This window comes from Heloderma suspectum, chromosome 11 (genome assembly GCF_057233095.1).
Source record: "Heloderma suspectum isolate Gila_16-S chromosome 11, 16-S_ref, whole genome shotgun sequence".
In the NCBI taxonomy this organism is placed as follows: domain Eukaryota; kingdom Metazoa; phylum Chordata; class Lepidosauria; order Squamata; family Helodermatidae; genus Heloderma; species Heloderma suspectum.
The window spans coordinates 18,699,720-18,760,667 of NC_139468.1; the positions used below are offsets into that span (position 1 = coordinate 18,699,720).

The window sequence follows — 60,948 nt, forward strand, 5'->3', positions numbered from 1 at the left end:
TACATCCCTGCTCTTTGCCGTGATAGGCTACATAAATATTTATGTAGCCAATCATGGCCAAGGGCAGGGACGCAAATGGCGTCCGCTACGCTGGACACCATTTTGTTCTGCAGCCCAGCAGTGGATGGCTGCAGAACGAAGACAACGGACCTGGACCAGCCACCGCCAGGTAGGGTCTGTCCCGGGGGGATTTTGGGGGGTGGCATGGGGGTAGTCCGTTCTGCCACAGACTCCGGGGGAGAACGGACTCATTGGAGTCTATGGTGGATTTCTCCACCATCCCTACATTTTCCACAGGGTGGCTTGTTAACCATGCACCCTGAACAACCCAACAACAAACCATGGGTTCTCAAGGTGACTTGTTAGAGAAAAATAAGCCACACTGCATGGTTAACAAGCGACCCTGCAAAAAATGTCCTGAGTTCAGCCAACACACTAACCTACAGTTCAACAAGCAACCACAGTTCAACAACAACCCACACTCAACCACTGAGTGTGGGTTAGCGTGTTGTGTGAACTGCCCCATTGTCAGACTATTGATGCACTTAGCTCATCATTGTCCAAACAGATTGGCAGCAGATCTCCAGGGTTTCAGACAGGGGTCTTTTCTAATCCTATCTGGATGTGCCAGAGGTTGAACCCAGGACCTTTTGCATTCAAAGTATGAACTCTCCCAACCCAAGGTGGCATGCAAAGACCTGCTTGGCTTGCTTCAGCAAAGCTGCTGCATTGTGCACCTTCAGACCAGGCTCTGGGAACATCCACACAAACAGCATGAAAGAGGCGCAAAGCTTTAGGGTTACATATTTTATTAATGACTTGGAGCTTAAAAAAAAAGGTCCAGAAGGCAAATAGCAACCCCCCCCCCAGGTTAATTTAAAGTTGGCTAGGGGACAATTCTAATTCCAACTCTTGCAAAGGTTAAACATCCTGTGTCCCAGGGTTTGAGTTTCACTTATTGGGGATAGATCTCAGGTTCAGATTGTGACTTTACAAAAATCTGGGGATTGCAGACTCTACGGTCTTATTCATTTCCCATATTATTCTTTACACCTTTGTACTGGGGTGGGGGGGATGTACCTGGAACCCCAGGAAGGGGCTGACTTGAATCAGCTACTATTGTATGAGAAAACCCAGGCACTGGAGCTTAAACAATATAGATCCTGGGAGGCAGCGACCAAGGCATTTTGCCCGGTGATGCTTGAAAGGGAGAGGTGCATCTGCAAATATGTGGGAACCGTGTGCCCCAAAGTCATGACCAGTGGAGGCTCCCAGAGCTAGCACCCAGCACCTTTGGGCACCTGTCCTGCCCATTCCCTCAGCCACAGGATCTGGCCGCAGTTGCTGAGTCTAGGCTGGCCACTTATGCCTCGCCAAAAAAACAACAAAAACAAATAAAAGAGGACACAGATTTGCATATAATTTGCACGTGCTGATTTGTAGGCAAACATGCAGCCTTAGAAACAATTATTATGATTCCAGTAGAGATTCAGTACATCTCACCATAAGGGGAAGACTGTGACCAGATAACCATGTGATTTGCTCAGTCTGCTGTCCAAGTGCTCACTTGTGGATGGACAACTTCCAGGTCTTGGCTGCTCTCCCTTCTTATGGTTCCTTATCTTCAAACTGGACTTGGACTGGACAAGTCCTTTAAATAGAGGACTGTCCTCTGATAGCCCTTGAAAGAGAGGTAAAGTAGGACACATGGCCACTTTACCTGAGTTTGGAAAGCTACCCAGCATATTAGATTTACCACAACATCCTGGAGCACCCATCATAGCATCACTCTGGGCAGTGATGTAGTGGTAAATGCTGAAGTGAAGACACTTATCATGATAGTCCCTATAGTCATGTCCCCAAGGAGAGTAAAAAAATGCAGGTAGCTGTGTAGATCACTATCTATATTTGTGAATGTGCATGTGTGCATTATATATGTGTGCATGCGATAGCTCATAAGAACATATTATTGCTGGGAAATCATCCCCCCCCCCTGCTACTGTGAGGATTGTGTTCCATTTTAGGACATGGGTTCTGTTGATGTCCTGCACTATAACCTGGACTGCAAGGTTCTGCTATGGTCTGATCTGGAACAGAGGTCTGAACAGAGGTCACAAGGAAGCCAGACAGGAATAGGTCAGCAACACAGAAAGTTCTGTGTGGGGCTGGAAGCCGGACAGGGTTGTTTTTACATTGCTGCAACAAGGAGCAGAGCAAAACTGAGCCTTAAATAAGAGTTTGGCTTCCTTTAAGCTGGTTGGCCTTGCCGCCATACTGGCTGAGGCATGGTCTCTTAAAGGGGCCTGGTTTGTTTCAGCACTCTCAGGCTGTGAAAATGTGGGGTGGCAGTGGCATGCTAGCTTCCTCATGGCCTGAGTCTTTAGGGTCTGAAGATGTACTGCAGTCTCCTCTGGAGGAGAGCTGGTCCTGGGGACTTTCTGGAGAACTGGATCCTGGGAAGCTGGAAGCCTCATGATGCCTTTCCATAACTGAATCCTCTCCCTGAACAGTTAGCTCTGGAGCCTCTTCTTCAGATGCCAAGGGTCAGAATACTCTGAGGATGATGGCCCATGACAGATTGCAGCTAAGTCCAGAGGGAATGGGGAAGACTGGAGGCTGAGGGGTGGGGGGTAGCAGAGGACATCATCCCTGCCAATCAGACGTTCTGGTGTTTTGACTCTGTGAGCTCTGGCCCTGCTACACCACTGATTCCAGGGCATTTTGGGAAATCAAAATGTTGGGTGGCTTGTCATACCCAGACACTGCTGCCAGGCGAGCCCATGAGATCAACTCCAGGGTGGGGGAAGCATCTTGTCTGCCCCCCCCAAACCTGAAGCCAGCCTTGCCCCCAGGTCCACATTTACCACATATTCACAGCCCTGTGCCTTTGTTTTCCTCTGTGTTCTTGTGCTGCTTCCATTCATTATTACGGGTCTTCTGCAGGATGAGTCCCCAATAGCTTGCTCCCCTAAGAAAGACTTCTACTTTGAGCTACTTCACCTTTGAAAAAACAGAACAAGAACCCCAAAGACAATTAGGCAACTGAGATCCAGTGGAAGAAGTCAGTTCTCTCTTCCCACGGAAGCCAAGGGCAATGCAGTTTCCTTCTGTGTGTGGGAGCAGATGCAGGAAAGCTTTCTTCCTACACTCAATGGGAATACCTCATTTCCTATGTATCTGCCTGGCTCAGGGCCAATTCGCACGGCCACTGTGCATGAGGCCAGCTGCTACTCTCTTTGAGCTGGGCTGCACTCCGCTTGCCACGAACCAGTTGTCCAATGGGCAATTGTTCATGACGAGCACAGATTGCCACTTGGCACCGCTCTGTGTGGAAGATGAGTCAGGAGAACGGTTTTGCTCTGGCTCAGGGTTGGGAAACGTAGGTTGCTGCGGAGGAATTTCCCCATGGGACAACTTAGTTGGGGACTTGTGTGCCTTTTGTTTTCCCCATAGCATGGGGCTTGGGCTTCTTACTTGGGCCATTCGGAGCTACTTGCTCCCTTGGTCCATGCTTGTGGAACACTGTGGCAGATAGACTTCCTGGGTGATTTGCTGTAGATTGGGAAAGGTTTCTGACTCCTAACACCAGGAAGTAAAATGGCAGATTTTAAAAAGTCTGTGCCTATGGTTTCTCTCTCAGTCTCAGTGTTCCTGACCTGTAAAAAAGGAATACTATTTAATTGCCCTGAAACCAAGTAGCTGTGCAGCTATGATCTGTAGTAACTCAGATGTAGATTGATACCTGTATATTCAGGTGATCCCAGTCTGTGGCTCATGGGAAGCAGTATGCAACTAGCTCTGCTCCTGAGCCACCATTTTGCATTTTGCATCTGGCTCCATCACCCCCACTCTTTTTCACCTGGCTCTGGTGAGTGGACTTGTGGGGGTGGGGGAGTTTGTATTAACAAAACAAAACTTGCAAGCTTGAATCTGCCCCATGCCATCACTTCATCTAGACCAGGGGTGGCCAGAAAGTAGATCTCCAAATGTTTTGGGCTTCAACTCCCAGAAGCCCTTGTCAACATTCAGGAATACTGGAAATTGAAGTCCAAAACATCTGGAGATCTACTTTCCTGTTCCAGACAAGAAAGGCTGGGTCGTCCTATCTTTAGGCAGGAGCTTGAATTAATTTGGCTGTATTTGCACCAGTCTGTTTTCATGTAATCAGGAAATCTGCAAAAATGGCAACAGCAGTGGCAAAGTTATGTATCAAAGCACTTTATTAATTTTTTATTTGAATAAATGAATCAAAATAATATTTTGGAATGGCATGTGTATGTTTTTGGCTAACAGTTTAATAGAAATCCATTCAATATAACAATCTGCTGTTGATATTCTCACAAGAATTAATTGCTGGGATGCTGCAAACATTGAGTTTTCACATCATGGGAACGAATAGCAAGAGTGAACATATTACAGAACACCCATCCAGTTAGCCACACACTCCAAGTTGTCATTTCCACATCAGTTAAAGGTCACTTTACTATTTAGCACATGGTAGCGCATGGAATTATTACACAGTTTCTAAACCTTTTGGCTCCCTGACCAAAGCCAGCAGCCAGCCAAGTGCAACCATCATGCGCAAGATCAAATAAGCATGTGCTAAAGCAGAATGGAACTTCTAATATTTCCTTGTGTCTATGCATACCTTAGAACGAGGACACAAATTTGCATATGGAAAAGCAATTATTTATTTTCACCCCACCTTTCTAGCTAATGATTCTCAAGGTGGCTTACAAGGAACAGGTTGTAATACAAAAAACCCCAAGCACACATGCACAGTCCAGCAGCCCTGAGTCATCTGGCTAATACATGGGTCCAGATCATGGTTCAATTCAGCTCTGCAGTCCCAGGTAATCTGGCAGTTGGAGCTGAATGTTCTTTCTGACAGGGAGGGGGAAGCGAAGAAGGATGTTGGAGAAATCCACAACGGAAGCAAATGAGTTCAGATTTCTATGGATCTGATCCACAGATTCTGCAGTGGACTGGCTTCCTCTGAGTCACATGGATTCTGCAGACTTGCGGACCATTTTTTTTTTTTAACTTTCTGGAATTTTACACAAATTTAGTCACAGAAAAATAAATAAAATAAAAGAACACCAGCCAAAAATGCACATTTCCCCCACAGGCTAAAATACACATAGGAGGATTTGTGTATGTGGGGGGACTTGTGCATTTTGGGGGGGATTTCTGCATTTTTGCAATTGCAAATTTGTGCAAATGCAAATTTGTGTAAATTTGGGAAATTGGACCCCTCCCCTGATTCCCTCAATGAATGGACAATGGAATGAAAGGCACCTGACAATCTGTGAAATGCAGATGGAATGGATTTTACAAAATCCATGCAACCCTAGAAGCGAGCTCCCTCTGGCTGCTCTTCTCTGGCCAATGGATTGGTCCAGGCTGCTCTGAAGCAGGACATGGACTTTCTTTGTTTTTAGAAGATGCACAGGATATGCTAGGGGTAGAGGAGAAATGGATGTGGTTTGCATTTTAATGAAAACCTACCTAATTTTGGACGCTCGAACCAATACACGAACCAAAATTCAGCTGTCCTTTGAAATCTGCAGCGGAGTTCCCCAGTCAAAAGATGCATTCAAAATGCATACATTAGGGAAAAGTGCACACAGAGATGTGCCTATGGATGAAAATAACATTCAAAAATGCATTGTGATAGGCAGAATTGTGTACAAAAATGCATAAATTAGGAGAAGTGTGCACAAAAATGCTTGTGAATGTTTATGCAAACTTCCCCCCCCGCCCCCCAAGTTCGGGATGAAACTGAAAGAAACAGAAATTGGCAGATTTGTCTGTCTCTAGTTATAGCAGGCATCACCAATATCCTGTTTTTTTCATTTTCATGGTTAATGTCTATAAATCTTTACTTCTTCCCTTTAACAACTGCATCTATGCTTTGGACAGTAGCTGGGATCAGAAGCATCATCATCCAGCCTCTCAGAATGTAGAGGATATTGCTCAGTTGTCAAATTTGTTAAATGCCTCTGTGTGCCTTCTCCAAACATGCGGGCAAGACATTTGCGTAGCTGAGTCAAGTGCCCCTGGGATTTTGGAAGGTGCCCAGGTGGCCTCTATGGTTGGGTCGGCATGGGGGAGTGACTAAGCAAGACCTTTGAGTCTTGGCTGGGCTGATGGTTAAATCATCTTGATCAACTGGAGAGTGCAAAAGTTCCATCATAAATGGTCCAATTCCAGCATCATCACTCAATGTTTTATTGTTTAGTTGCCTGGCAATCTTAGTTAATATATTCTACTTAAAAGTATTTTTATGCTGCTCCTCAGCCCAAAGAAAGCTCTGGGATCAGCTTACAATCAATCAGTGAAAGACAGTCCCAGCCTGCAGGCTTACAATCGAAAAAGACATGACGCACAAGGAAAAAGGGATGAGAAAAAGGGGATGAGGGGAAAAGGAGGGGAAAAGATTTTCAGGAGCTGGTGGAATGGCCATTCTTTGCCTCTTATCACCTGGTGGCAGCAGTCCAACTGGAGTAGGCCCTGATGCTCCCTCAGCCTGCTCCTGTTTCATTCACTCCTTCTTAACCCCAAAGGGCTAGGGCCTAACCCACACATGCAACTGAAACATCCCCCAATCCACAAGGTAGACTCAAAGATAGTTGGCAAGGCGTCTGGGTCTCCCACTCAGTCTGTCTGGTGAAGCTATGCTTTACTGATGCCCCATTCCTGTCTGGGAAGCCTGGTGTCTGCCATCCCTTAGTTTAGTGGCCCACTCTGTCTGTCTGGCCAAGCTAGGCTTTACCGAGGCCCTGGTTCCTGCCTGGGGAGGTCAGGCCAGGTCTCCCCAACCATAACCCCAACCTGAATTTTAACTCTTAGCCCTGTGTGTGTGTATAAATATATATTTATTTATTGGATGTTTTAATGCTGTTTTTACCAGCCCTGGATTATTATAATTAGTATTATTTTATGCACGGCAGGATATAAATGGAAGAAAATAATAAACCTTTTTGGCCACTGTGGGAAATATATAGTGGCCATATGTCCTTCTGTATAGAGCACATGGAGACCATATTACACCAGTTTTAAAATCTTTACACTGGCTGCCAATTTGTTTCCAAGGAAAATATAAAGTGCTGGTTCTGCTTTTAAAGCCTTACGTGGTCTAGGTCCAAGGTACCTTAGGGAGCGCCTTCTCCCCTGCATCCCAGTCTGCCCCCTAAGGTCCTCTGAGGACTCTCTGCTGAGGCTGCCTAATGTGAGACTGGCAGCCACACGCAAGGGGACCTTGTCCTTTGCCGCCCCTCAGTTGTGGAATCATGTGCCGGTTGAAATGCGCCTGCTGACCTCTTTGAAGTTCTTTAAACAGGCATTAAATACTCTATTATTCCAGCAGGCCTTCCCTTTTTAGAACCCTCATTCCTCTTTGTTCACTGTTATGTACAGTTTTTATGCTGTGTTGTTTTTACTGTTGGATTTTTTGTTTAATTGATTTTAGCTTTGTACGCCTCTGAGAGTGTTTGTATACAGGTGGGTTATAAATTGAATAAACAACAACAACAACAACAATAGTAATATTTGAAGGCATCCTCTCTTTGTAGGCTACCTAGTCCAAATCTAGTTTAAAGATGAAGAACCATAAGAGGAGTGAGCAGCAGGCTTGAAGTTGCTCATCAAGAGTTTGCACCTGGACAGCAGATTGAGCAGGTGCAGAGGTCACCTGGTCACATCTTCTCCACACTGGTGAGACATATTGTACTTGTATCCAAGTAATTCTTTCTAAATTTGCATTTTTACCTATAAATTCACATCTGTTAATTTTATGCAAATCGGTGCCCTCTTTATTGGTGAGGCAGAAACGGGCATGATAGGGAAATAGGGTGTCGGTCCAGGTTGGCTTTTGGTCTCATTTAGCAGGGTTCTTCTGATCTGCCATCGTTATGCTGCTTGGCATGCAAAATCTTGATTTTGGATGACACTGGGGGTTGGACTCAATGGTCTTATAGGCCTCTTCCAGTCCTACTGTTCTATGATTCTATGAAATAGCACCTTATTTCTTATTTTTATGGAAATACTCTTTATTTTAAAACTGTGCACAACATATAATTATCCCAGCTTAGAAGTTGTTTGTTTTTGTTTTTGTGTAGTATTCTGCTTGGTGGTGATGGCGGTGGGAATAATCTTTTTCTTTGGGGGGTTATACTTGAGCATCAGCAGCAACTACACTGCCTTTTAAGGAGATCCAGTGATATTCTGCCAGTTGCAAAATCAATGGCTCCCTTTTATTCAAGGCTGCCACTACAGGCAAGATAATTACAGCGGAGCACCGAAACAGCCTCATGAAAATAATCCACCAGCAAAGGCATTCCTAGGATCTCGTCTAAGAACAAAAGAAGGAAAGTGAGCACTTGGTCTGGATTTCTCCTTCTTCCCCAGGAAGCGGCAGGAAATATTTTTTGCAAGACAACACACACATTCATACACCTACACGCTTCCGCTTCCTCCAGCTTTCCGTTAGCCGGGGATGCTGCTGATGTAATTGTGGACCGGAAGAGAGCCGTGGGCCAACAGTAATGAACCATTCACCTGCTTGCATGGAGTGCTGGCTCGCTTTCTAGTTCCTGTGGAAAAGTTACAGATGACATCTGATTTGTGTGTGTTTCTGTTTAATGAATCAATGGTTGTTACTCTTTCACATAGGATTCTCCTGCTAGGGTGTCACATTTCTTTTCTTACTGCTATATTTTTAATTAATTTTCATTCACAAATCAATTTATAATTACAATTTAATTAACAACAAACAGAACAATTAACAGAACAAAGATGTATCAACCCATTATAGTGCTTCTTCTGCTATCTGCCTTGAACTTTTTTAAAGGAACTGTCCTTTGTGGGACTTGATCTGGAGAAGGGAAGCACGCTTGGGCTGGGGACGAAGGGCCACTGGGAGTTGGAACCCCCCGTCTTCCTAGGAAGAAGAACACTGCGGCAAGGGGAAAACCAGCCTGGGAGTCCTGTCCATTGGCCAGAGAAGAACCGCTGCAGCGAGATTGCTTCCTCCCTCCCTGCCAGAAAGAACACTCAGCTCCACTTGCCAGTTGCCCTGAGACTGCAAAACCTGGGGCCAGCCTTCCCACTAGGCAGAATGAGATGTTCGCCTCAGGCGGCAGATTCTGGAGGTGGCAGCAAGGTGTTGTACTGTATGCCACACAGCCCGTCCTGGGCCACCTGCTGCTTTCAGGTGCTGCTGTGGAGGATGCTGTCCCATTGCCAGTGTTGGAGAAAGATTCAACAGGTATCCTGTTGGCTTTTGTACATGGAATGGGAGGGGGCGCTATCTTGAATTTTGCTGAGGTTGTTGTAAACAGCTTTGGGATTTCTAAAATGGAAAGTCGTATATAAATATCCTAAAATGAATGAATAAATGACACTATGAATTGTTGTTGTTGTTCAGTCGTTCAGTCGTGTCCGACTCTTCGTGACCCCATGGACCATAGCACGCCAGGCCTTCCTGTCCTGCGCTCTCTCCCGGAGCGTGCTCAAGTCCATATTCATTGCATCGGTGATGCTATCTAGCCATTTCATCCTCTGTCGTCCCCTTCTCCTTTTGCCTTCAGTCTTTCCCAGCATCAGGGTCTTTTCCAGAGAGTTTTCTCTTCGCATTAGGTGGCCAAAATATTTGAGCTTCAGCTTCAGTATCTGTCCTTCCAATGAGCAGTCAGGGTTGATTTTCTTTAGGATTGACTGATTTGACCTCCTTGCAGTCCAGGGGACTCGTAAGAGTCTTCTCCAGCACCACAGTTCAAAAGCACCAATTCTTCGGCACTCAGCCTTCCTTATAGTCCAGCTCTCACAGCCATACGTTACTACTGGGAAAACCATAACTTTGATTAGACGGACCTTTGTCGGCAAGGTGATGTCTCTGCTTCTGACTATGCTGTCTAGGTTGGCCATAGCTTTCCTTCCAAGGAGCAAGCGTCTTTTAATTTCATGGCTACAGTCACCATCTGCGGTGATCTTAGAGCCCAAGAAAGTAAAATCTGTCACTGCTTCCATTTCCTCCCCTTCTATATGCCAGGAAGTGATGGGGCCAGATGCCATGATCTTAGTTTTTTTAATGTTGAGTTTCAAACCAGCTTTTGCACTCTCCTCTTTCACCCTCAACAAGAGGCTCTTTAGATCCTCTTCACTTTCTGCCATTAGGGTGGTATCGTGTGCATATCGGAGGTTGTTGATAATTCTCCCAGCAATCTTAATTCCGACCTCTGATTCATCCAACCCAGCATTTCTCATGATGTACTCTGCATATAAATTAAACAAGCAGGGTGACAATATGCTGCCTTGTCGTACTCCTTTCCCAATTTTGAACCACTCGGTCGTTCCATGTCTGGTTCTTACTGTTGCTTCTTGTCCTTCGTACAGGTTTCTCAGGAGACAGGTAAGGTGGTCTGGTACTCCCATCACTTTAAGAATTTGCCACAGTTTGTTGTGATCCACACAATCAAAGGCTTTAGCGTAGTCAATGAAGCAGAAATAGACATTTTTCTGGAATTCTCTTGCTTTCTCCATGATGCAGCGAATGTTGGCGATTTGATCTCTAGTTCCTCTGCCTCTTCGAAACCCAGCTTGTACTTCCGGTAGTTCTTGGTTCGCATACTGCTGAAGCCTAGCTTGTAGGATTTTGAGCATCACCTTGCTGGCATGTGAAATGAGCGCAATTGTGCGGTAGTTTGAACACTCTTTGGCGTTGCCCTTCTTTGGAATTGGAATGTAAACTGACCTTTTCCAGTCTTGCGGCCATTGTTGAGTGTTCCAAATTTCTTGGCATATTGAATGCAGCACTTTAACAGCATCATCTTTTAGGATTTTAAATAGCTCAGCTGGAATACTGTCATCTCCGCTAGCTTTGTTGTTACTAATGCTTCGTAAGGCCCACTTGATTTCACTCTCGAGGATGTCCGGCTCAAGTTCAGTGACCGCACTATCATGGCTATCAGGGACATTCAGATCTTTCCTGTATAGTTCTTCTGTGTATTCTTTCCACCTCTTCTTAATCTCATCTGCTTCTGTTAGGTCCCTGCCTTCTTTGTCCTTTATCATGCCCGTCTTTGCACAAAACATTCCCTTGAGATCTCCAATTTTCTTGAAGAGATCTCTAGTCTTTCCCATTCTGTTGTTTTCCTCGATTTCTTTGCATTGTTCATTTAAGAAGGCCTTCTTGTCTCTCCTTGCTATTCTCTGTAACTCTGCATTCAGTTGGCTATATCTTCCCCTTTCTCCCTTGCTTTTCGCTTCCCTTCTTTCCTCAGCTACTTGTAAAGCCTCATCAGACAGCCACTTGGCTTTCATGCATTTCTTTTTCTTTGGGATGGATTTCGTTGCTGCCTCCTGAACAATGTTACGGACCTCCGTCCATAGTTCCTCAGGCACTCTGTCTATCAGGTCTAATCCCTGAAATCTATTCCTCACCTCCACTGTATATTCATCAGGGATATGATTTAGGTCATACCGGAATGGTTTAGTGGTTTTCCCTACGTTCTTCAATTTAAGCTGAAATTTTGCAAGAAGCAGCTCATGATCAGAGCCACAGTCAGCTCCAGGTCTTGTTTTGACTGACTGTATAGAGCTTCTCCATCTTTGACTGCAAAGGACATAATCAATCTGATTTCAATATTGACCATCTGGTGATGTCCATGTGTAGAGTCGCCTCTTGTGCTGTTGGAAAAGAGTGTTTGCTATGATCAGCGTGTTCTCTTGGCAAAACTCTATTAGCTTTTGTCCTGCTTCATTTTGTACACCAAGGCCATGCCTGCCTGTTATCCCGGTGATTTCTTGACTTCCTACTTTAGCATTCCAATCCCCTATGATGAAGAGGACATCTTTTTTTTCTAGAAGGTGTTGTAGGTCTTCATAGAACCGATCAACCTCAGCTTTTTCGGCATCAGTGGTTGGGGCATAGACTTGAATTACTGTGATGTTGAATGGTTTGCCTTGGATTCATACCGAGATCATTCTATCGTTTTTAAGATTGTACCCCAGTACTGCTTTTCCCACCCTTTTGTTGACTATGAGTGCTATTCCATTTCTTCTAAGGGATTCTTGCCCACAGTAGTATATATGATGGTCACCTGAATTAAATTCGCCCATGCCTGTCCATTTTAGTTCGCTGATTCCCAAGATGTCGATGTTCAATCTTGCCATCTCATGTTTGACCACCTCTAGCTTACCTTGATTCATTGATCTGACATTCCAGGTTCCTAAACAATATTGTTCTTTACAGCATTGGATTTTCTTTTCACCACCAGACACATCCGCAGTTGAGTGTCCTTTCGGCTTTGGCCCAGCCGCTTCACTCTTTCTGGCGCTACTTGGAAATACCCTCTGCTCTTCCCCAGTAGTATATTGGACACCTTCCAACCTGAGGGGCTCATCTTCCGGCGTCATCTCTTTTAGCCTTGTGATACGTTCCATGGGGTTTTCTTGGCAAGAATACTGGAGTGGGTTGCCATTTCCTTCTCCAGTGGACCACATTTTGTCAGAACTCTCTGCCATGACCTGTCCATCTTGGGTGGCCCTGCATGGCATAGCTTATGGCTTCACTGAGTTATGCAAGCCCCTTCGCCACAACAAGGCAGTGATCCATGAAGGGGGACACTATGAATTACATCTTCGCAAAACAACTTACTCATGAGGTTAGATCCAGGATCTGCCTTCTGCTTGCAGAAGGTCCCTCTGTCTGATTTTTGGGGATCCCCCCCCAATAGCTCTCCCCATTCAGCTGCATCTCCTGACTCTCAGTAGCATTTTCAGGGGGCTGGAAGGGCTGCTGTGGAAAGAGGGGGTGGGGAAGTCCACTTCTGCCACAGCAGTTAATCCAGTTTCAATCTGGATCCAACCCTTAGTTTTTATCAGAACACAGGTGCTTTCACTCTTTGCTTCCTGCCAAAATCCAAGGCCAAACTACAAGTGAGGTGAAATACAAGCAAATGGGAGTTGCACAGGTGTGTGTGAGGAAATTAGGAACAGGACCATGGTGCATGTGAAGGAGTGTAACTGTGTACCATGGACCCAATAAATCACCCTCCCAAACTGCTATTTGGCATGGGAGGGTGGCTTCCATTGGGGGGCATTTTGGTTGGGACTGTGGCATGGAAGGAAAGGGTTAAACTCCTCTCCCTGTTCTTGCTTTGTGGCCAGCCTTGGCCCAGCATAAAAAAGAAGGCAAGTTTTGTAAAACTCTCCTGCCTGGAGTAATTGTTACTTGTTACAGGAAGCAATTTACAAGCTGGCCGTTCCCCTTGCAGCTTTGCTGAACTATTCTGGTGTCACTTTGGGGTGGGGTGGCTAAGTGTCCTGCTTTACAGAAGAGACTCCTCTGCATGAAAATGACCTTTCAGGGGTCCCTTACAGCCCAGTGCCTGGGGTGGCCACACGAATCACCAAAAGAGGATACCGGTTTGCATAAAAATTGCATATGCTAATTTGCATTTGAGCATATATGTATGTATAGATGCAAATGTAGAAATAATGATTACAATTTAAATTATAATTACAGTATATCTCACCATAGTGTGGAAGAATGACCAGGTGACCTGTGCCCAGGCGCTGTTGATGGGCAATCTCAAGGCCCAGCTCTTCCTTCTTGGGGTTCTGTGATCCTTTTAACTAGAGGTGATAGCAGGGGCACCCAAGACATTTTGCAGCCTGAGGCATTTTGCTGCATGCCATGTACAGAAGATGACTAGACTGGCAGCTGAAATATACTTCAGCACTGGAAATGGGACATAGAACATAAGAAGAGCCCTGCTGGATCAGACCAAGGGTCCATTTAGGTCCATTCTGTTCACACAGCGGCCAACCAGCTGCCCACGGGAAACCCACAAGCAGGACATGAGTGCAACAGCACCCTCCTGCCCATGTGTGAACAGAATGGACCTAGAATTAACCTCCCTTGTAGACTGTGGGAATGCTGTAGACATCATATACCTCGACTTCAGCAAAGCTTTCGACAAAGTGCCCCATGATATCCTGATGAGCAAACTAGCTCAAAGTGGGCTAGATGAAACAACGATACGGTGGATCCACAGTTGGCTACAGAATCGGACTCAAAGAGTGCTTATCAATGGGACCTTCTCAAACTGGGGAGAGGTAACGAGTGGGGTACCGCAGGGCTCAGTCCTGGGCCCAGTGCTCTTCAACATTTGTATTAATGACTTGGAGGAGGAGGTGCAGGGAATGCTGATCAAATTTGCAGATGACACAAAATTGGGCGGGATAGCTAATACTTTGGAAGACAGAAACAGAATTCAAAGTGATCTGGATAGACTGGACCGCTGGGCAGAAAACAACAGAATGACATTTAATAGGGAGAAATGCCAATTTCTGCACCTAGGAAAAGGAAACCAAATGCACAGTTACAAGATGGGGGATACGTGGCTCAACCACACTACAAGCGAGAAGAATCTTGGAATTGTTGTCGATCACAAGCTGAATATGAGCCAACAGTGTGATGTGGCTGCAAAAAAGGCAAATGCTCTTTTGGGCTGCATTAATAGAAGCATAGCTTTCAAATCCTGGGAAGTACTAGTTCCCCTCTACTCAGCACTGGTTAGGCCTCATCTGGAGTACTGTGTCCAGTTCTGGGCACCACACTTTAAGAAGGATGCAGACAAGCTGGAGAGGGTTCAGAGGAGGGCAACAAAGATGATCATGGGACTGGAAACAAAGCCCTATGAAGAGAGACTGAAAGAACTGGGCATGTTTACCCTTGAGAAGAGAAGACTGAGGGGAGATAGGATAGCACTCTCAAGTACTTGAAAGGTTGTCACAGAGAAGAAGGGCAGGATCTCTTCTTGATCATCCCAGAGTGCAGGACACGGAAGAATGGGCTCAAGTGACAGGAAGCCAGATTCCGGCTGAACATCAGGAAAAACTTCCTGATTGTTAGAGCAATACGACAATGGAACCAATTACCTGGGGAGGTGGTGGGCTCTCCCACACTAGAGGCCTTCAAGACGAGACTGGACAGCCATCTGTCAGGGATGCTCTGACTTGGATTCCTGCATTGAGCAGGGGGTTGGACTCGATGGCCTTGTAGGCCCCTTCCAACCCTACTATTCTATGATTCTATGTTCCCCAGCAACTGGTATACATAGACATACTGCCTCTGAGAAAGGAGGTAGCACATGGCCATCATGACTAGTAGCCATTGAGAGCCTTCTCCTCCAAGAATCTGTCTAAACCCCCTTTAAAGCCATCCATATTGGTGGCCATCACGACGTCTTGCAGTAGCAAATTCTATAGTTCAACTATGTGCTGTGTGAAGGGCATAGTGGAGGAGTGTCCTCCAGTACACCTGAGGCAGTGGACTAGTTTAGGGGCCTCCAGGACAGGCTGTGTGGCACATACTGGTCTGTCTTCCAACAGAGTGGAACAGCTGGGGAGTTCAGCTGTATCAGCTGGGAGATTGCCTGCGCCAGCATGTGCCACTTGAGGGTGATCATCCCACTCTGCCTACTGGTAGGGCCGGTCCTGAATGCCAGAGATTGAACTTGGACCTTCTGCATGCAAAGCATGTGCTCTGTCACTAAGCTTTGGCTCTTCCCCTTAAACAGGCCTCATAGGGTGACCCTGGGACATAGGTGTAGGGTCCTCACTGTGCCTGCAAGACAACCAGCTTGTCTCATGCTGGCATTAGGTTCTAACCCCAGTCAGGGCCGGCCCAAGACATTTTGCTACCTGAGGCAAAGAACAAGATGACACCCCCTCCCATGTTCAAAAGCTGGCTGGATTGTTTCTTCAAACATGAGCAATTGGACAGCATCCTCCACCCCACCTGAAGGCAGCAGGCTAACTTAGGGGGAACAGGGCAGGTCACTTGGCACACAGCTCTCTCCTCCAACGCCTTGCTGCCACCTCTCCGAATCTGCCACCTGAGGCAACTGCCTCATTCACCCTAATGGTACGGCTGGCCCTGAATCCAGCACAGAAGCTTTTGGTGAGCCTGCAATGATGCGTCTCTTGAGGACCCAGTGCAGCACAGTTACGTTGAAGAAGGGCATGGAAGACCCCCCAGCGTCCCCTTGCATGGCATCGCAGGTGATATTGTGTCCCAGATAAGCCCCAGAGGCCAGTATCAAGCTGGGCTGGTCATTTTTAATAAGAACAGCAGCCTATAGCACCTTCCAAAGAAGCCGTCCAGGACCAGCTGGTGAGCCACCCCTGTCATCGTTCCTTGGCATATAACTGTGCTACTTATGCTGCGATGTGACAAGTCACTGCTTTCCCCACTGCTGTTTAAGCTGATTTGTTAAGGTCGGGTCTCTGTTCCCAGCAACGTGGCAATTTGAAACAAGCCACGTGTGCAGCGCAACTGCATATGTGTTTCTACTCTGAAGTGAGCCCCATTAAGTGTAATGGGTTTTGGTCCTAGTTTAGGATGGGGGAGAAATGCATGCAGTTCACATTTTAATACCAATGTACGTAATTTTACACTCTCAGACGAATACATGAACTGAAATGCAATTATCCTTTGAAATCTGCACTTCTGTGAATAAGAAAATGCTTACAGAATGCACATATTAGGGAAAAGCACAAAGAAAAATGCACATATTAGTGAAAATAATGTTAAAATGTATTTTATTAGGGAATTGCTTGCAAAAATGTGTATATTAGGCAAAATTGCATACAAAAACGCATGTGTTAGGAGCAATGCTCATGTGGACTTTTTATAAAAATTCTCAAAGTTTGGGAGGAACTGAATTTAAGATAGGAAAATGAAGAAATGGAGAAAAACTGAAATTGACAGATTTTGCCTACTCTCAGGTAAGTGAAGATAAGATCCCAGCCCAAGACTGTAATCCCAAATGCATTAACAGTGCAATCCTATACAAGTCAATTCAGAAGAAAGCCCCCATTGAGTTCAGTGGGTCTTCCTCTCAGGTTTATCAGTCTCATTTTATTAACTGTTATTGTTCTGCGACTGCAATAAATGATTCATTTATTCATTCAATAATTCATTCTCCCAGGTAAGTGAATGTAAGATTGAAGTAAAAGACTGTAATCCTAAACACACTCACATGGCATGTCTACTATGCATGTCTACTCAGAAGCAAGCCCCATTGAGTTCAATCAGACTTACTCCTTAAACACTTGTCTGGGAGCAAGTCATATTGTACACAGTGTGACTTACTTCCAAGTAAGCATGCATAGGATTTCTCAGTTAATAGGAAGTAAACTCCTTTGAACCCAGTGGGACTTACTTCTGAGTAAATATATATTTAAGATGCTGCATGTTAGCACACGCTCAGGAACCCTGGTCTAGAGATCACAATCTTTGACTAGCACCGTTGGATTAAGGAGTCACACTGACACATACTGAGCCCTGTGTAACGAACGAAAGTTTCACCAAGCTAGAGCAAGAATATGTGTAGAAGAACATGCCGAACATATTTGTCATAGTCCTGTATTGTTCCACAGTTGCACATCTGACCGATGAGCAAACGGAACAAGATCCCATAAAATCCCCGCCCCTTCTCCCACTTTCCAAAGAACAAAACCTGGGTGTAAAGTCATTAAAAACCAAGGTGAGGTCGATTACTTTGAAATCAGTAACATGTAAGGTGATGAAGAAGCACACGCCATCCTCATCCGTCAAGCACAGGCTAAAGGGGGAGGAAGCAGAGCCCCCCCCCCCCCGTCTCCCAGGAAGAGCATCAGGACAAGGGGAAAACCAGCCTGGCCCCACATCCTCCCTCTCTGCCAGAAAGAACACTCAGCCCCAGTTGCCAGCTGTCCTGGGACTGCAAAACCGAAGGGAAAGCACGCTTTGGCCCCATCCATCAGCCAGAGGATTAAGGGCTGCTAGATTGTGTCTGTATGTGTAGCGTTTGGTCAGGGCTGGTCCATGACATTTTGTTGCCTGAGGCAAAGGACAAAATGGTGTCTTCTCCCTCCCACATCTAGGTACAGAAGCTGACTGGATTGCCAGATGAATCTGAACAGCTCTGTCCTCGAACAGATGGGGTTGGCTGGGTGGGCGGTGGCTCAGGAGAACTGGCAGGGAGTTGCTGCTGCTCCCCACCCCCAATTAACATCAGCTGTCTGAGGCAGTTGCCTCACTTTGCCTAATGGCAGGGCCGGCCCTGAGTTTTGTTTTGAATGATTGCAGTTTTTTGTAAGCCATCTTGAGGATCCCCTTTCATGGATCACTGCCTTGTTGTGGCGAAGGGGCTTGTGTAACTCAGTGAAGCCATAAGCTATGCCGTGCAGGGCCACCCAAGACGGACAGGTCATGGCGGAGAGTTCTGACAAAATGTGGTCCACTGGAGAAGGAAATGGCAACCCACTCCAGTATTCTTGCCAAGAAAACCCCATGGAACGTATCACAAGGCTAAAAGATATGGCGCCAAAAGATGAGCCCCTCAGGTCAGAAGGTGTCCAATATACTACTGGGGAAGAGCAGAGGGAATTTCCAAGTAGCGCCAGAAAGAGTGAAGCGGCTGGGCCAAAGCCGAAAGGACACTCAGCTGTGGATGTGTGTGGTGGTGAAAAGAAAGTGCGATGCTGTAAAGATGCTTCGGGAGAGAGCGCAGGACAGGAAGGCCTGGCGTGCTATGGTCCATGGGGTCACGAAGAGTCGGAGACGACTGAATGACTGAACAACAACAATCTTGAGGATCACTCGACTGATTAGGCAGGGTGTAGAAATCTTCCAAATAAACAAATAAATAAACGAGTTGATGGCAATATGGGAATTAGAGATGAGAGTCTGAAAAGACCTTCTAGGGTAGGGATAGGGAACTGATTGATCCAAGCCATTTTTTCCTAGTGAGTTTGCCAACTTTATTTCTCCATACTAACTAAGCACAGACAAAGAGCTCTTGAGCTCAGCTGCCCCACTAATGTAAATGTTGGTAACAAAGGTCCTGTCATAATTTTCTCCTTTCCCAGTCATGGATATCCAATGTCTAGGGTTGCTTCCACACTGTTTAGTTTGGGATAAGGTGGCCACTTATAAATCACCAAAACAGAGGACAAAAGGGTTTGTATAAAATTGGCATTTGCTAATTGATATGTATAGCTGCAAATTTAGAAATTATTATTATAATTTAAATAGAAATAGAGTACATCTCACTATAGTGTGTGGAAGACTGTGACCAGGTGACCTGTGTGCCTACCTGTTCAGTCCGCTGTGCAGGTGTCGTTGATGAACAACTTCAAGGCCCAGCTCTTCCTTGTGATGGTTCTTTATCTTTATTCCAGACCTGGCCCTTCGAATAGTGGACACCTTCAAATAGAGGACTGTCCCCTGTAAAAGAGGACATGTGGCTACCCTAGTTTGGAATTGCCATTCTGTGTTCACTCACATTCATGAAGGATTCCAGACAATGTAATTGGCAGACCGATGCATTCCAGTGTTTTTTGTGTTCCCCTCCCATTCCTCATTCCCAAGACCAGGTTTGTAGAGATTTTTGGTGGGACATGAATTGCAGTTGCAGTGCTAGCATGTCCCATGTGGATTGGCAAAATGTTGTTTAGATTTTTTTCTGGGCTACTGTGCCTTTTGTTGATAGTTTCCTCCTTGCAGGTTTTGCCCCTTTTACTGTTTCCTCTGAAGTGCAGCAGTGAGATTACTGATTAATAGCCTGTTAATTGCCCCTTGAGCAGTCTCTATTATGGTGCAATCCTGTACATGTCTACTCAGATGAAAGCCCCTTTAAGTTCAATGGGACTCCCTGATAAGTGTTTATAGGATTGCAGCCTTAATTTCCATTTAAAGTAAGTTCCTCTAGTGCTAAGGCAGTGTTCCCAAACCTGGTGCCCTCCAGATGCTTTAGATTACAACTCTCATCATCCCTAACCATTGGTCATGCTGGCTGGGACTGATGGTAGCTGTATCCCAAAACATCTGGAAGGACACAGTGCTGGTGACGGCTGCTTTAAGGGTTGCTCTGAATGTTGATAGGTACAGTTTGGCATGCAGAGAGGAGAAAAACGGCACTAGCTGAAATTCCATCTCTTAGGCTGCAATCCTGGGAATAAGTCCCATTGAACTCAGTGAGGCTTACTTCTGAGTAGATATGTGTTGGATTGCACTGTTCATGTCAGTTCCTGTTCCTGCCCAAGGTGGTGGGATTTTCATCTTGCATTCTGGACAGCCTTAGCAGCATGGAAGAAGAAAATGAAGCACTGGAACCCTAAGAAAGCAACACAAGTCATTTAAAAGCAAAGTCAACACTAGTGACGGGGAACACAACTTGACAAAATTAGAGTTCTAGCCCTGAAATGGCAGTTTAGGCATCTAATATTAAAACAACTGTGTTTTACTTATATAGCACCAAGTGTACGTCTGGACATAGATGGAATATTATCTCTGCCCTGAGAAATACATCCCTGCTTTGAGAGATCACTTATGATTGCCAGATTCTTTTCCCCTTGCATGCTCCAGTGGCTTTAACAGTTCCCTGAAAGGTTGAAATTCAATAGGTCCATCTTTTCTTAGAATGGGTGATACATAATAATGGGCAGTTTAATCTGTTTAATTTCTCCCCGACATGGAAGGCATACAGGCCTAGGAGCCCTGCCAGAACAGGTGGCAACCTTAAAATTGCCGACAGTTTGCCACCAAACTTGGAAAGCCATATTTTGTACTTGAAATGGAACATTCCACACACCCCTTGAATATTTTCAAGTGTGCGTTTTCCTGCACTTTGGATCCACATTTTCCACTTCAAATTCTTTTCCCCTTTTGTTAAATTTATTGGAATCAAGCAATGAAAGTGTCAGGTCAGTGGTGCAAAGAACCATGTATATATTAACTAAGATTGTCATGCAACTAAACAATAAAATGTTGAGTGATGATGCTGGAATTGAGCCATAAAGGATAGAACTTTTGCACTCTCTAGCACAGTCGAAAACAAGGTAATTTAATCAGCCAGCTGAGACTCAAGAGGGCTGAATGGGTTTTGGTGACCTATTACTATTTATGCCTGGAGCAAGACCACGAATCTTGCTTTGTCATCCTCCTTTCAGTCAGGGCTAGGGTGGCCATGTGTCCTTCTTTACAGAGAACAGTCCTCTGTTTGAAGGTGTCCTTTATTTGAAGGCTGTTCTGCCCAAGTCTGGTTTAAAGATAAAAAATCATAAGAAGGGAGTGCAGAAGTGGCTGCGGAGTTGTCCATCAACAGAGAGCACCTGGACAGCAAACTGAGCAGGTATGCAGGTCCCCCTCACCATCACAGCCTTCTTTACTATGGCGAGGTGGATTGTTATTCTATTTAAATAGTAGAAAATATTTCTTAACGTGCATCTATCCCTATCTATTCACATCTGCAAATGTGATGCAAATCGGTGTCCTCTTCTGGGGGCACGGGACTGCTAAGGACCATTTGCTCAACAATCCACTCAACAGCTGAAACAAATGGTACAGACAGTTCACATGGCATGGAGAAATACAGATGGACGGATCCTAGCATGCAAATTTAGAGGGCAGGGATAGATATATATCATGGGCACAAACCATGCATCAAAGTTGTGAAATGAGCTGCAAATGAAAGAGGAAGACAGTAGGCAAATGTTGAGCAAGTGGAGGGGAGGTACCAGAGACACGCCTTGCTTGGACCACCATTTGGCTTAGGGTCAGCCCTGTTCGAGCTCTCTGAACTCAACCCAAGGCAAGGGTTGTTAGATGTCCCACTCAATGTCAGCTCCAGGTTTTGGAGGGCCCTTGGGCAAGGCATCCTCAATGGGCTCCTTCCCTCAGTGAGTCGACCTTCTTACTGCCACTGTCAACAGCTGCTATCGCTCCTCCTCTTTCTCATCATTGCTACCTCTTGCATGCTTGCCAGGCAGAGAGCCAGTGAGCAAGTAGGCAGCGGTATCTCTTGCTCCTCCTTCTCACCACCACCGTCGTCTGGGCTAGAATGAGAGGCAGGTGAGCAAGCAGGTTACACTGGTGAAGAGGGAGGAGGAAGTCCAGTGCGCTGTTGCCAGTGGGCGCCTGCTGGGGTGTGGCCCCTTGGCAGATGCCCGACCATGTCTGTCCTTGATGCTGGCCTGCTCCTATGTTGTTTTCCTGATCTAAATCACTCACACACACACCCCTAGAGTACATAGCAGTTTGAATGGGGATGTGGGTGGTTTAGATCAGGAAAACCCAACAGGGAGAAAGGGTTAAATGCTCCAACACAAAGAATAGAGCTGGAAAAAAAAGATACCAGAGAAAAAAGCCCCCGCCCACTTGATAAAGGAACTTTTTCCAAAATGCATTGGGAACAATACCAATCTGGGTCTTTAGATGCTCGCTCCCAGGCTTAGTACCAATTTCTTGATCAACTTAGAAGTCCCCCCACCCCACCCCACCCCACCCCACCCCACCCCACCCCATGGCTGCATTTAGAAAACAAAACACAAGTTGGAGGGCTGGTTACAAATCTACCAGAAAAGAATGTCCTTCGCTTCTCTGGCCCTGGTCTCACGGTGCAATCCTACACAGGTGTGTTCAGAAGCAAGCCCTGCTGAGTTCAATATCGGACACAGTTATGGGTGCATTGGACTGCAGCCTAAATAAATGTAAACAGATTAAAGCTGCAATCCCATACTCACTTACCTGTGAGTAAGCTCCACGCAACTCAACAAGCCCTGTTGAACAGAGCTTACTTCGGACTGGACATGCATCAGATTTTGCTGCAGGATTACTTCTGCTTCTATTACTTCTTTCACTACTTTTATTCCAAAGCTTTTCGTTCCTGCTTTGGAATAAACTTACAATGGACCTCCAGTGTAACCTTTAGTAGGCCCCTTTATGCCACATCCTCTCCTCTTCCCCCTTGCAAACTGCTTGTTCACCTGCCTCTCGCTCTGGCCCAGACAATGGCAGTGGTGAGACGGAGGAGCAGGAGATGCCATGACCGGCTTGCTCATCGGCTCTCTGCCAGTCAAACAAGCACGTGGCAGCAACGATGAGAAAGAGGATGAGGAGCAAGATCAGCTGGTGACAATGGCGGCGAGAGGGGAGACTCACTGTGGGAGGGGGCCCATGGAGGGTGTCTTGCCCAAGGGCCCTCCCAAACCTGGAGCCGGCGCTGCACAGGGGGAAAGGGTTAATAGCCCTTAGCCCTGCCCTGCTTCCCTGATCTCAGACTGGCTACATTTACTTTAAGGAAAGAAAGAGTCCAACAACAATTACATTTAGTTCAAAACAAAGAGCGGAGAGATCAGTCACAGATTTTTGGCCGTAACAAAGCTTCGACTGTCTGAGCTATTTTGCACATGATCTCGCCTCCCCAGAATGGCATAATTCATTACCCTATCTAGCCATCAAGCATTCAGAAAGAAACAGAGGCGTGCCAGAAAAGGTTGCACTGCCATTCAGCATACACTATAAGGGCAGGCAGTGCTGGGTGTTTTCCAAAGACAGAAACAATCAATCCATTTTAGACGTGGGAACCCTGGGACATGATTGTTACACAGCACCAGAAACCCCGGCAATGAGAATATTTTCACAGGGCCGAAGGCAGCTTGGAGAGGTGGCACAGTGTGGAGGCAAAGAGACGAAGGGCGCAATCCTTTAGGCCCCCTGAAAGTCCTACAGCTCCCAGCATTCTCCAGCTGGCTGGGGAATGCTGGGAGTTTTAGGACCTTTTCGATCTAACCCTGCATGGGATTGTGCTCCAAGATATCGGTCAGGAAGCCAGTGGTTCAAAATTAGGAGAGGGATCCAACGGTGCACTCCTGCTTGCATTATTGACTTTGCACTAGTGCAAACCAACCTTTGCACAATGTAACTAGCACAGTGGGAAAAGGCTGCAATTTGTTGCCAAACTTTGACATCAAATTACCACTTTTCCCCAATGTGCTAGTTATGCTGCGCAAGGGTTGGTTTACACTGGCACAGTGTCAGTAGCACTATTGCTGGGACGCTGTTGGATGCTGTTCTACGTGGCCTTAGATAAGCCAATGAGCCACAGTCTTCCCCTCCCCTATAATCTCCAATCTAAGGATGCTAATACTGACCTACCCTACCAATACGGATAGCTTTGCCACAGTGATTCATGCTTTAGTAACACCAAGGTTAGATTACTGTAATGGGTTATATGTGGGGCTGCCCTTGAAAACGGGTTGGAAGCTTCAATGTGTGAAGAATTCAACAGCCAGCATTCTGACTGGCTCATCTTGATAGAGCCATATTACACCAATTCTTAAGGAATTACATTGGCTTCTCACGGTGGCCATGTGTCCTCTTTTACAGGACAGTCCTCGGTTTGAAGGCCTGTCAGAGGACTGTCCTCTGTTTTGAAGGCATTCTCTGTTTGAAGGGCTGTCTAGTTCAAGTCTGGTTGAAAGAGAAAGAACCATCAGAAGAAAGAGCTGGGCCTTAAATTTATGCATCATCAACCGCACCTGGACAGCAGACTGAACAAGGTATACAGGTCATCTGGTCACAGTCTTCCTCACACTATAGTAAGTATTGTATTTCTATTTAAATTATAATAATAATTTCTACATTTGCATCTGTACATATAAATTAGCATATGCACTGTCCTCTGTTGTCCTCTTTTTTGGTGATTTACAAGTGGCTACTCTACTACCAAACCCAATTCAAGGTGTTAGTTACGACCTTTGAAGCTCTAAAGAGCTTGGTCCTAAATACATGAAGGATCACCTCCTGCCCTACTATCCTGCCCATGTCCTAAGATCTTCTTAGGAGGTCCTTCTGCAAACACCATCAATGGGAGATGGACACTATGCCTGGGTTCACACAACATGCTAACCCACACAGAGCTTGAGTGTGTGTTGTTCTTGAACCATGGGTTCTTGTTGTACTGTGGGTTATCGTGTTGTCTAAACACAGCACATATTCCACAGGGTGGCTTGTTAACCATGCAGTGTGGCTTATTTTTCTTGATCAAGCCTCCTTGAGAACCCATGGTTTGTTGTTGGGTTGTTCATAGTGGTTAACAAGCCACTCTGCATGGTTAACGTAACAAGCCACCCTGCAGAAAACACGTTGTGTTCAGAGAACACAATAACCCATGGTTCAACAACAACCCACACTCAACCACTGCATGTGGGTTAGTATGTTGTGTGAACCCAGCCTATGTATGTACCATAGAGAGGGCCTCCTCTGTGGTTTCATGCCAACTTTGGAACACCCTCCTAACTGAGATACAATTGTCATTTGCTATGGTTTGTTCTGAGGAGCAAATTAAAATGTTCCTATTTTGCACAGGCATTTTAACATTAAGTTTAATTTTTAAAGAACATGAGTGTTGTGGTTTTGTTGGGTTTGCAGTTTAAGAGCTGATGTTGCTTCCACCCCATTTTAATCTGTAATTGTATGGTTTCTATAATGGACTTTTAACAAAAGTTGTGTATACTGTGCTGGGATTCCTAGTGGATGAAAGGTGTTCTATAAATTTTAAAAATAAAAGTGAATAGACAAATGCCTTACAGGTTTGCTTTAAGGCAGGGGGTGGCAACTTGTGGCCCTCCACATGTCATGGCTTACAACTCCCATCAGCCCTAGCCAGCATAGCCAATGGTGAGGGATCATGGGAGTTGTAGGCCAAAACATCTGGAAGGCTGCACGTAGCCCACCCCTGCTGTAAGGATGAATGAAGATTGTGTATGTGAAGTGCTTTGAACAATCCAAAGCAGGGTTCGGGAATGTGTGGCCCTCCAGGTGTTTTGGCATACACCTCCCATGATCCCTCACCATTGGCCATGCTGACTGGAGCTGCTGGGAGTTTCTGTTCAGCAACATCTGGAGGGCCACAGGTTCCCCACTCCTGGTCTAAAACTGATATAGCAGCCTTCCCTAAGCTGGTGCTACTTGTGCCACTGTTGTGTTCAGTTCTGGTTCAAAGACAAAGAACCCTAAGAAGAAGCTGGGAGAGCACAGCAAGGGCCTTGAAGTCGCCCATCAACAGTTAGATCCCTTCCCCTGACTCATGCAAATTGCTGTCCTTTTTTGTCTCTTTGCTTTGGGCACTCCCTAAGTGGCCACCCTACTCTAGAGCTGGCACAGATTACTGGCAAAAGAGCAAGGGGGAAGAAAAATGTTCCCTCCCTCCCTCAGAAAAGGCTACGTGCAGCCCTTGCATCAAAGGGTGCTTCCTGCCCTTGGACTGCAGCCATTCAGAGGTTGAGGAAGCATTTCCAAAAACTGCTCCTGCATCTGTTCATGAGAGCGAAGCACCTGAGGCACAACTACAGGAAACACACATACAGTAAGTAGGCCGGTGAGAAGCCAGGCTCCAACCAACCATGAGGTGCCAAAGATCGTCGACCCAAATTACAGTCCATGGCCAAACGAAGTTATATGAACATGGATCAGCTGGGGCATGAACACAGCAAGCACAGGTTCCTTTTGTATCTAAGACACGTCTGGTTTGCTGGATCAGGCCAGATGTCCATGTCACCCACTGGCCACCTAGCTGGGATACTGTTGGAGTGGGTTTCCTGCATTGGCAAGGGATTGGACTAATGGCCTTTGAGGTCCCTTCCGATTCTACAGTTCTATGGATGCCCTGTCGAAGCTGACAAGTGGAGAGTAATGGAGGTAGCCGCCCATTGCTAGATTGCCCCGAGCACCTGGTAAACAGAGGAAGAGGGGCCGTAGCTTAGTGGTAGAGCCCCTGCTTTGCACACAGAAGGTCCCTGGTTCAATCCCCAGCATCTCCAGATAAGACTGGGAAAACTCCTGCCTGAAACCCTGGAGAGCCACTGCCTGTCAGTGTCAACAATACTGGGCTAGATGGACCAAGGGTCTCACTCAGTCTAAGGCAGCTTCTTATGTTCCTAAGTGGAATACTTTCACCAGGGAGACTCCAGCCTTTACTAACATGGGTCTAGGGCTGCCAGATTTCAAGCAGGATAACTTAGATGCATATGCCTTGACATTTCCCAGTGAGGCAGGAGAGAAGGCCGCCACTGCTTCTCCTGCTCAGTACCCACCCTCCTTGTTGTCTACCCACTTCCCAGCCTGCTGTAGAACATAATCTGGAGCGTGTCCAGAGAAGAGCAACCAGAATGGCAAGGGGCCCGGAAACCAAGTCCTATGAGGAATGGTTAGAAGAGCTGGGGATGCTCACCATGGAAAAGAGAAGCTTAAGGGGGCACATGAGGGCGGTCTTAAAATATCTGAAATGCTGTCATGTCCAAGGTGGAACAGGGGGTGGGGCCAGCAGGGGGTGAGGCCAGCGAGAAGTCGGGCAGAGCTTATGTCACTGGGGGCTGGGGGGCTTCGATTTTGGCCAGGCTGTAAATCCATTCTGGCTTTCAGTCAGAACCAGCCAGAACTCTGAAGGAGCTAGCCAAGGTGCTGAATCCTATCCCCAAAATAGATGCAGCACCTTGGATTGCTCTTTTAGAGTTCTGGCTGGTTCTGACTGAAACCCGGGGTGGATTTGCAGCCCCACCGAAACTGGAGCCACCACGGGCTTATGTGTGTCATTAAAGGAGTGAAAGGAAACTGTCATATCTTCCTAAAGAGAAATTGTTTAGTGAGTAAGGTTTGTAACAAAAAGGTTTTGGACATTTATTTCAGCATTCCCTGATGAAGCACCAATAGGGTCTGAAAGGTGTTGGACTGTATATATTCCTTTATTTATGGCATTGTTTCTCCCCCACCCCCATTTTTGCCTATAGTGTACCGCAGCCTTCTCCAACCCAGCACAATGTGTTGGGCAGGCTGCACATCTGGAGAGTTCCAGGCTGGGGAGGGCTGTGTTACCAGGTATTTTGCCCCCAGGTTGTGGCTGCTCCGGGCAAAATGCTGTGAGAGGAAACAGATCTCGACTGATAAGGCAACTACATTCTCATCTAAATTTGCTAGAGGAATTGTGGCCTCCAACACGTTACCCTCAGGAGCAAAGAGCGTCTTTCTTTGCCTAGTGGAATTCCACTGCTATCTTGAAAAAAGGAAACAGACAGGATTCTTTCCCACGTACAGAGGAAAGGCAGAATGCCCTAGAACAAATATTTCTCTTCAAGTCTCGGGATGAACCGTTCTGCAAATATTAATTATATACTAAAAAAACAGACACGGAGGACCATCCAAACCCTGCAAGCCGCCCTTCATTATATGTTGATTCTTAGCCAAGAGCACACACGGAAAATGCTGTCCCTTGGCACGTAAGTGGGATTCTGTCACTGACAGGCAGCAAACAAGTGCTCCTTGTCTTGAGTGGAACAGAAGCAGACAAAGAAATCTGCACCTTTGACACGTCTCAGGTGTTTCCTTGCCAATTGCTGGCTTTAAATGCCCCCCCAAATAAACAGCATTCCAAAGAAGGTTTATGTAATGCAAAACAGAAACTTTGGTATAAGATGATCAGATCTGATCTAGGGTGGAAGGGAAGGTTTCTAGCCATTGAGTTGGGACTGTGGTCTTAGGAATTTCCAGAGGGGTATCTGTGTTAGTCTATTGCAGCAAAATCAACAAAGAGTCTTGTGGCACCTTAAAGACTAACACATTTATTCTGGCATAAGCTTTTATCGACTATAGCCCACTTCATCAGATGCGTGGAGTATAGTGGAGAATTTTAGGTTTATATACAGTACATTTGATGGTGGTGGTGGTGGTGTGTGTGAAGAATTGTAAACAGTGAGGTCAGAAGGAAATTAAATGCAAAAAAGTGACACTCACACTGTTAACAGTGAGCATTTAGAGTGCAGTTGTTGCTGATACCACAAACATCCTGGCACTAGGGCCAGAGCTGCACTTTGTGTCATATCGATACAATCCCATGATGGTGACACTATGAGCATTTCTACACCAGCTAAAATCCCACAACTTTACCGGGGCTTTCTGCTTCTGTTTTAAATGCAGGATCATGATGGGCTCCCTTTACATGCGCTTCTCTTTCCCCCCTTATCTGTGTTGTTCTATATGTTTATATACAGCCACTATATGGCGCTGTACTCGACCTTGGGGGAGCTGGGGGTGGCGACGGCTGACAGGAAGCTCTGGCGTGGGTTGGTCCATGAAGTCATGAAGAGTCGAAAGCGACTGACTGAATAAACAACAAAGATGGCACTGTGGTCTAGCCCCTCTTATTGCAGGATTTTCTCTTTTCAGGGGATAACTCAACGTGCTGTAATTTGATGGCTCATTATCTCCGATCTTTTAAAAAATGGCATAAAGGTCATTTAGCATGGGAAACACCCTGGAGGTTGATGAGGTCATGTAAAGGACCTGCAAACTTCCATGAGTAACCATTCTCAATAGCAGGATAAAAGCCCCGTGTGGAGAAGCCCAGAATCCCTCTTGCACATTTATTACTTGTAGCACACACAATGACAACTGTTGCGGTATTTTGGATTATATGGAATAAAAAGTAGGATATAATGCTAAAAAAGTGGTATACAGAATGTGTAATGTGCCCTAACAGTTATTAGTCCACTTCTATACCGATAAAAAGCACTAGTGTAGATCTAGCCAATTAGCACATGGAGTGTGATAAAAACGCACACCCTGATCTCAATTCAAGCCCCTGGCAATAAAATAAAACCTATTAATGAATTCTAACTTGGCAGTCTCTCACTCTAATCTCCCTCTGAAGTTTCTTTGCTCCACAATAGCCACTTTAAGGTGGCAAGGTTTAGTGGGAGGTGATGCAGTGAAAGGGGCAGGCGTGTGCTCTACTGAGCATTGCAAATGTACAAACTGAGCGCTTGCCAAAGCTCAATCCATTTCAAATTGAAATGTGAGCATCCCAGGTAAGTACCTACCTGCCCAGATAATAAATGTTACTAAATGTGCTTCTGTTGCAACAGATAGTAAGAAGTATGACCAGATCTACTGTGTGATGAAAACTTCCCCACTTTATTCCCACATGCATACCCTGCTTTGGAAGCCAGGGCACGATAGGGTGTTGCAGAAGAGGAGCATGAACTCTTCCAAGAGGCAGAGAAAAGCCCTCAGTGTTTTGTAAGAGAGGAGGGAGGGAGGAGGCCTTCAGTCAGCGAGCTTTGGCATGTGGTTAGGGCTGTTACAAGTCCCTATTTATGTTACTTATGCAGGAACGTTCTAGATTAGGACTGAATGTTTCAGCACTCATTTAGAAACTGGAGACGCACAAACCGTGCAGGACTAGGATCTTTGTCAGTCTAAGCACCGTGTTGGCCTTGGGGTTTTGCTTTGTTTTAAATCAGGAGCAAGCCAGCCAACATGTAGCAATTAATCAATCAATGTAACAAAACACAGTCATGAATAACAGCAGCCTCCCAACACTGTCTGTCTGTCTGTCTGTCTCATCTGAAGCTCAGTTATGCACATGCGCAAAGCCTATGCCAGCCTTTCCCAAACCAGTGTCCTCCAGAGGTGTTGGACTACAACTCCCATCATCTCCAGCCAGCAGGGCTTTGTAGTCCAACACCTCTGAGGACACCGGGTTGGGGAAGGCGGACCTAGGGGTAAAATTATCCCTAGGATCTTGTTAGCTGGCTGGCTTCAGCTTTGAGGGTGACCTAGAAAAAGTGCCCTCTGACAGATTCCTTCCTATGTCGATGGGCCCCGCTGTCAGTGCCAGCTCCAGATTTTGGAGGGCCTGTGGGTGAGACACCCGTCACGACCTTCTCACTGCCATTGTCACCAGCTGCTCTTTCTCTTCAGTGCTGCCACGTGCTTGCGTGGCAGGCAGGGAGCCAGGGAGCCAGGAGGCCGCGGCATCTTCTCACGACTACCATTGTCTGGGCCAAAGTGAGAGGCAGGTAAACAAGCAGGTTGCAGTGGTGAAGGGGAAGAGCAACTCCAGGGGGCTCTTATCATTGGGCCCCTTTTGAGGTGCGGGCCCTTGGCAGGTGCCCCACCATGCCTCCCCTTTATGCCAGCTCTGCCCCAGTGGTCTTACCTAGCGGTGGCAGCTACAGCAGGTGGGCACAGCAATAGTCTGGGGTGGCCATGTGTCCTCTTTTACAGAGGACTGTCCTCTATTTTGAAAGTGTCCACAGTTTGAAGGAATGACCAAGTTTGGTACTAAGATCAAGAACCATCAGAAGGAAGAGCTGAGCTTTGAAGTTGGCCATCAGTAGATGTAAATGTTATGGAGTTTGGTGTCCTCCTTTTTGGTGTAGCGTGTCTTCTTTTTTGGTGATTCACAGCTGGCCATCCTAGCTCGAGTTAATGCTGGCATGGTGAATTTCCACAATGTCCCTGATGCAGCATGGATCTGTGGTGGGTTATCACACAGTGCTGATTAGAGCCCTGGCCAAACCTCCACCCCCATATTTAAAGCTCCCCCCCAGCAGTTATCAGCAGTGGGCTCTGCAGGGGTGCTGAAACTAAAATGATTAAGGGGCTGGAGGAACTCTCCTATGAGGAAAAGTTACAACATCTGGGATTGTTTAGCTTAGAAAAAGGGTGAGTTGGGGAGATGTGATAGAGGTGTTCAAAATTATGCATGCTGTGGAGAAAGTGGATAGGGAGATGTTTTTCTGTCTGTCTCTCTTAATACTAGAACCCAATGGGGTCATCCCATGAAGTTGATTGGTGGGAGATTCAGGACAGATGAAAGGAAGGACTTCTTCACACAGCACGTGGTTGAACTATGGAATTTGCTACCACAAGACGTAGTGACGGCCACCAATTTGGATGGCTTTAGAGGGGGATTGGACAAATTCCTGGAGGAGAACTCTATCAGTGGCTACTAGTCCTGATGGCACTGTGCTCCCTCCAGTCTCAGAGGCAGCATGCCTACGTACACCAGTTGCTGGGGAACATGGTGTTGCACTCATGCCCTGCTTGTGGGTTTCCCGTGGGCAGCTAGTTAGCTGCTGTGTGAACAGAATGCTGGACTAGATGGACCCTTGGTCTGGTCCAGCAGGGCTTTTCTTATGTTCAGAGGAAGCTACCCACTGATGCTAGGACTGATTCTTACTATGGTGCCACAGGAGAAAGCTGGCATGCTCCTTCTTGCCTCTCCTGAACAACTGCACCAACCAGTTGCAATGCCTAAGCAAGAGGAGCCGTTCATTTCCCCCTTAGGGTGCTGAGGGAGAGAAGGGCTGGCAAGTGTCTGGCATGCTGAATGAGCACAGCTAAGTAAGGATACATCAGAAGAGCCTGGCTGGCTCAGACTGAGCAAACCCAGATTCCTGTTTGACTCAGCGGCCAACCAACTGCCTTTGAGAAGGCCACCTGCAGGGCGTGAAGATAACAGCCCTCCTCGTTCACCCTCCAAACCAATGGTATTATGCATTTACAAGTGGGACCTGCACCGGAACGATCTAGGGTGGAATGCTCATGTTCAGTGTTTCAGCCAGCCATGTCTTCCTCCACCATACTCCATTCCGTTCCCCCTTACATCCAGTTTTACTCCCCCCCTCACAACAGTCAGTCAACATTCCATTGACAGAGCATGCTCAGTTCTTATTGGGCTCTTTTGGGGTTTCCCCCCTTTTAGGGTTCTTTTCTTGTAATTCCCACAAATCATGGGGTTGCCGTGTCTCCTGGTATCTCCCTCTGGTGCGTGGGTGATACTGTTTTGGCTCTATAAGCACTTGACACTCACTCCTGAACATTGGAAATAGAAGGAATGATTCATCAGCATACTGCCTCTGAATGTGGAAGTTTCATTTTGCTATCCTGCCTAACAGACCTTCTGCTCCTCTGTGAATCTGTCTAATCACCCTTTAAAGTCTTCTCAACCACTGACCATTGCTACATCCCATGGGAGTGAATTCCATAAATTTAGGGTACAATCCTATGCATTGCTGCCTGGGGAATGCTAGGAGTTGTAGGACTTTTTTCAGTGTAAAGTTACATAGGATCAGGCCTATAGTTACTTATTTGTTGCATTTATATCCTGCCTTTCCTCCAAGGAGCCCAAGGTGGTGTACATGATCCTGTTCTTCTCCATTTTATTCTCACAACAACCCTGTGAGGCGGGTTAGGCTGAAAGTCAGTGACTGGCCCAAAGTCAGCCAGTGAGCTTCATGGCCGAGTGGGGACTAGAACCTGAATCTCCCGAGTCCCAGTCCAACACTCTAACCACTACACCACACTGACTCTTAATTACACATTGTGTGAAGAAGTGCTTTCTTTAATCTATTCTGAATCAAGTTTTAGTATTATGGGAGAGGTTGAAAAAGTGTTCGGTCTCCACTTTCTCCACACCATGCCTACTTTTATCAACCTCTATCACATCCCCCCCCCCAACACACACACACCAGTTACCATTTTCTCTGCATTAAGAAGCCCCAAATGCTTTAGCAATTCCTTACAGGCATGATGCTCCAACCCACTGATAATTTTGATTGCCCTTTTCTGCCCTCTTCCACCTCAGTAATATTCTTTCTTGAGACTAGGGTGACCAAAATTGTACAATGTATTCCAGACGTAGAACTAACAACTGCAAACCACACAAAGACCAACAACAGCTTGGACTGACTGCTGTTTTATTGGTGGGTGGAGCACAATCCAATTTGGTACCCCATACTAGTTAATCCCCTTCATGGATCACTGCCTTGTCGTGGCAAAGGGGCTTGCATAACTCAGTGAAGCCATAAGCTATGCCGCGCAGGGCCACCCAAGACGGACAGGTCATAGCGGAGAGTTCTGACAAAATGTGGTCCACTGGAGAAGGAAATGGCAACCCATTCCAGTACTCTTGCCAAGAAAACCCCATGGAACATATCACAAGGCTAAAAGATATGACGCCGGAAGATGAGCCCCTCAGGTTGGAAGGTGTCCAATATACTACTGGGGAAGAGCAGAGGGAATTTCCAAGTAGTGCCAGAAAGAGTGAAGCGGCTGGGCCAAAGCCGAAAGGACACTCAGCTGTGGATGTGTGTGGTGGTGAAAAGAAAGTGCGATGCTGTAAAGACCAATATTGTTTAGGAACCTGGAATGTAAGATCAATGAATCAAGGTAAGCTGGAGGTGGTCAAACATGAGATGGCAAGATTGAACATCGACATCTTGGGAATCAGCGAACTAAAATGGACCGGCATGGGCGAATTTAATTCAGGTGACCATCATATCTACTACTGTGGGCAAGAATCCCTTAGAAGAAATGGAGTAGCACTCATAGTCAACAAAAGGGTGGGAAAAGTAGTACTGGGGTTGTTGTTGTTTATTCGGTCAGTCACTTCCGACTCTTCGTGATTTCATGGACCAGCCCATGCCAGAGCTTCCTGTTGGCCGTCGCCACCCCCAGCTCCCCCAAGGTTGAGTCCATCACCTCCAGAATATCATCCATCCATCTTGCCCATGGTCGGCCCCTCTTCCTTTTGCCTTCCACTTTCCTGTCTTCTCATTATGTGGCCAAAGTACTTCAGTTTTGCCTTTAATATCCTTCCCTCAAGTGAGCTGTCTGGCTTTCTTTCCTGGAGTATGGACTGGTTTGATCTTCTTGCAGTCCAAGGCACTCTCAGAATTTCCCTCCAGCACCACAGTTCAAAAGCATCTGTCTTCCTTCACTCAGCCTTCCTTATGGTCCAGCTCTCACAGCCATAGGTTACTACGGGGAATACCATTGCTTTAACTATGCGGACCTTTGTTGTCAGTGTGATGTCTTTGTTCTTCACTATTTTATCAAGATTTGTCATTGCTCTCCTCCCAAAAAGTAAATGTCTTCTGATTTCCTGGCTGCAGTCAGTGTCTGCCATAATCTTTGCGCCTAGAAAGAGAAAGTCTGTCACTGCCTCCATGTTTTCTCCCTCTATTTGCCAGTTATCAATCAAGCTGGTTGCCATAATCTTGTTTTTTTTTTTTTGAGGTTTAACTGCAACCCAGCTTTTGCACTTTCTTCTTTCACCTTCGTCATGAGGTTCTTCAGCTCCTCCTCACTTTCAGCCATCAAAGTGGTATCATCTGCATATCGGAGATTGTTAATGTTTCTTCCAGCAATTTTTATTCCAGCCTTGGCTTCATCAAGCCCAGCACGTCGCATGATGTGTTCTGTGTACAGGTTGAATAGGTAGGGTGAGAGTATACAACCCTGCCATACTCCTTTCCCAATCTTAAACCAGTCCGTTGTTCCATGGTCTGTTCTTACCGTTGCTACTTGGTCGTTATACAGATTCCTCAGGAGGCAGACAAGATGACTTGGTATCCCCATACCACCAAGAACTTGCCACAATTTGTTATGATCCACACAGTCAAAGGCTCTAGAATAGTCAATAAAACAGAAATAGATGTTTTTCTGAAACTCCCTGGCTTTCTCCAGTATCCAGCGGATATTGGCAATTTGGTCTCTAGTTCCTCTGCCTTTTCTAAACCCAGCTTGTACATCTGGCAATTCTCGTTCCATGAATTGCTGGAGTCTACCTTGCAAGATCTTGAGCATTACCTTACTGGCATGTGAAATAAGTGCCACTGTTCGTTAGTTTGAACATTCTTTGGTGCTTCCCTTTTTTGGTATGGGGATATAGGTTGATTTTTTCCAATCTGTTGGCCATTCTTGTGTTTTCCAAATTTGCTGGCATATAGCATGCATCACCTTGACAGCATCATCTTGCAAGATTTTAAACAATTCAGCTGGGATACCGTCATCTCCTGCTGCCTTGTTATTAGCAATGCTTCTTAAGGCCCATTCAACCTCACTTTTCAGGATGTCTGGCTCTAGCTCACTGACCACACCGTCAAATCTATCCCCAATATTATTATCCTTCCTATACAGATCTTCCATATATTCTTGCCACCTTTTCTTGCTCTCTTCTGCTTCTGTTAGGTCCTTGCCATCTTTGTTTTTGATCATACCCATTTTTGCCTGGAATTTACCTCCGATGTTTCTAATTTTCTGGAAGAGGTCTCTTGTCCTTCCTATTCTATTATCTTCTTCCGCTTCCATGCATTGCTTGTGTAAAAATAATTCTTTATCTCTTCTGGCTAACCTCTGGAATTTTGCATTTAATTGGGCATATCTCCCCCTATCACTGTTGCCTTTTGCTTTCCTTCTTTCTTGGGCTGCTTTCAGTGTCTCAGCAGACAGCCATCTTGCCTTCTTGGTTTTCTTTTTCTTTGGGATGTTTTTTGTTGCCGCCTCCTGAACAATGTTGCGAACTTCTGTCCATAGTTCTTCCGGAACCCTATCTACTAAATCTAGTCCCTTAAATCTATTCTTCACCTCCACTGCATATTCATGAGGAATATTCATGAGCTCTAACTGATCTGTGGGTCTTCCCTGTTCTCTTTAGTCTGATTCTAACTTGTGCAATAAGAAGTTTGTGATCTGAACTACAATCAGCTCCAGGTCTTGTTTTTACTGACTGCATAGATGTCCACCACCTTTGGCTACAAAGGATGTAGTCAATCTGATTTCGGTGTCAACTGTCTGGTGAAGTCCATGTATAAAGTCGTCTCTTAGGTTGTTGGAAGAGAGTGTTTGTTATGCACAGTGAGTTGTCTTGGCAAAATTCTATCAGCCTATGTCCTGCTTCATTTTGTTCTCCCAGACCATGCTTGCCTGTAATTCCAGGTGTTGTTTGACTACCCACCTTAGCATTCCAGTATCCTGTAATGAAAATAACATATTTTTTTGGCGTACTATCCAGTAGGTGCTGCAGATCCTCATAGAACCGATCTACTTCTGCTTTTTCAGCATCTGTGGTTGGGGCGTATATTTGGATCACTGTGATGTTAAATGGCTTACCCTGAATTTGAATTGAGATCATTCTGTCATTTTTTGGATTGTATCCAAGCACTGCTGTAGCCACTTTATTATTAATGATGAAGGCTACTCCATTTCTTCTGTGGTCCTCTTGTCCACAGTAGTAGATCTGGTGGTCATTTGATGTGAAGTGGCCCATTCCAGTCCATTTCAGTTCACTGACACCCAGAATGTCTATATTTAATCTTGACATCTCCCCAGTAACCACATCCAATTTGCCCTGGCTCATAGATCTTACATTCCAGGTTCCTATGGTCTGTTGATCTTTAGAACATTGGATTTGTCGTTCACCACCAGCACCATCGGCTGCTAGCCATCATTTCAGCTTTGGGCTAGCTGCGTCATCACATCTGGGGCTAGTTGAACTTATCCTCTGTTCCTCCCCAGTAGCATTTTGACCATCTTCCAACCTGGGAGTCCCATCCTCCGATGGTATACCGACATAACTCTGGTTGTACTGATCCATTTAGTTTTCATGGCAAGAATACTGGGGTGGGTTGCCGTTTCCTTCCCCAGGAATTGTATTTAGTCTGACCCCTCTGCCATGACCTTCCCATCTTGGGTGTCCCTTCACGGTTTAGCTCATGACGTCATTGAGGTGCTCAAGCTCCAGCACCACGACAAGGTAACAATCTCCTTTGCTAAAGAGTACTGGGGTACAATCTCAAAAATGATAGAATGATCTCAGTACAAATCCAAGGCAAACCATTCAACATCACAGTAATTCAAGTCTATGCCCCAACCACTGAGGCTGAAGAAGCTGAGGTTGATCAGTTCTACGAAGACCTACAACACCTTCTAGAACTAACACCAAAAAAAGATGTCCTCTTCATCATAGGGGATTGGAATGCTAAAGTAGGAAGTCAAGAAATCACCGGGATAACAGGCAAGCATGGCCTTGGTGTACAAAATGAAGCAGGACAAAGGCTAAGAGAGTTTTGCCAAGAGAACACGCTGATCATTGCAAAGACTCTTTTCCAACAGCACAAGAGGCGACTCTACACATGGACATCACCAGATGGTCAATATCGAAATCAGATTGATTATGTCCTTTGCAGCCAAAGATGGAGAAGCTCCATACAGTCAGTCAAAACAAGACCTGGAGCTGACTGTGGCTCAGATCATGAGCTGCTTCTTGCAAAATTTCGGCTTAAATTGAAGAACGTAGGGAAAACCACTAAACCATTCCGGTATGACCTAAATCATATCCCTTATGAATATACAGTGGAGGTGAGGAATAGATTTAAGGGATTAGACTTGATAGACAGAGTGCCTGAGGAACTATGGATGGAGGTCCGTAACATTGTTCAGGAGGCAGCAACTCAATCCATCCCAAAGAAAAAGAAATGCAAGAAAGCCAAGTGGCTGTCTGAGGAGGCTTTACAAGTAGCTGAGGAAAGAAGGGAAGCAAAAAGCAAGGGAGAAAGGGGAAGATATATCCAACTGAATGTAGAGTTCCAGAGAATAGCAAGGAGAGACAAGAAGGCCTTCTTAAATGAACAATGCAAAGAAATCGAGGAAAACAACAGAATGGGAAAGACTAGAGACCTTTTCAAGAAAATCAGAGATCTCAAGGGAATGTTTTGTGCAAAGACGGGCATGATAAAGGACAAAGAAGGCAGGGACCTAACAGAAGCAGATGAGATTAAGAAGAGGTGGAAAGAATACACAGAAGAACTATACAGGAAAGATCTGAATGTCCCTGATAGCCATGATAGTGCGGTCACTGAACTTGAGCCAGACATCCTCGAGAGTGAAGTCAAGTGAGCCTTAGGAAGCACTAGTAACAACAAAGCTAGGGGAGATGACAGTCTTCCAGCTGAGCTATTTAAGATCCTAAAAGATGATGCTGTTAAAGTGCTGCACTCAATATGCCAACAAATGTGGAACACTCAACAGTGGCCACAAGACTGGAAAAGGTCAGTTTACATTCCAATTCCAAAGAAGGGCAGTGCCAAAGAGTGTTCAAACTACCATACAATTGCACTCATTTCACATGCCAGCAGGGTTATGCTCAAAATCCTACAAGCTAGGCTTCAGCAGCATGTGAACCGAAAACTACCGGAAGTACAAGCTGGGTTTTGAAGAGGCAGAAGAACTAGAGATCAAATCGCCAACATTCGCTGGATTATGGAGAAAGCAAGAGAATTCCAGAAAAACGTCTATTTCTGCTTTATTGACTACGCTAAAGCCTTTGATTGTGTGGATCACAACAAACTGTGGCAAATTCTGAAAGAGATGGGAGTACCAGACCACCTTACCTGTCTCCTGAGAAACCTGTATGAGGGACAAGAAGCAACAATTCTGGTAAGAACCGGACATGGAACAACTGACTGGTTCAAAACTGGGAAAGGAGTACGACAAGGCTGCATATTGTCGCCCTGCTTATTTAACTTATATGCAGAGTACATCATGAGAAATGCCGGGTTGGATGAATCACAGGTTGGAATTAAGATTGCCGGGAGAATTATCAACAACCTCAGATACGCAGACGATACCACCTGAATGGCAGAAAGTGAAGAGGATTTAAAGAGCCTCTTGTTGACAGTGAAAGTGGGGAGTGCAAAAGCTGGTTTGAAACTCAGCATTAAAAAAACGAAGATCATGGCATCTGGCCCCATCACTTCCTGGCATATAGAAGGGGAAGAAATGGAAGCTGTGACAGATTTTACTTTCTTGGGCTCCAAGATCACCGCAGACGGTGACTGTAGCCATGAAATTAAAAGACGCTTGCTCCTTGGGAGGAAAGCTATGGCCAACCTAGACAGCATAGTAAGAAGCAGAGACATCACCATGCCAACAAAGGTCCGTATAATCAAAGCTATGATTTCCCAGTAGTAACGTATGGCTGTGAGAGCTGGACTATAAGGAAGGCTGAGCGCCGAAGAATTGATGCTTTCAAACTGTGGTGCTGGAGAAGACTCTGACGAGTCCCCTGGACTGAAAGGAGGTGAAATCAGTCAATCCTAAAGGAAATCAACCCTGAGTGCTCATTGGAAGGACAGATACTGAAGCTGAAGCTCAAATATTTTGGCCACCTAATGCAAAGAGAAAACTCCCTGGAAAAGACCGTGATGCTGGGAAAGACTGAAGGCAAAAGGAGAAGGGGACGGCAGAGGATGAGATGGCTGGATAGCATCACCGATGCAATGAATATGGACTTGAGCATGCTCCGGGAGAGAGCGCAGGACAGGAAGGCCTGGCGTGCTATGGTCCATGGGGTCACGAAGAGTCGGACACGACTGAACGACTGAACAACAACAACTAGTTAATCATGATATGTAATATTTATCTAGCTGTTTTGAATGTTCACAGTGCTTCACATACAAGGGGTTGGATCCAGAACTTGCCTTCCGAGGTCCCTCCGTCTGATTTTGGGTTATTCCCCTCCCCCCACAGCTCACCCCATTCAGCAGGGTATCCTGACTGTAGTATTTTCAGGGGAGTGGAGGGACTGCCGTGGAAAGGAGGGGGCAGTTTCACCAGCACAGTTGATCCAATATTAATCTGGATCCAACACATTATCTCAACTGTCTTTACAACAAACCTGTAAACTAGCCATTATCATCATCATCAGCCCCATATTGCAAATGGGGGAACTGAGGCTAAGAGAATGGAGACTTGTTTAAAGCCAGTGCGTGAGTTGGTGGCCAAGGTGGTAAGATTTAAACTGGACACTTCCTGACAGTCGTACATTTTTCTCCACATCCAGTTTAGCACTTGTGCGCCTGTGCCAAGCTGCTTTCTGGATGTAGCCTCCATGGACATATTTGTCTGACAGTTTCCACAAAAGCTGTATTCACCCTTTGGTTCCCGCGGGCAGTGAATTTTCCCAACCACTCCTGCATCGGTTTTCCACCCTCTTTCTGCTGGCTGCTGTGTTTTGATGACTGTTCCCTTTTGAGCCAGTCGGCCCACAGGCTCTGCTCTCTCGTGTGACACCAGTGAAAGAGAGAGAAGGAAAGTGATGAGTAATTTCAAGTCCGAAATATGGCTGGTTCAGCCATAACTGGCATCTGCTGTGACACAGTAGCCCTTGTTTGGGAAAGGGCTGGTCAGGAGATGGTGGTGGCAGATGGGAGCTGAAAGGGACAAGAAAGCTTCTGCGAACGTCCATGCAACTGTTGCAGTAACAGCACGTCCTAGGAGCTGGGATGGAAAAAGCTTCACTGACGGAATTCAGGCAAAATTGTAGTGTATAGTGCATTCCCATGTACACCAAGGGGAGAGAAGAATTGCAAGGTGCTAGATTGGAAGAGTCAGAAAGATAGTCAATGAGCCAAAACAGATGAGATGTGGCAGATCTATGACTGGATATATCCTGATTTTTCTCTTCTCTTTTCTTTTCTTTTCTTTTCTTTTATCTCCTCCTCCTCTTCCTCCTTCTCCTCCTCTAACCCAGGGCAGGCACAAGCTGTCCTGCCACCTCAGGCAGGACAGCACAGGCTCAGCTCTGCCACACCTCCGACTGCTGTGTGCCATACCTCCTGTGATATATCTGTTGCCAGACTGTAACACTTTCACCAAAAGAGGGGAATTGAATGTGTGAATATTACACACACACACACACACACACCGAACCTCCTTGAGCATTTAACACTAACATGTCAGCCGGCACTTCGGCCAGGGACCGGCTTTGCTGTAGATGAGCTTTCCCCACGCCTTTCTCCTTTGGGCCCCTGGAGAGATGCTACCAACCAGAGCAGACAATATTAGATGGTCATGGAAGGCATAGAGCACTGGTGGGCAGAAGTTAAGACTTCAGTTTTGGACTTCAGTTCCCAGAAGCCCTTGTCAGCATGGCTAATAGTCAGGAATGGTGGAAGTTGACGTCCAAAACACCTGGAGATCTACTTTCTGTGCACCGTTGGTTTAGAGGACACCCAGTCTGGAAGCTAGACAAGAACTCTATTATCTCTCCCAAACAAGAACAGAAATTCCTCCTGACTCTGCCTAGATAAGTCCAGTGCCACCTAGTGACTAAATGATATAATGACACAATCCACACAGATGGACGAATGGTTTGACTCGGTATGAGATAACGCCATATGTTCAAACTTCTCATGTGTTTATGTTCACTGTTATGCTGCATTCAAGAGCGCTCTTAGAACAAAACACCGGTGGCTGAAGGAGAGTTCTTGACAATGTTTTGCAGGAGGCGCTTTCTGGGCCTTTTCCACAGCAAGCTCTCCACTTGGTGTCTCAATATCACAAATTCTGCATTATCGTTACTTGAAAAACACACACACCTGTTCAAATCACAACCAGCACACTACAGAGAAATCAGCCTACCCATCTCGCTTTTCGGCTAAAAAGGCTCATGTCATACATCTTTTGTAACTCTGACTCAGTCTGATGATTCTGCATATAGGCAAAGAGGCTCAGATAACTATGACTAAGCCCATCCTCTTTATGAGTATATAAGCTAGAGCTTTTTTCTGACTAAGGACCCACAAATGGAATTTGAGTTTTCAGTACATGGAATGAGTTTGTGCGGCAAGAACATTTTAAAAAAACTAAACTATGTTGGTATAGGCCTTTTCTTTTTCACAGGTGAAGCTGAGATTCCTTCTGGCATTTTCCCATATCTGTAATAATATAGACCATGACAGGTCAATGGAACTTTCATCTTCACAGGCATGTAAGAGGGGGTGTTTTTTAGGGGGTGGGGAATAACAGGAGAAAGTTATTGCTCTTGTGTCCCCCTGGTAGGCTTCCCATAGGCATCTGGTTGGCCACTATGGGAAACAGGATGCCAAACTACATATAGACCTTTGGTCTGAACTAGCAGGGCTCTTTGTATGTTCTTATATTCTAATGAGGGTGGCCGCTTATGCATCACCAAAAAAAAGGAAATGCATCACCAAAAAATACCTCTTTTTATATACTTTGGTATTTGGCTGCATAGTTTTAAAAGGGAATTTCTCAGTGGAGGCTGGTGGGTCTGATTTCTGTGGGGCTGTGATTCCATTCTGGGGTTCCGTCAGAACCAGCCAGAACTCTAAAGGAGCTATCCAAGGTGCTGAATCCTAAATGGGGTTTAGGATAGCTAAATAGCTCCTTTAGAGTTCTGGCTGGTTCTGACGGAAACCCAGAATGGAATGGGGACACAAGAGCAATAACTTTCTCCCGTTATTCCCCCCACCCACTGGAATGTCTCACTAAAATTTTCCCCATGTGCAACACCAGGGGGTTGGCAGTGTGGTGCCACATTCTGGGAACCACCAAATATGATACTTTTATTTTTTTAAGTATCGTATTTTCTTACTGGCAGCTCAGTTTGCTGTGAAATAGGTTTCTGCTGGGTGCTGAAAACTGGGTTCAAAGGTGTTGTTTAGTGTGTTGGGGCTCAGACCCCCTTTTGCTTTGTACTCAGTCTTTTGGGCAGGTTACTTGTCCTTGGCTAAGCCTCCCATGACATACATTTTGTGGCAGTGCCCAGGACAGTTTTTCAAATTACCAGATGTACCCACGGCCCAAAAAAGGTTGCCTACTCCTGTGCTACACAGACAGCAAGTCTGTATTCAACGCTCTGTGATCACAGCAAAGCAAAATACACAGGAAAATGGGTACGGAACATCCAATGTTATATAACAGAAGAATGTGCAAAGCAGCATCCCCATAGTAGTGAACACTTGGGACCCCTCTTCTCAAATGAATGCATAATAACATTTCCAAATGTTGTATATGTATCCATCAACACGAGGACTTGCCTCTTTCATACGGTATGGAATGGACCTGAGCAAGGGCTTGAACATACATTCAAACCTAGCTACTGTTGGCTATTTATTAAAAAAGAAAAGAAAAAGGCCAAGCATGAAATGGCATATATCCATTCTATCATGTTTCAGAGATGTATGTTCATAATATATTGAAGCTTTGGCTTGGGATTTAAAAACACTGTGAATACTTTTTATGGTTTAATTTGTCATTTCTAGTAACTTCCAGCAACTTGCAAGCAGAGCACTTTTCTTTTCTGAGTCAATACATTAGGAGTGATCCCAAACATATCCTGCAGATAAGCGATGGAACTCTTGTGGCCTGTAAAATAGCCACTGCGGAAGGCAAAAAACTGAAATGAATTCAGCAGCTTTCATCACTCGATCAAATGGACTTGTACAACCAAACCTGGCATTGTTCAACTTGTATATTATCATTCTAACATTTTTCATTGGATCAAACTTTTCATTGGATGAAAAAATACATTTGAGTCTCTGGCAGGGCAACGCCTAAGCATGTTTACTCAGAGGTAAGTTCCACCAAGGGCAACAGGATTGGCTTCCTGGTAAGTATGTTTAGGATTGTAATTGGTGGTACAGCTAGTGTTGGATCTTGGGGTCAAAGCTGAGGGCCCTGCAGCCCGCCAAAGGACCACCTAGAGGGGGCCAGCGATGAGCACATGAGAAGCAAACTCCATTTATCCCTGTAGTCATAATGGTAATTATCATGATGGTAATATAATGATAATATAATGATGATAATATGATGATGATGATATAACGATGGTAATTATCATGATGATAATTTATGTGAGTTTAAAATGCAAAACTGCACAAGCTCAAAGTATTTCTTTTTATCAGGGTTGGCAAATAGTTGTGTTGTTGCTCTAACATATCAGGAATGTAGAAGCAGTTGTAAAGCATGGCATAGCAATTGGGAGGAAAGAGAACTGTTTGTTATATGCTTCACAACTGAAGTAATGCATGTGGCCATCTAAAGCCCCCCCCCCCCCGATCATTAAGTCCAGGGTCTAAAATTACTTAGCTGCACCACTGATTGCAATCTTAGATTTGCAAATACTACTTTACCGTGTGTGTGTGTGTGTGTGTGTGTGTGTATATATATATATATATATATATATATATATATATCACTTAACTTTATATTTTATTGTATGTCTGAGCATGGATATTGTATTAAAGTGAGTTGATTGTATTCAAGTGATTGGTTAGATGATGTCTGTGTGGTTCTTCAGATCAACTCTTTGTGAGCACATATCCATTCTATTAACCTTTGAGCAATGAGAGAAACCTTTAAAATGACATCCTAAGGAACAAAAGATCACAGAGATAAGATTTATAATTCATTGATAAAATGGATTGACTGTCAGGGTGGTGAGAGGGAGAAATGGAAGTCCATCAGGATCTCTGTCAGATGAGACATGTGAGATAAGCCATCCTGTATCAGCTCTTCTTTAAATATGAAAAGTCAAAGGAAGTATTCATGGAATGGGGACTGAGGGGGAAGCAATTCTACTTTGACAAGTGGGGAAAGGTCATCTTGATTTCGCAGGCGGGAAGATGCTCATTGAGGAACATCTAAAGGATAAGGGTGTGATTGTGAAGGGTGCCAGGTTGAGCTCACTGGTAGACAAGAGATACGGAATAGGTCTGGAGGCTAAAGTGGCAGAATCTGGGAAGGAAACAACAAAGGCAACTTTCCTGGCTGGCTTTTTGACATCTGGCGCATAAGCCAATGAATGTGTGGATGCATGTATGTGAAAGCTGGAAATGTTGGATTCATACCAATTGTGCCAGAAGTAATTATTACCATTTTTAGTAGAAGGCAAGAACATCCTTTTCACGTAGTGCTCAGGCTTAAACTGTATAGCCAACACACACACTGGGTGCACCATTTCATGTGCCCTTTTATGTGAGATCACATAGAAGGTTCCTCAGAGGACATCTAGTCCAGGATCTGCAATGCAGGATGCAACTACACCACCCATGACAGATGGCCGTCGAGCCTCTATACTTATTCTCTTTAGGGGATAAAGCTGCTTGATAGTTAAGATCTTCAGCATGCTTTTGAGGTCCCCACCGTCAGAGATAAGGCTGGTGGCTACTGGGGAAAGAGCCTTCTCCTCAGTGGCACCTTTGCTATGTAGCTTCTTCCTTACATCCAGCGTGGTGTAGTGGTTAGAGGGTTGGACTGGAATGCAGCAGATCCGGGTTCTAGTCCCCAGTCTGCCATGAAGCTCACTGAGTTGCTTTGGGTCAGTCACTGACTCTCAGCCTAACCTGCCTCACAGGGTTGTTGTGAGGATTAAATGGAGAGAAGGAGGCCCATGTACACTGCCTTGGGTTCCCTTGAGGGAAAAAAAAGTGGGATATAAATGTAATAAGGCAATAAATAAATAAATAAAAATAAAGTGCCAATTGTCAGCAGAGTCATGTAGTTGTATGCCATTTTCTGCTTTGCTTGTGTTTTATGTAGCTGCTGTGCTGGAAGGCTTTTGTTTCCTTCATCAAACTGTTTTGTTTTATGGGACAACACAGCACCATCCATGTGCAACAGAGCGGGATCAACAGTCTTGAGAGAACCAAAGGTCTGCAGAAGTTTACCAAAAAAACTTTAGGAAGGAAAGGAGATGGGGGCAAAAATAGCCTGATGGGCACTGAGTATGTTCAGTGGTCACAGAATGCTACTGTTGAGAAGGAGAAAAGAAAAGTAGTGGTGATGGTGGAACGGAGTATCTTGGAACAGGGTATTCTGGCTGGCTGGCTGGCTGGAACCCTGAACAGGAGCACACCACACTGCAACATTTTGTTGCAGGTCCCACTTGTGACCATATGGAAATGATAGGGTAAATTTTATGTCTTCACTATATTAGGTTGCAGTGGAGGCTGGTGGCTCCGATGTCAGTGCAAAGCACCTTGGACAGCTGCTTTAGAGTCCTGGCTGTTTTGGACTGAAACCAAGAGCGTGTGCAGTGAACCCCCGACATTGGAGCCACCAGCCTCCACTGTTAGGTTGGAGATAAAGACGCCAGGCTCAGGCTGTTCTTGTGTTTTATGTTAATTTTCCTATTCAGTTCTGATTTTTCTTCAATTAACAGGTGATTGGGGCCTGCAGAAAGTGAGTCAGTTCTGCCTTCTAATCCAGCATCTAGCATGCAGGCAAGCGACTCCAGAACCAGTAACAGCCGTCTAAGGACCGCCAGGCAGTGCTACGAGAATGAAGGTTGCTACAGGTTGCTGCTTTAATCTGTGCAATGCTGGAGTGTGCATAATGACGATCTGGTTTGCATTCGTTGAATGATACAACGCATTCTTTTCTTTTTAAGCCCCTGTCTCATGATGTCGTTGTCTCTGCTTCCTGCTACACTGATACATTCACCTGAAGCCACATCTCAGATAGCAGCAGAGGAGTGAGACATGCTCAATGTCACCAAACCGTTTGGAAGGCTGGCCTTCCATGTGATTAATATGGAACAGCTTGGCTGCTGGGCATGGGATCCTGGCATGTCTTCAGGGTCGGCCAAAGACAGTTGAGTGCCTAAGGCGAAAAAGAAGATGGCACCCACTTAGGAATGGCCAAAAAAGAGGAAAGGTATTATCCCCCCACCCAGAAAAAGGACAAAAGGGGACAGTGATTTGCATAACATTTGCAAATGCTCATGTACATGTAGAGGTGCATATTTAGAAATAATTACTATAATTTAAATAGAAATGCAGTGCATCTCACCATACTGTGAAAGATTGCGACCAGGCTGACCTGTGTGCCTGCCTGTTCTGTCCGCTGTTCAGGTGCAAACTCTTGATGGGCAACAGTTCTGAGGCTTCTATATCTTTACATTCAAATGGAGGATGCCTTCAAATAGAGGACAGTCCTCTGTAAAAGGAGAGGGTGACCATGTGTCCTGCCACATGAGCTGCCTGTCTCACTCTGCCTAATGGTATAGCTGGCCCTCCACAATGTGGATGAGTGTGGGTAGAAGATCTGCATGGCTTACTGCCTTACTGCTGCAATCCTACGCATGTCCAGACAGGAAAAAAGTCCTACAACTCCCAGCATGCCCTAGCCAGCCATGCTGTCTGGGGAATGCTGGGAGCTGTAGGACTTTATTTCTGTCCCAAAATGCATGGGATTGCGCCCAAAAAGAGGAATGACAATGACTGAAGTGGAATCAGGAGCCAAGAACAGCTCTGGGATGCTTTAGGCCCTTTGTTTTACCTTTGTCACTCTTTTTAAGTTTCATCTATATGTGTTTTACTGTCAGTCTGTGCGATGGCATGTGTTTTAATTTGGTTTTATTCCTGTTGTAAGCAACCCAGAAAACCCAGTTATAGGGAAACACATTAGTGCTTAAAATAAACATATATTTTTAAAATTGTGAATGGAGAGAAAATTGTACTGGGTTCTTGCCAACAGAGACCAGGTCAGTTGATATCCTAGTTTGGGGGGGGGGGAGAGAGAGAGAGAGAGATTGAGAGAGAGAGAGAGAGAGAGAGAGAGAGAGAGAGAGAGAGAGAAGTTAGATTGGCAAAAGGTAACCAGTCCTAAAAATGCAAAATAGTATACATTTCCATATCGTTAAATGATCTCTGTTCTATTAAAAGTGTTTAATGTTGGGGTTTCTAAAATTTGCATTAAAGGACACCCACCCACCCACAGATACATAGAGTGACCCACCCTGGAATTTTATCATTGTTTTAAAATGCATTCAGCCAGCTGCTGCTAAGCAAATGTTGTCCCCTTGTTGTTTTATTTTGGATGCACGAGAAGCAACTATTTGTGGCCGGAAAGAAAGATCTGTTGATCTTACTGAAGGAGTTAATAGCCCAGAGGCCCAGCCCTGTTGCCAATTTCACATGGCTAGTTCTCTTTGCCTTTATGTGGGAGTCACAGAAAGACAGTGTGCTGGATCGGAATTTTCATCTTAGATGTTTTATTAAAACACTGTGTTTGGCAGGCCGATGTTTTTGCCAAATTGCTGTGTTTTAAATTTAGATGAGCAAGGATCACGTTGCATGGGTATCTTCTGATCTTCGTAGCCAAGCCAGCGATGAACTCATTTGACTCAGTGTCTGTGCAAATACTCCTAGTTGTGTGATTTGGAGGAAGCAGTGTGTACTTATCTCACTTCCTCTATAGGGTTAGCACGACAGAGAGAGATACCGAGGAGACATTCCCAAAGATGCTTTATATTCAAGACTAACAATATTATTTATTCAAACTGGCACAAAACCTTAAAAAAAATCCAGTCCCAAATTGGCTCCTGTGTTAATAATTTACTAAGTAAACATGGAGCTTCAAGAGGGCTAGATGTGCTAAATTGTTTTTCCAGTCATAAACCTTAGGTGGTTGTTATTTAAGCTATTTTTAAAAAAATCCACATTGGGTTGAAACTTGGCAAACTCTGTGAGCTTGAGAAAAAAAGAAGAATAAAAAGTTAATTATTTTCAAACATTTAAGACCTGGTTTGACTCCTCCTACAGGAAAGGGCATTGTTGAGCACACACAGTATAGGTTTACTGCTAGTTATACAGTTTAGTATGCCATTTATTTTTTAATGCTCTTTCTTTTAAGATTTTTTCTGTTTTGTACAGAACAATACAGAGTCCCATACTGGGGCATTTACATATAATAATGAAAACGTACAAAACATAACAAAAAGGGCATGGTGACTAAAAGAAAAGGCTAGATAAGCGTCAAAGGAATAAATATTGAAGGGGCACAGGAGTGCCCCTTTAGTTAAGGAGAGTTGCAAAAATGAATGAATGAATGAATGATTGTTCCACCATTATTAACCTCAAAATTCTACTGCTTATAAAAATGACAGCTGTTGCACTAATAAGCTGAAACATGGTATCCATGATCTACCTGATGATGCTTAGAATTGTGCAAAATTTCAAACCCATCCAATAAACATTGCAATAGATACAGCAAGTTTAAATGTGCTGAAAATTGAGACATCCTTTTTACTCCAAGTTGCAGCCTAACTCTTTTGCTAAAGGAATCCTCCTCTGAATTGACCCAACCGAGTTTGTTGCTTACATCAGTAGTTGGCAAGATGGGTTAAACAGTGAGAAGGAGTATTCTTCTAGCAGTAAGGTTAGATGCTTCATAAGGCAATGCAGGACCAGGACAATGGCTGGGTACACACAACATGCTAACCCACACTCAGTGGTTGAGTGTGGATTGTTGAACTGTGAATTAGAGTCTTGTTCGAACCCAGGACATTTTCCACAGGGTGACCATGCAGTGTGGCTTGATAACCAGCCTGAAGAATCCAACAACAAACCATGGGTTCTCAAGGTGGCTTGTTCGAGAAAAATAAGCCACATTGCATGTTAACAAGCCACCCTGCGGAAAATGTCCTGGGTTCGGACAACATGCTAACCCATAGTTCAACAACAACCCACACTCCACCACTGAGTGTAGTTGTGTGAACTCAGCCAATGTGGGGCATCTTTCCTGACCAAGGAAAAATGGGGTGCACAGAGGGTAAGCTGTAAGCAAGCACATTTTGGGACATTGCACAGCATCAGCACCGATCACGGGTGGCACGTCAGTTAAGGCATCAGCCTTCGCCTCCAATTTCCTGGCTTTGTGGAGCTTGCAGCAACACGAGATAGCCTTAACTCTGGTCTTAAACTGGCAGGATGTTTTAATCATTGAAAAATAACAGTGATTTCAGAGATGTGGTTTAAAAAAGGAAAGCAGGTCTAAACCCAAATAACGCTGCATTCGTACAGGAGAACTGGCAAAAATCTGTCTGGCTGTTTTTATTTCAATTCTGGAAAAGGCTGCGATTATTTGAAGACGTCTTCTATTTGAAGGGCTGCCCAGCCCAAGTCTAGTTTAATGACAAAGAACCCCAAAGAAAGGAGAGAAGCAGGAGCCTTGGAGTTCTCCATCAACGGTTAACAGATTCAGCAGCAGATGCACAGGTCACCTGGTCACAGTCTTCCCCAGGATGGCAAGACGGATCATATTTCTGCTGAAATTATACTAATCAATTTGAAATTAACATCTATACATATCAATCAGCATATGCACATTTTATGAAAATCTGCACCCTCTTTTGTCCTCTTTCCCAGGTCATGCGTTTCCTCCTTTTAGTGACGTGTAAATGGCCACTGCATGGTTTGCAGAAGTACAAAACCACATGGGGGAGGGGGCACCCACAGCAGCACGATGAGGACTGAGCATGCTCAGTAGCCATAGAATGCTGGTAGACTGTTAAGAGCAGAAGAAAAAAAAAAGACAACTGGAAGGGAAGGGGAAATGGAATGGAGTGTCCTGGAAGAGGGCATGGCTGGCATCCAGAACAGGGACACTCCACACACTGCCACGTTTTGTTGCTGGTCCCACTCGTTCAGAGTAATGTTTAACTCAGCCTGGGGCAGGCTGAATGTACACATTGGCTTGCTGTGTTTGGTTAACAGCTGCTTAGCAACTGAGCAGCAAGGCGTGGAATCTCTGCCACTTGCTGGAAACTCTGATCAGGTTATGTGGTTATCTGTCTCTCAGCAGAGATGTGGTACTTCCTTCTTCCTCAATGATAAACGAAGGCAAACAACAGGAGAGCCACTTCTTTGTGAGTGGAATAGTTTTCTGTGCTTTCCAGATCAACAGATCAGGGGCCCTGTGAGGGTGTCGAGGATGTCTGACAGGGGCAAACAGCGATCATGATGATGGCTGGCGATGAGCAGGGTGGGGGAGAGGCTTTAACCTTGCACCTCCCCCAGGGATCCTGCTTGAGATGGCTGTTTCTTCTCTTTCTGACAGCCAAGTGGAAACAGCAAACTTGAGCAAAATTTCTGCAGTGAGGGGCTGGCTAGGGCATGCTGGGAATTGTAGTCCAGCAGAGCTGGAGGGTGGCAGGTTGGGGAAGGTGGGCTCATGCGGTTCAGTAGGGAATCGGCCCCACCCCCTGAGCCACCATTTTGCATCTGGCTCTGGTTGGAAGACCTCGCAGTTCTAGTAACAAACAAAGTAGAGGCCACAAGCCTGGAGACTGCCCACCCCTGACTTTGAGGCGTGTGCGTGTGTGTGTGTGCATGGGGAAAAACAATTCTCTCCCCAATGTTACATACCACAAATGATTATGCCCCAGGAGCACTTCTCTCTCTCCCCCCCCCCCCCGCCCACTTCATTGGTTCTGCCGACTGGGTCACTATTACGTGAAATAATGGAATTAGCCTAAATGGGCAACTGATTGCCCTGTGTTGACAATATTTTTTTCTGGAATAGTTACATTGCGATCTTGCGTTCAGAGCCCAATTTGGCTGTTGTTCTTTGAACAGCCTCTCTGCTGATGCCGAGCTGAACAGGATGCTCCTAAGCATGAAAATGGCCCTATTTAGGAGCGTCATATCCCTGAGAGTAAGGCTGACAGCCCCCCTCACAGCCACTTCACCCCTTCCCTTTCATAATGAACCAGAACCATGCTGTAATGGAAGAGCCAGTCCGAAACACCCCTGGTTGCTCTCTGAAATTCCCTGTTTGGGTTCAAAGACTCCCTTTGTCCATGAACCCCTAAGCAAGCAGCCACATTTTGCCTGAATATGAATGTGTTGGACTATGACTCCCATAATCCCCAGCCAGCATGGCATCTCTCCACGCCAGGGCTGTCCTGGTTTCCTGGAGTGGTCGAACACCTGCTTTTCATGCAGATGGTCCCAGGTTCTGTCCTTGGCATCTCCAGGTAGGGCTGGGAAAAAGCCCTGTCTGAAACCCTGGAGAACCCTTCCCCATCACCCCTCCAGTTTTCACCTCTTAAAGTTTCTTCCATGACCTAAAGGAGGAGTTACCTATTGCCCTCCTCCAGATGGGCAGAACCTGACCCAGTCAAAATTATTTCTGATTAGATCCTTGCTTTCTCCATGACAGCCCCCCTCCCTCTGGAACCCACAAAGAAACTCCAAAGGGAGATTAAAGTGAGAGGCTGCTGAGTCAGAATTCATGAACAAATTTAATTTCATCTCCAGAGGCTTGAATCAAGATAAAGGATTTTTATCATACCGCATGTGTTAATTGGCTTACCTAGTGCCAGGGTGTTATCAGCAACAACTGCACTGCGAATGCCCACTATTAATAATGTGAATGTCACTTTCTGCGGTTAATTTCCTTTTGCCCTCACAGTTTACAGTTCTTCGTGCCACCCCACTGCCACCAAATGTAATGCATATAAATCTGAAACTCTGCATGCACCAAACTCCATGCATCTGATGAATGAGCTCTGGTCCATGGAAGCTTATGTCAGAATAAATGTGCCAGAAAACTATTTCTTATTTTAACATACAAACTAAAAAGCAGCCCACAAGAATTAATCCAAACCTAATGTCCAGTATAGATGGTGCTGTGTTATTATTAACAACAAGAACAACCGTGTTGGGCAGATCATGTTTCTGGGCTTTGCTCAATTTCCACAGATAATGAGGTGGAGTGAACTTGACTTAGAGGTTGCCTCGGTCTGCCTTTGCTATATTAGCCATACAGTTCGAAGCCAGTAACTCCCAGGGATCGAGTGTAGCAAGCTGTTTCAAATCAATTGCCAATTGCCAATTCCCACTGAAGTAGCAACTGAAGAGCAGCCTGATGTCAGGTTCACCTTACCTGACCTTCCCCTCTGCCAACACCTTTAACTTATTTTTACATATCTAACCTGGCTTTTCAGGGAGAGGATTGCAGCTGAGCCCTCATCCTTAGGAAGGAGGTTGCCACCCCCTTCTCTCCCCACCCCAAAAGAGGCCCTAGGCCTTGAACAGATGTGAGACAGGCAGAAAAACAACAGGTGCAGTTTCCCCATCTGCCCATCTCCCTTAGGGGAGTAATGTCACTGTTTGAACTTCTGCCCGCCATGCAGCTGTTAAAGTCAGAGGTTTAACTTCTAGAGCAGAGGTGAACAGAAGGAGATCTACTGGGGTATCACAGGAGCATTTGCAGCACATCAGCCATGGTTCCTGACTCCCAAATGTCTAGCAATAGCAAGCAACAATGCAATGGCCTCCCCACATATTACACCAGACTTCCCAAACACAGTACCCTCCAGATGTGCGGGACAACATCTCCTGTCATTGCCACTGGCCATCTGGAGGGCATCAGGTTGGGGATGGCTGCATTAGGCTGATAGAGCTGCTGATACGTAGGAATGCAGATGTAGGCTTGTACTGGTATATGCAAGATATCCCAGTGTAGGACAGTAGCTCTGCCCTGTTGAGCCACCATTTTGCACTTGGCTCCAGTCAGGGCTTTTCTAAACGAGGTTGTTAATTCGCGGTATCTACTTTTGGTTTTGTTGAAGAATTGAGCTCTGAGCAGTACACAAAGAGCATTTCCTTTCCTGCTTTTCTGTACATAACCTCTAGGCGGCACTGTGGTATAGCAGACTACACGAGTGGGAAAAGTGCTTTCTTTTGCTTTCATAAATAATACTGCATTTCCCCTGCTCAGAAGCAAAACTGGAGTGCCACGACATTGTCTAAAGAACCTGCAAACAACCATGAGTAGGGAATGGCAAGTGTACAATAAATGCCTTGTGTAGAAAAGCTCTTAGCATACCTTGGGGTCGTAGTAAAAAACACAGAGTAGATTCCACAGCCCTGTACTTTGCTTGTGTCTGTTCTAGACCTCCAGGGGAGAGAAATGAATGACCCTGAAATGACCTTACTTATACTAGCCTTCTAGTAACTAGACTTTAGTAGACCTTGTAGTGGCTTATACTAACTCAGCCTTCCTCAACTTGGCACCCTCCAGATGTGTTGGATGATAACTCCCATAATCCACAACCAGCATAGCCATGCTGGCTGGGAATGATGGGAGCTGTAGTCCAACACATCTGAAGGGCACCAGGTTGGGGAAGGCTGCACTAACGCAAGGCCTGACAGAGTCCTGAACAAAGTATGGGTTTCCTGGCAGAGCTCTTAATGTAGGCCTGCACCAGGGTTTCTCTTAGTCTAAGGCGGGGGTGGGGAATATGTGGCCCTCCAGATGTTCTTGGACTTCAGCTCCCATCAGCCCTAGCCAGCATAGCCAGTAGTGAGGGGTGAGGGGATCTGCAGCCCAGCAATATCTGAAGGGCCACATGTCCCCCAAGCCTGGTGCAAGGGAAGAGAAGACTAGAGCCCGGGTTGTCCTTAAGCAGGAATAGGCAACATTTTGGGACTCGTGGGCACATTTGGCAATTTCAGAAACTGTCCTGGGTGCCACCACAAAATGGCTGCCTTGGGAAGTGTGGCTAGTCACCAAGGACAAGTAACCTGCCTAAAGGACTGAGTACAAGGCATCTTTGGGGTCTGAGCCCCAATACGCTAAACAAATGTTGCTCCCAGCTGCCTCCTGCAGCCACCATTGGCTTCCTGCTGGCTTTCCCGAACTCTGGCTTCCTGCTGGCTTTCCCGAACTCCAAAGTGGCTTACCGCCGCCCTTCCTTCCACTGCTCTCTTTAGCCCCCCTCCAAGGCTCGCCCAATAGAAGGGGCAGGAATCCCTGTTTCTTCCCCCTTCTTTTTCTTGGTAGCTGGGCACACCTCTGGGGGTGGGGGGAAGCCTCGCCCTGAAGCCACCCGCCACCTCATTGCCCAAGAATGTCTCTGAGCCTCATGTGCGGCCCGGGGGCGTTCTTGGGAAATGAAGGTGGTGGCGGCAGCTGGAGGCCCTCCCCTGGCTTTGGAGCAATCCAACTGCGGTAAGCAGATGTGTTAATTTTTTAAAAGGGGTGTGTGTGTGTGTGTGTGTGTGGGGTGTTGCAGCTTACTGGGCCCCAGGAAAAGTGTCCTAGGGCACACTGGCGCCCCTATGGAAAAAGTGTGTGAACGCCCCAGACAGCCATTTTGAAGGCGTTTTGAAACTGGGGCCTCTCCCGTGCTGCCTTTTCACAAGGCGCTCCAGGTCTTCCGCTTCCCCAGCAGGCTTGGCCAGGATGCTGCACGGCAGAAGCTGCTCCCGTCCAACCCTGATTCAGCACTGGCTCCTCACATAAAAACTCTGCAAACTGAGTTTAGCTGCCAGGGTTTTGCAGATGACACCTGTCTCAAGAGTTGAACAGAGTACACTTCCAGTGTCTCTGCAGGACAGCCTGGAGTTCTGGGGGGAAATGATCTACATATTCTCCTAAATTGCTCTGGTCAGCAAACTAACATAAAAGGGCCTGCACCCACCCCGCAATATGCTGGTATGTGTTTGCAGTGGCAGATGCTTGAACCACAGAGCCCTTTTGCTATACTGTCTTCGGTTTGCCACACGTCCGTAATTTTGGTGGATTCAGGATTTCATCATTCAGGAATTCTGTCTGTAAAAAGCAAGCAGAGAAAATGTCTCCCGGTTGTTGTTTGTCCATGTTAGCCTGAAGGCAGAATTGTGCGGGAGTCCACCCCCACTGCTCAGTGCAGGAATCCAAGTCAGAGCATCCCTGACAGGTGGCAGTCCAGCCTTGTCTTGGATGCCTCCAGTGTGGGAGAGCCCACCACCTCCCTTGGGAATTGGTTCCATTGTGGTATTGCTCTAACAGTCAGGAAGTTTTTCCTGATATTCACCTGGAATCTGGCTGCCTGTAACTTGAGCCCATTATTCCGTGTCCTGCACTCTGGGATGATGGAGAAGAGATGCTGGCCTCTGTGACAACCTTTCAAGTACTTGAAGAGCGCTATCATATCTCCCCTCGGTCTTCTCTTCTCAAGGCTAAACATGCCCAGTTCTTTCAGTCTCTCCTCATAGGGCTTTTTTTCAGTCCCCTGGTCATCTTCGTTGCCCTCCTCTGAACCCTCTCAGTTTGTCTGCAACCTTCTTAAAGTGTGGTGCCCAGAAATGGACACAGACACACAGTACTCAAAATGAAGTCTAACCAGTGCTGAGTAGAGGGGAACTAGTACTTCATGTGATTTGGAAGCTATACTTCTATTAATGCAGCCCCAAATAGCATTTGCCTTTTTTGCAGCCACATAACATCATTGGCTCATATTCAGCTTGTTCAACTATGTACACCAGTTGCTGGGGAACATGGGCTGGAGGTTGCTGTTGCACTCATGCCCTGCTTGTGGGTTTCCTTTGGGCAGCTGGTTGGTCACTGTGTGAAGAGAATGCTGGACTAGATGGACCCTTGGTCTGATCCAGCAGGGCTCTTCTTATGTTCTTCTGGATGTGTGAATCTGCGTTATGGATCAGCCCTTGGATCTAGCCAGGTATTATCTACTCTGACAGGCAGCTTGATGGTATCAGTGTGTTATAACTCCTTGATAAACATATGACCCAGTGTGGTGTACTGGTTAGAGTGTTGAATTGGGACTTGGGAGATCTGGGTTCTAGTCCCCACTCAGCCAAAAAGCTCTCTGAGCGACTTTGGGTCAGTCATTGACTCTCAGCCTAGCCTACCTCACAGGGTTGTTGTAAGGATAAACTGGAGAGCAGGAAGACCATGTAAGCCTCCTTGGGTTCCTTGCAAGAGGAAAAAAAGGTAGGAAATTAATGTAATAGTAAATAATTAGAAAATGCTAAACTTGGATGGACAATTGTTACAGAGCTGCCACTGTCAGCTAAAGAGCTGTGTGTCTCCTTTGGCCGAGGTAAGCAGGAGTTATATAATACTCATGAATGAGTTCTCCATGACAGGGGTTCAATGCAGGGCCCTTTGGTCCGGCCAAGCAGCTCATAGGGCCAGCTAATGACCTCTTCATTAGCAGCACGGGAGTCTACAGATGACCCGAGGGTGCCAGCCACATACTGGGGCTTATTGTACTGGTTGCTAAGAGCTCTGGGACATCTGAGGAGAAAGACAAAACACCATCCCAGGGGCATTCCAAACGCCCAGCTTACCGAAGCCCTTTTTCACGGCTTCTTTCCTCACAACAGTGAGCCAACCTACATGATCAGGAGACTTGGGTGAGTTATACGAGTGGTGCAGTGGTCAGTTTTGAAGTGCAGGTGCTCATGACGGTCCCCATAGCCCCCCCCCCCCAAGGAGAGGCCAAAAATGCAGGCAGCTATGTTGACACACACACACACCCCTTGTTGTTGTTGTTCAGTCGTTCAGTCGTGTCCGACTCTTCGTGACCCCATGGACCATAGCACGCCAGGCCTTCCTGTCCTGCGCTCTCTCCCGGAGCGTGCTCAAGTTCATATTCATTGCATCCGTGATGCTATCTAGCCATCTCATCCTCTGCCGTCCCCTTCTCCTTTTGCCTTCAGTCTTTCCCAGCATCAGGGTCTTTTCCAGGGAGTTTTCTCTTCGCATTAGGTGGCCAAAATATTGGAGCTTCAGCTTCATTATCTGTCCTTCCAATGAGCAGTCAGGGTTGATTTCCTTTAGGATGGACTGATTTGACCTCCTTGCAGTCCAGGGGACTCGTAAGAGTCTTCTCCAGCACCACAGTTCGAAAGCATCAATTCTTCGGCGCTCAGCCTTCCTTACAGTCCAGCTCTCACAGCCATACATTACTACTGGGAAAACCATAGCTTTGATTAGACGGACCTTTGTCGGCAAGGTGATGTCTCTGCTTCTTACTATGCTGTCTAGGTTGGCCATAGCTTTCCTCCCAAGGAGCAAGCGTCTTTTAATTTCATGGCTACAGTCACCGTCTGCGGTGATCTTGGAGCCCAAGAAAGTAAAATCTGTCACTGCTTCCATTTCTTCCCCTTCTATATGCCAGGAAGTGATAGGGCACCCCTACCAATTTTTATCACCGTCAGGAGCAGGTCTTTTGCAAACCTAATGAGTCTTAATGGCACATTCAAGACCAAGCCATCCCCAAATACTTTGCATCACAACAGGGATAGCTCACAACCATTATAGCGGTGCCAACCCCCCCCCATCCCCCCAGCTACTGTGAGGATTGTAACCAAGCCCAGAGGAAATAGGAAGCCTGAGGGGTGTGGCAGATGACATCATCATCCCCGCTAATCAGAAAGTCCCGGTGCTCCGACCCTGTAAGGCCCGGCTCCACTACTCCACTGTGTACCTTGCTGGATTGGGCCCTGGCAGACTGAAAGTGGGGCAGCTTCCATCATCAAATTTCCCTCCAGCTGCTTAAGGATTTGCGCATATGAAGCGTGTGGCATCCCTGCCTGGGTCCCACCTTTTCGCCAGCCTCCACCTCTGAAACTGAGAAACAAACCCCTCAGGAAACGCCCGCTTTCACCTGGATCAGTCGCTCCCGCTGCTGCCCACGCGGCAGCCTTTTTACCCTCTCTGGGCTCCAGAGAAGCTCGGTATGCTCAGTTGGTTCCCTCAGCCCACTACAGGGGAAGTAACCAGGAAATAAATTTAATAACGGTAGCGTAACAATTCAAACAACACATGGGAGTCTGTGTTTTGAAACAAACAAATAAAAACGTATTTAACACAGGAAGGGTTTTATGTCATTGTTGTTCATTAATGCTTGGTCCTAACTTCCCTACCTACGCTACCCCTTCTAAAATCCTATACACAACCCTTACTAACTAGATGTTGCTTCCACAGTCTCTGAATTCCTATCTGACTCCTGTCCCTGCCTTTTATAAACTCAGCACACACACACACGCGTGTGTGCGCGCGCGCGTGTGTGTGCTGAGTTTATAAAAACACACACACTCACACACACCACCCACCAAGCCCCTCCCACCACTCACTCACCATTCACTCACTCACTACCAGTTAACACTCGCTCACCTGGGTTACAATATAACAATATAAGCTCATACAATAACAGGCATATGCTACAAAGCCAGTGTGGTGTAGTGGTTAGAGTGTTGGACTGGGACTCCAGAGATCCGGGCTCTAGTCCCCACTCGGCCATGAAGCTTGCTGGATGACTCCGGGCCAGAATCTGACTGGGACTCCAGAGATCCGGGCTCTAGTCCCCACTCGGCCATGAAGCTTGCTGGATGACTCCGGGCCAGAAACTGACTGGGACTCCAGAGATCCGGGCTCTAGTCCCCACTCGGCCATGAAGCTTGCTGGATGACTCCGGGCCAGAAACTGACTCTCAGCCTAACCTACCTCACAGGGTTGTTGTGAGGATAACATGGAGAGGAGGACCGTGTAAGCTGCCTTGGGTGCCTTGCAAGAAGAAAAAAGGCAGGATATAAAGGTAATAAATAAATAAAGCTGTTCTATGCCCAGTCAGACAATAGCTCCATCTAACTCAGTATGTTAACCAGCAGTGGCTCTCCAGGGTGTCAAACAGGAATTTTCCCAGCCTACCAGGAGATGCCAAGTTTGGAACCCAGGACCTTCTGCTTTATGGCTCTTTTCCTTAATGGCTCTCTTACTAAGGACCTCTGGCTGCTGCTGGCTGAGCTTAGGGTGGCCATGTGTTCTGCTGTACAGAGGACAGTCCTCTCTATGAAGGTATCCTTTAGTTGATGGTAGTGGAGCCTAGTGGCTCTAACATCAGTGGGGCGGTGAATCTGCTTCAGAACCAGTCAGAACTGACTGGTTCTGATTGAAACCTGGAGTGGATTCACCGGCCCACTGACATTGGACCCACCAGCTTCCACTGTTTGAAGAGCTGTTTGGTCCAAGTCCAGTTAAGATTAAAAAATAATAGTAACAAGGGAGAGCAGAACAGGGACCCTGAAGCTGCCCATCAACAGTTAGCACCTGGCATCTGCAGGCACACAGGCCGCCTGCTCTCACTCTTCCCCACTAGGATCAGATGTACTGTATTTCTATTTAAATCATATGATTATTAGCATCAATAAATAAATTGATGCTAATAATAATAAAAAAATAATTATGGGTTTTTATTCTTTTATCTTGTTGTTCACCTCTCCGAAGTGTTTGATGTGGAGCGGTATATATGTGTTGTAAAATAAATCCATAAATAAATAAAACATAAAAATTAGCATATGCACATTTTGTGTATATTTTTAAATGCACATTTTATGCAAATGGGTGTTCTTTTGTTGTCCTCTTTTTTGGTGATGCACAAGTGGCCACATGAAGAAACATGGACGCGCAGCCTTAATAAAGGACAGGGCTCAGAATAAGGCACAGATGGAGCCCACTATTTCTGGTACGATCAGGTAAAACTCACACACATGCAAGCAGATAGGAGTCTATCCATTACGGTGGGAGCACGCATAAGCAGTGTTTTCCTTCCCTTTGTAGGCCTCTTTGCCAGAAACAGGGCTGGCATTGAGGGTGGGCATGGTTGGGCACATGCCAAGGGTCCACACTCCAGTGGGGGCCCACTGACAAGAGCCCTCTGGACTTGCTTCTCCTCTTCACCGGTGCAACCTGCTTATTCACCTGCCCATCGCTTGGGCCCAGACAACAGTAGCAGTGAGGAAGAAGAGGAGCAGGAGATGCCATTGCCTGCTTGCTGACCGGCTGTCTGCCTGCCTGCCAAGCAAGCAAATGGGAGCAATGATGAGAAAGAGGAGGTGCGATCCAGAAAGCAGGGGGAAGCATTCCACTTACAGAGACATAGATCTCTTGTTGTTTGCCTTCTGTTATCATTAAGGAAGAAGGAAGTACCAAGTCTCTGCTGATAAACTGATAACCTGGTCAGGGTTTTTAGCAAGTGGCAGGGATTCCAGGCCTTGCTGCTCAGTTGCTAAGCCGCTGTTAATGAAACACAGCAAGCCAATGTGTACATCCGGCCTGCCCCAGTTTAACTCAGCCTGGTTAACTCAGTTTAACCAGGCTGAGTT

General features: G+C 46.0%; 1 long non-coding RNA gene across 2 annotated transcripts; it reads left to right on the forward strand.

Annotated features, from left to right (window-relative positions):
- The first annotated feature begins 24,013 nt into the window (after positions 1-24,013).
- LOC146337098 (uncharacterized) lies at positions 24,014-47,707 on the forward strand. Of its 2 annotated transcripts, XR_014785349.1 has the most exons (5): positions 24,014-24,045; positions 24,224-24,435; positions 43,528-43,838; positions 45,806-45,917; positions 46,428-47,697. It is a non-coding gene; the product is annotated as an uncharacterized LOC146337098 (long non-coding RNA). The 2 variants fall into 2 exon arrangements; XR_014785350.1 differs by lacking the exon at positions 43,528-43,838 and having other exon boundaries at positions 46,428-47,707.
- Positions 47,708-60,948: the final 13,241 nt, after the last annotated feature.